The 71,525-nt window shown below is 36.8% G+C and overlaps 3 protein-coding genes across 6 annotated transcripts; all 3 read right to left on the bottom strand.

Annotated features, from left to right (window-relative positions):
- Window positions 1-25,333: 25,333 nt before the first annotated feature.
- On the bottom strand, window positions 25,334-27,595 carry LOC145160741 (GATA transcription factor 11-like). Its single transcript, XM_079080048.1, has 3 exons — window positions 27,396-27,595; window positions 26,197-26,469; window positions 25,334-26,108 (listed from the first exon to the last, which is right to left on the bottom strand). Exons 1-3 carry the CDS (start codon window positions 27,423-27,425, stop codon window positions 25,626-25,628), a joined length of 786 nt encoding a protein of 261 aa, XP_078936174.1. The 5' UTR covers window positions 27,426-27,595; the 3' UTR covers window positions 25,334-25,625.
- Window positions 27,596-31,691: 4,096 nt separating this feature from the next.
- Window positions 31,692-34,961, bottom strand: LOC145160739 (protein-tyrosine sulfotransferase-like). 2 transcript variants are annotated; one of them, XM_079080045.1, is made up of 13 exons: window positions 34,674-34,961; window positions 34,362-34,467; window positions 34,090-34,239; window positions 33,876-33,947; window positions 33,502-33,790; window positions 33,267-33,407; window positions 32,988-33,092; window positions 32,764-32,899; window positions 32,636-32,685; window positions 32,513-32,551; window positions 32,303-32,422; window positions 32,083-32,214; window positions 31,692-32,002 (listed from the first exon to the last, which is right to left on the bottom strand). In XM_079080045.1, exons 1-13 carry the CDS (start codon window positions 34,747-34,749, stop codon window positions 31,862-31,864), a joined length of 1,557 nt encoding a protein of 518 aa, XP_078936171.1. In that variant the 5' UTR covers window positions 34,750-34,961; the 3' UTR covers window positions 31,692-31,861. The 2 variants fall into 2 exon arrangements, with proteins under 2 accessions (XP_078936171.1, XP_078936173.1); XM_079080047.1 differs by having other exon boundaries at window positions 34,090-34,255; window positions 34,674-34,960.
- Window positions 34,962-41,532: 6,571 nt separating this feature from the next.
- On the bottom strand, window positions 41,533-46,008 carry LOC145160738 (protein ENHANCED DISEASE RESISTANCE 2-like). Of its 3 annotated transcripts, none has more exons than XM_079080043.1 (18): window positions 45,732-46,008; window positions 44,988-45,062; window positions 44,723-44,776; window positions 44,571-44,639; window positions 44,459-44,496; window positions 44,256-44,386; window positions 44,125-44,174; window positions 43,939-44,036; window positions 43,756-43,851; window positions 43,599-43,663; window positions 43,428-43,499; window positions 43,181-43,327; window positions 42,792-43,090; window positions 42,538-42,693; window positions 42,293-42,436; window positions 42,095-42,187; window positions 41,870-41,971; window positions 41,533-41,793 (listed from the first exon to the last, which is right to left on the bottom strand). In XM_079080043.1, exons 1-18 carry the CDS (start codon window positions 45,897-45,899, stop codon window positions 41,692-41,694), a joined length of 1,959 nt encoding a protein of 652 aa, XP_078936169.1. In that variant the 5' UTR covers window positions 45,900-46,008; the 3' UTR covers window positions 41,533-41,691. The 3 variants fall into 3 exon arrangements, 2 of the variants coding, with proteins under 2 accessions (XP_078936169.1, XP_078936170.1); XM_079080044.1 differs by having other exon boundaries at window positions 42,538-42,690; XR_013738215.1 differs by lacking the exons at window positions 41,533-41,793; window positions 41,870-41,971 and having other exon boundaries at window positions 42,293-42,429.
- Between the last annotated feature and the right edge of the window lie 25,517 nt (window positions 46,009-71,525).

Below are 71,525 nucleotides of genomic sequence, written 5' to 3'. Positions count from 1 at the left end.
GCTCGACGAGAGAGAGGGCATGGAGGAGCAAGGCTATGGTCTGGAGGTGTTTGGGAAGGGTGTTTGCTGGTGGTGGGTCACGACATGGGGAGGTGGAGGAGGTGTTCAAAAAATTAGGTGGGTTAAGATGGTGGTGGTAGTTTGCTCCGATCAGTAGCAAGAGGGGGGAGAACACGGTGGTGTAGGGTGGTTCCTGGAAGCTTGCTCGACAGAAACAGTAAGGGAATGGTGGTGGGGCTCGACCAAGACAGACGAGGGTGGTTTCCGGTGGGGTTGTGGTGGTCTATGGCGGCAGTCGTGGTGGTGAGCAGCCTAGACCGGTGTTACAATCACCAGTGCTTTCTTTCCTTCAACTGGTGAGATACGAGAGAGAGAGAGAGAGAGGTGAGTCCCATAATTTTTATTAATAAAACTTTATATTAAATAGAAAAAAACATAGAAAATGTATCAGAAGGGTATTTTCCTCTTTTTAATTTTACGAGGGACCAAAACCACAAACAAAGTAGCTCAAAAGGACCCCCAATCCAAAAAAATCGGGGTTTTGACCAAAACCCCAAAAAAATGCATACCATAGAGACCATTTTTTGCAATTTTGTCTTTTTTATAACCAAATATAGTTCAATACTTTATTTATATTTTATTTTACACATACAAAATTATTATGATTCAATAATATTGGACCCACTACACCACCCACAAATCCCCTATCCCACCCCCACTATCTTCTTCACACCTCATTTTTCTTTGTTTTCTCTCACGCCATCCAAAGGAACCACACACACATGAAGAAATCACTCCTTAAACCCATAATCATACATAAAGTTCTAATAATAATCTAATTTTATTTTGACAGTAATATTGTTGGTATTTTACCTTTTGAATGTATCTATCTTTTTGTTTAACAAATTAATTTAAGGAAAAACCAATGATCATCGACATAAACAACTACATAAGTACTTATTATATATATAAACTAATGAAAACAACCACAATATATTTATAAATTCAAACTTTTCAAGTTGTTGTTTCTTTGAGACATTAGGTCGAACACCTTGTGAGAATTATTATATTAAGTTTCACTTTGATGCCTTTATCTAAATTCTTCATCTAGAAATCTTTTCAAAACTCAAAAACAAAAAAGAATTGATCTTAGTATTCAATATCATAGGCATTAAAGCTTAAATCAAGAAGAAGATGAAACTAGCGTTTCAAAGATCACAAATGTAACACCCGTTTTCCGGGATGTGTCGATTTAGGGTTTCAAGGAGTCAAAAGGTTGAATTTTGGAAGAAATGGAGCCTCACAACGTGACCTTTGAGAAGTCACGGCGTGAGATGGGATAATATGGAAAGTTTTGTTCGGGATTGATCTCACGACGTAAGGCATAGAGACTCACGACGTGAGAACTGATGCAGCCCAAACCCATGATCTTTTAGGGGTTCCTTCGTATTTAAGTTCCTCCAAACCCATTTTAGGGTTCATTATCAGCCTCCAAACCCTCTTTCACCTCAGAAAACTCTAGCCTCAATCCTTTGCTTGATTCTTGGCCATTTGGGGGTATTTATTGGTTTGAAGAAGAATAAGAAGAATGTGAACTTTTGAAAAGACTATGGTTGGCACATAACAATCACTTGTGTATAAGACCCAGGGTTTTGGTCCCCGGCCTGGCAAAGAAAGACCATGATACGACTCATGGCATAATGACAAGACTATGGTTTGCACATCACAATCTCTATTGTATGTATGGTATGTGGTATTTCGGGGAACTCACTAAGCTTTGTGCTTACGATTTTATGTTTATGGTTTAAGGTACTTCCGGTACAAAAAGGAAGGGCACGGTGTGACTGCACCGCATCCACCAAAGTTTTCCGTATTGGCAATTTACGATATTTACTTTGTTGTTTAAATAATATATCCACTCTTGTAACATCCATCAAATTCATAATTTTTTTTAACTTTTTAAACTATCTCACAAGCCATCCCTGTTTGCAAAATAGTTTTCAAAACATGTTTATTATTAGAGTTTTCCCAAAATCATAGAAAAAATCATGAGGAGGTGCACGATCACGCATTTGCCATCCCGCGATCATCTGAGGTACCTGAAAACATAACCCAAAACTGTAAGCCCAAAGCTTAGTGAGTTCCCCCAACATACCAACACAACAAGAAACAAAATAATAACAATAAACAACATGCATAAAGAGCCTTCAGTCTGACTGGAACGCCCCACCGGCCTGCAGTCTACCTGGTACGCTCACAGAATCTATAACATGACTGGAAGGCCACATCGGGCCTTTCAGCCTATCTGGAACGTTCTTCGGGCCTTCAGCCTGACTGATATGCCCCACTGGCCTTCAGTCTGACTGATACGCCACACTGGCCTTCAGTCTATCTGAGACTCCCTGGGTCTGTTGGCCTTCAACACAAATCAGGACCGCCTCAATCCAACCACACATACACCGTGTCGACACACACACACACACACACACACACATATATATATATATATATATATATATATATATATATATATATATATATATATATATATATATATATATATATATATATATAATCATACAATTAACCAGCCAATAACAAGCAAACAGATCTTATAGATCACTAAGCATAACATCATCCTATCTACCAGGATATAGATCTCACAGATCACTACAATACTCAATCATATGGAAATCAGGATAACACTCCAAAAGGCCGACTTTGGTGCCTTCGACCCATAAGTACAGTGAGGAAAACTCACCTCGTAAACTGAATAGAACTGGTGAGGCCCGACTCCGAATCTCAGCTCTCTACACGATACGTAATTCCATCAAATGACCAATTTCCATAAGAATTCCAAAATACCCAAAATACCCTCAAGGTCAAACATGGTCAAAGGTCAAGGTTAACAGTCCATGTTGACCCAACATGCTGTGTTTTCTTGCAAACACGTCGTGTATCGTTTGCAACCAGATGGTCGGGGAAACCTAAGCCGACATGCCGCGTCGTCTTGCAAACACGTCGTGTTTCCCGAGTTCCAGCTGCTTTCTTCGATTCCACGAGCTCTAAAGCTCAGATCTAGTCCAAAATGCTATTAAGAAGGATAAAGTTTCCAACCTTTATCCACTGGGACTACTCAAAGGGTCCAAAAACCCAACCACAAAGCTTGAAGATACAAGGGCTTAACCAATAAGCACTTAATCCTTGAAGTCTGAAACCCACCCCTTCTAGAAGAGATTTTAGCACCAAAACCATCCCAAAGGTCGGTGCTTCATAGACACGCATGTCTAATGCATGTCTTGAACCCATATTAGGTCAAAATGGGGATTTATGACCTAATCTCTATGCATGGCATCAAAACTCAACTATAGGCCAGATCCAAGGCTCTACTAGGTTACCTAGACCTGGAGATTCATAAAGTTGCAAACTTTATGAGATCAAACCATCCCAACCTTCAAGAATAAGAAGCTAAAGGGACAAAACTCAAGATCTAGCAATATGGAAGAATAAAAATCGGATCTTGGACACTTACAAAGGTCCAGAAGAGTGCCAAACTGAAAGATGGGGTCTTGCTTGTTGGATCCTTGCTTCCCTCTTCCAACTTCTTCCTTCTTTGGCTTCAAAAACACCACACTAGCTCACAAATGAGAGGGAAAGATGGTTGGGGTTTTCAAGGGTCGATCTGGGGGAATTGGAGGCTGATAAAAGGCCATCTCTTGGGACTTACAGAGATTATATAGGGTGAAAAACCCTAAAAATTAGGGTTTTATCAACCCGCCGCCAACACGCCGTGTTGGTCCATAAAAATACGCGGCCCAAAATTTCCTCACCACGTCGTGGTGAGGCTACACCACACCATGTTCCATGGGAAAAAATCATGGATAAATGGAAATAAATTCATACTTGAAAATCAGAATGTTACAATTCTCCCCCACTTGAACTAGACTTCGTCCTCGAAGTCTGCTGCGGTAAATAACTCGGGATAATGCTCCCGCATCTCCGCCTATGGCTCCTAGATCCACTCGGAGCCCCTCCGGTGCTGCCACCGTATCTTTACCAAAGGTACTTCCTTTCTACGCAAAACCTTTATCTTCCTTTCCAGGATAGTTACCGACCTCTCAACATAGTTCTGGCGCTCATCAACCTGAATATCATCCAAGGAAACCACTACATCCTCATCATGTATGCACTTTCGCAGCTACGAAACATGGAAAGTGTTGTGAATATGACTGAGCTCCTCGGAAAGATCCAACCTGTAAGCAACCTCGCCAACCCTGACAATCACCCGAAAAGGCCCGATATACCGGGCCCCAACTTGCCCTTCTTCCTGAAGCGTATCACACCTTTCCAAGGTGAGACCTTCAGTAATACCATCTCGCCAACCTAAAACTACAACTCGGATCGACGCCGGTCGGCATAACTCTTCTGACGACTCTGAGCGGTCTGCAGTATCTGCCTGATATGCTGAATCAGCTTCGTGGTCTGCAGGACCACCTCGGTTTGCCCTATAACCCTGTGACCAACCTCAACCCAACAAACCAGGGTATGACATCTCTGCCCATACAAGAGCTCGAAAGGCGGAGCACCAATGCTGCAGTGATAATTGTTGTTGTAGGAGAACTCTGCAAGAGGAAGGTAGGAGTCCCAGCTCCCACCAAAATTAATAACACATGACCACAACATATTCTCAAGGGTCAGTATCGTCCGTTCACTCTGGCCGTCGGTCTGCGGATGATAAGCAGTGTTGAAGTGCAACCTCGTGTCCAGTTCCTCATGGAACTTCTGCCAAAAACGGGAGGTGAACCGAACATCACAGTCTGAAACAATAGAGACCAGAACCCCATGGCGAGCAACGATCCCACGCACATACACATCGGCCAACTTCTCGGCCGACGAACTCTCCCGGATCGCCAGAAAGTGGGCACTCTTGATCAATCAATCCATAATGACCCAAATAACATCAAAACCCTTTGCCGTCTTCAGTAACTTGGTGATAAAACCCATCGAGATCTGCTCCTATTTGCACATGGGGACCTCCAGAGGCTGCAACTTTCCATGCGGCCTTTGATGCTCAGCCTTGACCATCCTGTAGGTCATGCATCTCTTCACATACCAGACTATCTCCCTCTTCATACACGACCGCCAATAGCTCAATATCAGATCCCGATACATCTTGGTGGCCCCTGGATTAATAGAAAAACGATACTGATGAGCCTCCTCCAATACAATCTTTCTGACCCCACCAGACATCGGAACCCGGACCCGACCACATCGGGTCATCAACCCATGCTATCCAAGACAAATTGATATGTGCATATCTACATATATATTTTACATCATATCTTGATATTATTACCTATATTTATGCTTATTATAGAACAAAAGGTACTTATTATGTTTAATATCTGTTATGTATCTTAAAATACATTCTCGGAAGTTGGAAGCATGAATGAAGAGCTTAGGCAAGAAGAAGACACAAGAAGGATGTTATTGGACAGCTTGACCCCTTGTCAGTATTTTGACCATATCTCATGACTCGTAACTCCGATTAAGGCGATTCAAAATGATCTGAAAACTATACACAATTTCGGACGACTTTCTTGTTTTGAGAAAAGTCGGGACGAATGGAATCTTCGTGATTCTTGACGCTGGCTTGGAGAATACGGGATAAACACGAGGACCACGACGTGGTGGCCAGATTTTAGGCAAGTATATATATATTCGAACATAGGGTCGAATTGAGGGACTTGGAGGTGACTTTCTGGAGAAGTATTGCGACAAAAACCCTTCTAAGAACCCTTTGGGGTCGATTTTGAAGCTAGGAAATCGATTGGAGCAAGGATTCGTATCTACACATTCAGTTTGCTTAGTTTAATGATGTTTAGCTTAGTTTACCTTATGTTTATGTGTTCATCAGCTGTGATTATGGGCTAAAATACCCTTGCTTTCGTTTAGTTAGATGAAACCTAAAACTATGAGTTAGTTTCTTACTTTATGGATTATATGAATTTTGTTTATGCATGTGTTTGATTATCATTACCTAGCATATTAAAGTTTGTAACTTTGTTGCTTAAATTCAAGATTATTGTAGCTTAGTGACCATTAAATTACATGAACTTGATTACCTAGTGATTTAGTGACCATTAAATTGCTAGAGCTAGGATCGACCAAATCTTAGATAAGTATAAAAGTAACAAATTTAGTTGTGCTGGAGAACATAATTGTGACCATAATTGTGTTTGCTTAGATAAACCTTACATAGCCATTCTATGATGAATAACTCATTATGTGTTTTGCTTGTGTATGGACATACAAGGTAATTCCTGAATTGGTGAAAATATTAGTAACTTTGGACTTGAATTGCTAATTACATATAACTTGGTAACCAACTTCATTAATCCATAAATAAGAGCTAACCATAGGAAAATGTGGATTCGAAACTAAACGAAAGTGTTTTTAATATATTGATTAATCGTTTTTAGTTGAGTGCTTAAGTTTTTCTGAACTTGTAAAATCAGATAAAACCCCCACTTTTAGTTGTTTTTATTAGTTTAGCTTTTAGTAATTATTTTATTAATTAAATCTGTTCCCTATGATCGATACCCAACTTACCCAAGCTATACTATAACCTGACTAGGTACACTGCCTATAGGTGCATAGTTAGTATAAGTTTTTTAGGTTATAAATTTAAAAGTTGATAGTTATAATTTGTGCACATCACAAATCTGGTAACTTCACATCTGATCCTCTCTTTCTTCCAATTCTCTTCCTGAACACCCTCGGCCTAAACCTCCCTAATCAATCCCAAAAGCGGAGAATCCATTGATATCCTCATACATGACACCCCATCATAAGACCCATCCGACTTGCGGTTCAAAGCATCCGCCACTACATTCGCTTTACCTGGATAGTAAAGGATCTCGCAGTCATAATCCTTGACTACATCCAGCTACCTGCGCTGCCTCATGTTCAGGTTCGGCTGATCCATAATATGTCTCAGACTCTTTTGATCCGTGTAGATAGTACAACGAACCCTATAAAGATAATGCCTCCAAATCTTGAGGGCAAAAACCACTCCCCCAAACTCCATATCATGCGTGGGATATCGTGTCTCGTGCGACTTCAGCTGCCGTGAAGCATAAGCTATCACCCGTCCTCTCTGCATGAGGACCGTCCTCTCTGCCGAATGGTATCAAATTTCGACTGTTGCTCAGGGCCCCATTAGGATTCCACCCCTTCCTCATCAGACGAGTGAGGGGTACTACAATCTTGGAGAAATCCTGAATGAATCTTTGATAGTACCCTGCCAAACCCAAGAAACTCATGATATCCGAGGGAGATTTCAGAACCTTCCACTGCATCATGGCCTTGATCTTGGCCGGATCAACCAATATCCCATCCTGGTTAACAAGGTGCCCAAGGAACTGGACCTCTCGTAACCAAAACTCGCATTTCGATAACTTAGCATAAAGTCGTTCCCGCAACAAAACCCCAGTAGCTCGCGAAGATTCTCCTCATGCTGCTCCCGGGTTTTGGAATACACCAAGATATCATCAATAAACACAATAACTGAACGATCGAGCATCGGTCTGCATACCCGATTCATCAAATCCATAATACTGCAGGCGCATTGGTGAGGCCAAATGGCATCACCACGAACTCGTAATGCCCATAACGAGTCTGGAACGCAGTCTTCTCCACGTCCTCTTCTCTCACTCTAACCTGATGATACCCAGACCTCAGATCAATCTTGGAGAACCAAGATGCACCCTGTAACTGATCAAAGAGGTCGTCAATCCACGGAAGGGGATAACGGTTCTTCACCGTTAACTTGTTCAACTCCTAATAATCAATGCACATCCGATGTGAACCATCCTTCTTCTTTATGAACACAATCGGCGCTCCCCACGGAGAACTGATCGGTCTGATGAACTGCTTGCCTAACAAAACTGCAACTGAGATGACAACTCCTGCATCTCAGGCGGTGCCAAGCGGTACGGCGGCTTGGCAATCGGGGCCGCATCTGGCACAAGGTCAATCCTGAACTCGACCTGCCTTTCAGGAGGCACACCGGGTAACTCCTCCAGAAACACATCAGCAAACTCCTTGACAACTGGACCTCTAAAACTGGAATCTGATCCCCAACACGTGTATCCACCACATAAGCCAAGTAACGGTGGCTTGGCAATCGGGTCCGCATCTGGCACAAGGTCAATCCTGAACTCGACCTGCCTTTCAGGAGGCACACAGCGTAACTCCTCCGGAAACACATCGGAAAACTCCTTGACAACCGGACCTCTGAAACTGGAACCTGATCCCCAACACGCGTATCCACCACATAAGCCAAGTAACCCGCACACCCATGTTGAATATACTGCCGAGCCCTAGCTGCAGAACAAAACCCTGAACCCATCATGATGCCCTCTCCATTGATAAGCAATACTCCCCCACTTGGGGTTAAACTACCACGCGGGTGCCCTCACAATCAATCATAGCACCGAAACGGCTCAGCCAATCCATACCCACAATCACGCAAACATCCCCCATGGGGATAGGAATTATGTAACATCCCAAAAATCATGACCAAAAATTTCATTTTTAATATAACGATTCATAAAACATTTTAGAGAAAACATCATCAAGTTATTTCATTTCATCAAATCCATAGATCATAATTCTCAAAAGCATGTCATAATCAAATAACAATGTCAGAGTACAATCCCAAGAACATCATAGCACGGAAGATAGTGGTGTGATGCGTTGCTACCATGCCGACTCCTTTCCCTTTGAAGAAGAAGGACCTGAAACAAAAACTATAAACTGTAAGCACAAAGCTTAGTGAGTTCCCCCCATCATACCTCATACCATATAACAAACATACTGTCAGGCAATTTTGGGGTGCCCGACCTACCCTGCCAGGCCATTATGGGGTGCCCGACCTACCCTGCCAGGCAATTCTGGGGTGCCCGACCTACCCTCCAGTTTATCTCAACCGGCTACGGGGACTATTTCACCCTTACTACCACCATATAATAGCATAACATAAACATACTGCCAGACAATTCTGGGGTGCCCAACCTACCCTTCGGTCCTTAAGACCATGACACAGGGACTATTCCCCCTACTACCACTATCACATAACATCATATCATGCTAGCACATATAACATATCAGGTAGTAGAAAACCTAGATAATTATCACAAAGACAATCATTTAACAATCAACTCCTACTAGTGGGTCGGCATTGTGGTCGTATACCCACTTCTACTGGAAGGTAACTTACCTCAATGTCGTGCAGTAACTGAACTGTCCTCGGTGCTGGGATCAACACTCCTCAAACTCTTACACATATCAATCTCCTTTAGTTACTCCTTCATATTCATATCCCCTTTAAGGGTCAATCTTGGATAATGGTCAAAGTAAAAGTCAAAGTCAATGCTCTGGTCAAAGTCAACGTCCTGGTTGACTCAACTCCCCGAGTTGGTCCATCAACTCGTCGAAGTCTATAATTCAGAGAATCTCGAATTCGCGATCTGACTCGTCGAGTTACCCTCTAACTCGCCGAGTTTCTCCTTATGACAGAATCGGGACTTTCCATTTGAACTCGTCGAGTCCTTCCTTGGACTCGTCGAGTTCTCCTTCATACAGTCGAGACATTTGCTCACTGACTCGGCAAGTTCATCCTTGGACTCGTCGAATTCTTGACCTTTAAATCCAAAATACGTCTAACTGGCTGAGTCATCTTCTAGACTCGACAAGTTTCTAAGTAACAGAGAAGGTTGGGGGAACCACGACCCGACTCGTCGAGTCCTAAGAACAACTCGTCGAGTTCCCCATGATCCAAAACTATACAGTCGATTTTACTCGGGCTTAACGCATCCAAAACATAGATCTGGCCTCCTAGGGTCGATATAACACGTAAAGTTTCTAACTTTACGTGCATACATGGGTTATTTAGCTCAAAAAGCCCTAAAAAGTGGTTCATAGGATGCATGGGACTCCCATGGCCATAAAGTTGGCACCTTTATGCCATGGAGTCCCTCAAGGACCCTAGATCTGAAGTCAAAACCCCAAAAGACGTTTGCATCCATGAATGGTTCCAAAAATGGCTCCTTAAAGCCCTAAACTACTCCATAAAGAGATCTAATAGATGAATGGACAAGGTATAAACTTTATATCTCAAATGAGCTGGAAATGGAACACAACCTCTGGATCTACTTGCTTCCTCTTGAACTCCCAAGCTTATTCTTCCTTCTCAAGCTTCAAAACCACCAAAAACACACAAAAATGGCTCCAGAACACTCAAAATGGGTTAGGGTTTCGAATTAGGGTTTTCTCGACTAAGGGAGGCGATGAGGGAGGCCACAATGGGGGTGTTAAGGTGTTTAAATAGGGTGAAAACCCTGAAAGTTAGGATTTCACTCTTGCAGACCTACTCGTCGATTCGATGCTCCTCGACTCTTCGAGTAGATGTAACACCCGGAATCCAGAAGGCCAATTAAGGAAAGAAAAACCCCAAATCAAAAGGCAACTCGTCGAGTCCAAGGAGGAGAACTCGACGAGTAGGAATAGATTTGGGATGCGGGTTGGGAAACCTTCTCGGCGAGCTGGAGGGACCAACTCGACGAGTTGGTCTGGGTTTGGAAAACCCCAAATCCAAGTTTTTGTACCCTATTTAAGCATCATATTCTCCACTTTTCAGCCCCATTTCCAGCCTCCATTGTCCAAACCCTAGATCTCGAACCCTAATACTATAGTGAGCCATTTTTGAGTGTTCTTGTGAATGTTGAAGCTTGGGAAGGAAAGAGAAGCTTGGGGGAATCAAGAAGAAGCTAGTAGATCCAGAAAAATCTTGCCTTTCTCATCATTTATGGGTAAGAAATTCTCCACCTTGCTCATTGAGTACTTAGATCTTCTTAGCACCTTTTCTAGTGGGTTTTGGTCCAAGAAGCTTGACTCTTGGGATTTGGACGTCCCAAGAAAGGAACACCTCAGATCTAGTGTCTAGCGGGACTCTCATGGCATAAAGGTGCCAACTTTATGGCCATGGAAGTCCCATGCAACCTCTAAGCCTCTATTTTGGTCTTTTTAGCTCCAAAAGGCCATGTATGTAGATAAAGCTTGAAGCTTTACATGATTTTCTTTCCCCTAGAGTCTAGATCTACAACCCCATGGGTTATCTTGCAGTTTTGGTGAAATTTGGATCAAGATCTAAGTCTTAAAGGACTAGGGTTTGAGCTATAGCCATTAAGTGAGAGTATTAATGGGTAAAGCTGGAAACTTTACCCTTGAAAGGATATTTTTAGTGTATATGAGAAGTATGAAGCTTAGATTTGAAGAGTAGGGGCTTAATCCATTAAGAAGGCCCAACAGACTGAGGAACTCGACGAGTCCAAGGAGGGACTCGACGAGTTGAGTTGGTTTGTCCCGATTCTGTACAGGACGAACTCCACGAGTCTGTGAAGGGACTCGACGAGTTGTTTCGTGTTTTCGCGATTAGGAGTAGCAAGGGAACTCGGCGAGTCATGGGGGTGACTCGACGAGTTGAGTCAACTTGGAGCATTGACTTTGACCATTGACTTTGACTTTGACCAAGGTTGACCTAGTTTGACTTATGAAGGCATTTGGACAAGAGTATGTGATGGATGGAATGGTCTTCTACCCCAGTGAGGACTTATGGTTAAGTTATAAGAATCCCAGACTTATCTAAGTTGTATGATGATCGGTAGCTCGGGGAGTCGAGAGATCAGCAATTCGGGGATCTGCCAGCTAGCAACGAGGGGTTTATTCGCGGGATTCAGTAGTCAGCTTGTGAGGTGAGTCTCCTCACTGTGTGTATGGGTCTACGGCCACAATGTCGACTTATTTAGTTTATGTATGGTAGGAAGACCCGAGGGTTAGCCCTAGGCACTATGTATGAAAGACCAGGAGGTGGCTCCTGGCACACAGTATGCTATTATGTATGGTAGGAAGACCCGGGGGTTAGCCCTAGGCACTATGTATGAAAGACCAGGAGGTGGCTCCTGGCACACTGTATGCTCATTAGCTAACTAAAGTAGTATGTATGCTAGTTGTCTTTGTGATACTTGCGTGGAAGACTAGGAGGCGGCTCTTGGCACTTGTCTGTAAGACCTAGGGGATGGCCCCCGGCTTGGCAAGAAAGACCACGTGGCGGCCCGTGGCATAACGACAAGACTATGTGCGACACATATCAACTTATATGATATATGATTGATATGTATGGCTCACAGTTATGTATGGCTCAATTGATATGTATGGTATGTGGTATCTGGGGAACTCACTAAGCTTCGTGCTTACGGTTTACAGTTTTGGTTTCAGGTACCTCCAGCTTTCAGATAAGGAGCTCGGGACGAACGCAGCGCATTCACCCATATTATTCCGCATTATGTGATCTTTGGGACTAGACTCTGATATTCTGGAACAAAGTTATTAAGTGTTTTTCTTATATTAAAAATGAAATTTTTAGTCTTAAATTTTGGGATGTTACAAGTTGGTATCAGAGCCTTGGTTTGAGGGATTCGGCCGCACTCTCGGGTGTGTCTGAACTTAAACTGAGGACTCGGTATGAAAATTTTCAAAAGAAAATCATTTTTATAAAAGGGTTTTAAAAGAGAAAAATGGGCGATGCGTGCAATCGACCGAGCTCAAGTAAGTGGTTCCCAAAATACCAATACATGTTTGTTATGTGATATGATATATTATGTGATTCGCATGCTAGATTGGAGCTAAAAATCTAGGAGAGATGCATTTGTATGTTTATACGAGCTTGCAAATTTGCATGCTAGAACTGGTCGACCGGTGGTAGGATGGCCTGTTTAGGTTATGCCTGATTGTATGAGCCTTAGAACTGCATGCTTGCACAGATTCCTGATTAGAGGATAGAATGGTTTGATTGGAGTATGTGTTTAGATTTTCATTGTCTGAATGTTGCTTGCTTTGTGCTTTGTGGGATTCTTATCAATGTGAATTAGCTACTAAGTGAATATGCCAAGTCACATGTGGCATAAGATGGATAATCTCAGAGTGATGGATTTGACCCTATTGTGCAGCTCTTGTTGCATGTGGCTATATTCATAAGGTAGCTAGTTGAAATTAATGGAAATCCTTCAGCAGCTGAGGACTGGGTGGGTTCAGGAACCTAGGAAAGCCTAAGATATGTTGCAGTGGGTTAGCAGTATGGTTCATTGGGTACCGACATAAAGGTTTAAAGAAGTGACTTAGAGGATTCAGGAGGATTGCTGAGGAAAGTATGGATAGGTGTGGAAGGTAGTATTGGGCCCGTACTACTGAAAGCACAGGATCCATACTCGAATCGGTGAGAGTCTTGGACAATCTAAGAAGCTTAGGGGAGGAGGATCCTTGAGTATGTTTTGATCATTGGTTGTGGTTTCTTTTCAGTTTGGAGATGAGCACTCAGGGAGGTGGTTCAGGTTCAGGTTCTGGATCAGGTGCAGGTACTGAGCCGATTAGCGAGCAGTTGCGGGAGTTCATTTCATCAGAGATCTCTCGATGTGTTTCGGAGATAGTGGATGAGCGCTTGGGCGCGTTCCGTACGGAGGTTATGGCTATCATTGGAGCTCGCACACCGACTTTCCGGGAGTTTCGTGCATGTGGAGCTCCTGCGTTTCATGGGGAGAGGGATCCTATTATCAGTAGGAGGTGGTTAGCAGATATGGCTAACGCATTCAGGACGAGTTTCTGCCCCGAGGAGGCAAAGGATAAATATGCTTCCTGCATATTGAAGGATCGGGTACGTGATTGGTAGGAAGAGGTCGGTAGTGAGTTGGGTGATGATGCGGTAGATGTTATGTCGTGGGATGACTTCTCGACCAGATTCCGAGCTGAGTTTGCACCAACGATCGAGGTACATCAGTTGGCGTGAGAGTTCCTGGATCTCTGCCAAACTACGAAGACTGTGGTAGAGATCACTGCCAAGTTTCAGGAGAGGGCGTTATTGGTACCGCAATATATAGGAGACGAGGAGATGAAGAAAGTGAGGTATCGTGCATGCTGCAAGATGATATCAGGAAGTTTGTGAGTATTTCAGGGTGCGAGACCCTGAATGATATGATCTCGAGAGCCCGAGAGTGAGAGATTGACTTGGAACACATTAAGAAGAGAAAGTCAGACCAGGCGCACACTTTGGAGGGTCCCGGGAAGAGACCCAAGATTTCTGACCAACATTTGAGAGGTCAGCAGGACCGGAGTTAGTGCAGCATGTGCGAGAAGCTGCACAAGGGAGTATGTCATTCCAGGGGTGTAGGCTGCTACAAGTGTGGCAGTGTTGGTCACGTCAGCAGGGATTGCCCTCGGGGGGCGAGCCCATTGTGTTTTCAATGCAATCAGGTGGGCCACAAGAAGGCCGACTGCCCGACGATGAGGGGATGAGCAGGTAGTGCATCTGTACCAGCTACCCTGAGGATTACGGATGGACGAGAGGGTAGGGCCTTGCAGTGACAGACGAGGGAGATCAGGATTCTAGCAGGCCACGTGGCAGGTATGTATCTTTACTCAGTGTGGTACTATCTGTACTTAGAGATTTTGTTTCCTCGCACTAGTTAAGGGTAGTGTATCTATGAGTTTATCTCTCTACTTGTATTTGGATTATATTTTCAAGAAACATCATATGCCAATTGCATAAACAGAATTATTAGTAGTTAGTGTAAGTTATTTCTTTGTTGCTGGATCGGAAGTGGTTAGTATTATTTTGGTTACGGTTGAGGTCGGTTCTGGGGAATTACGTGACGGTCTGCGGTTAGGGTTTCGCAGGGTGGTTATCCACCATCGTCCGGATTCGGTGAAGCATCAAGAGAAGCAGTCTATCGCTGAAGAAGTTGCTCTGAGCATCGGCTAATTAGACTTTAAGGTTGAGTGGGACATCAGGTTAAGCTTTTAGGGTCATTAGTATTGGGATTTCAGAAAGCGTTCATCTAGTCTTCAGTAATTGTGCGGTCTTTAGAGTGGGCTAGTAATGGATCACTAGCAAGACTAAGCGTTGGTAGTCAGTATGTTTATCGAGTAAGGAAGGAAGGAATGGGAATCCTCCAACGCTCACGTGTCGTGAAGACTTAGTCGAATCTAAGTGGGGGAGAAACAATCATGTATACAAAAGCGGGATCGGTTTTGAAACTGAGATAAGTTTCGCATCCATGTCAGGAAGAAAGGTGGCCCAAGCGGCTGAATCGAGTGAGGGTAGTTTAAGTTGGAAATTCGGAAAACTTTCCAACATTGAGGTCGCGTTCTCGTGATGGTTGATAGCAGGTCTTAAGAAATCAGGATGGGGATTTCAGTCAGGACATGAGTTCAGCTTGAGATATTAGATCGCGCATGTATGCTCGATTATGGGGGTGTTCGGATTAGTAGTCTGCGAAAGATAGGGGTGGCAATTGTTGACACGACACGACAAAAATACACGACACGAAACGAAATTGGGACGAAACTAAAATTTGAATTTGTGTTCGTGTCAAGTATAAAAAACACGATATCGTGTCGTGTCGTGCTCGTGTTCAAATTTGACACAAAATTGACACGATTAAGCATTTGTTTGTCGTGTTTTCGTGTTTGTCGTGTTATGTATGATTAAATATTAACTAAATAAGCTAATTTTTATATTATGTTATCTTTGTCGTGTCGTGTCGTGTTTGTCGTTTTTTAATTGGTTCGTTTTCGTGTTAGTTAAAAAAACACAACATCGTGTCGTGTCGTGTTCGTGTCACATAAAAGTTTGTCGTGTCGTGTCGTGTCAGGCAAAAACACGACACGATGACCCGATTTGCCACCCCTAGCGAAAGACCATGGTCAGCGGTTGAGTTAGTATGGAAAGTGATATAAGACTACGGGATAGCCGTAGCGTTCACTAGTAGCCAGTCAACGTGGAAAGTGTTGTAAGACTGCGAGATAGCCGTAACATTCACTAGTAGCCAATCAGCGGGGGAAGTGTTGTAAGACTGTGAAATAGTCGTAGCATTCACCAGTGGCTAGATAGCATGAGAAGTGTGGCAAGACTGCGGGGTGGCCCGTAGCATTAGTTAGCAGATAGTGTAGAAGTGTTGTAAGACTATAGGGTGGCCCGTAGCGTTCACTAGTTGGCAGATAGAGTAGGAACGTTGTAAGACTGTGGGGTGGCCCGTAGCATTCGTATATTGGTATAGTAAGACTGCGGGGTGGCCCGTAGCACTCGTCTGTTAGCCGTTAGTATATTGGTATAGTAAGACTGCGGGGTGGCCTGTAGCATTCATTAGTCGTCAGTTAGTATGGGAGCATAAGACTGCGGGGTGGCCCGTAGCATTCGACGGTCCCTATTCGGCAGTAAGAATGTATCAGATGCGTGATTCACTTGTGGAGTTCTTCAGATGGGTTAGACCAGGGCAGGAAAGCCCGCACGGATGTGAGTAGGCCACAATATGATTGGATTCGGGAAGCGGTATGTCGTTGAAGACCAGGAGTGATGTAAGACTACAACAGTTCTAGTTGCATTCACCTTTTATAGTAGATTCGGTGGCAACGAGTAGTCGGACGGTATGATCAGAAGGATCAGCAGGAATAATGGAGCCATGAGTGGCAATATGGTTTGAGCAGATTTCGATAGTCGAAGTTTTCTTCGGAAGTCGCTAGGAGCGACTGAGATAGTGTTCTTTAGTACAACAACCGGGTGGGAATCCAGTACTTCAGATAGTTGACGGATAAGTTGGGACCAGGGAGGTCTCGGTACAATTAAATAGTGGATAAGAGGCAGCGTGATGTTCAGACATGAGTAGTGATTACGAGGGTTCTAGTGCATGGGGTAGCTTGCGGATCAGAAGAGAGAAGACACTTACAATTGGATTGGATAATCTCAGAGTAATTGATTTGACCTGATTGTGCAGCTCTCGTCTGAGTCTAACCGTTTCAGGGATGGATCTCCTACTCGAAGGATTTTTTGAGCCTCCTGTCAAGTATAAGTATTCTACAGCTGGTCATGGACAGGGATTGTGTTTCTGGTGATAGCATCGAGATAATCAGGGTGATAAGTTTTATGGTTGAACAATTATTCGATGAGGTTTTGGCATGGTAATTTTTGGAGCATAGGCGGTCCGTCAGGGAGACAGGCCATTATGGAACTCAGATCTTGGAAAGACAGAAGTAGTTCTCCGTATATCAGTAAGGATAATCTTTCGTTAGGTTTGGAAGGGTTCGATGGTTGGGCTCAAATGCCTTGGGAAGGCCATTGATTGCGCATAATGATATTGATACTTCCAGGATGATGAGTGTTGGTGGCGGTGGAAAACACCAGTGGTCTAGGACAGGTAGGAGAAGAGTTGCGGGAGTGTCGCGTGAGATGTTTTCGGGATAGGTAACTGCAGGTGACTTCGAGGACGAAGTCTAGTTTAAGTGGGGGAGAGTTGTAACACCCAGAATCTAGAAGGCCAACTAAGGAAAGTAAAATCCCAAATCAAAAGGCAACTCGTTGAGTCCAAGGAGGAGAACTCGACGAGTATGAATAGATTTGGGACGCGAGTTGGGAAACCTACTCGACGAGTTAAAGGGACCAACTCGATGAGTTGGTCTGGGTTTGGGAAACCCTAAATCGGAGTTTTTGTACCTTATTTAAGCATCCTATTCTCCACCTTTCAGCCCCATTTCCAGCCTCCATTGTCCAAACCCTAGATCTCGAACCCTAATACTATAGTGAGCCATTTTTGAGTGTTCTTGTGAGTGTTGAAGCTTGGGAAGGACAGAGAAGCTTAGGGGAATCAAGAATAAGCTAGTAGATCCAGAAACATCTTGCCTTTCTCATCATTTCTGGGTAAGAAAATCTCCACCTTGCTCATTGAGTACTTAGATTTTCTTAGCACCTTTTTCAAGTGGGTTTTGGTCACAGAAGCTTGACTCTTGGGATTTGGACGTCCCAAGAAAGGAACACCTCAGATCTAGTGTCTAGAGGGTCTCTCATGGCATAAAGGTGCAACTTTATGGCCATGGAAGTGCCATGCAACCTCCAAGCCTCTATTTTGGTCTTTTTAGCCCCAAAAGGCCATGCATGTAGATAAAGCTTGAAGATTTACGTGATTTTCTTGCCCCTAGAGTCTAGATCTACAACCCTATGGGTTATCTTACAGTTTTGGTGAAATTTGGATCAAGATCTAAGTCTTAAAGGACTAGGGTTTGAGCTATAGCCATTAAGTGAGAGTATTAACGGGTAAAGCTGGAAATTTTACCCTTGAAAGGACATTTTCAGTGTATATGAGAAGTATGAAGCTTAGATATGAAGAGTAGGGGCTTAATCCATTAAGAAGGCCTAACAGACTAAGGAACTCCGCGAGTCCAAGGAGGGACTCGACGAGATGAGTTGGTTTGTCCCGATTCTGTACAGGAGGAACTCGACGAGTCTGTGAAGGGACTCGACGAGTTGGTTCGTGTTTTCGTGACTACGAGTAGCAGCGGAACTCGACGAGTCATGGGGTCAACTCGGAGCATTGACTTTGACAGTTGACTTTGACTTTGACCAAGGTTGACATAGTTTGACTTATGAAGGCATTTGGACAAGAGTATGTGAGGGGTGGAATGGTATTCTACCCCAGTGAGGATTTATGGTTAAGTTATAAGAATCCCAGACTTATCTAAGTTGTATGATGATCGGTAGCTCGGGGAGTCGAGAGATCAGCAGTTCGGGGATCTGCTAGCTAGCAGTGAGGGATTTATTCGCGGGATTCAACAGTCAGCTTGTGAGGTGAGTCTCCTCACTGTGTGTATGGGTCTACGACCACAATGCCGACCCATTTAGTTTATGTATGGTAGGAAGACTCGGGGGTTAGCCTTAGGCACTATGTATGAAAGACCAGGAGGTGGCTCCTGGCACACAGTATGCTATTATGTATGGTAGGAAGGCTCGGGGGTTAGCCCTAGGCACTATGTATGAAAGACCAGGAGGTGGCTCCTGACACAATGTATGCTCATTAGCTAAGTAAAGTAGTATGTATGCTAGTTGTCTTTGTGATACTTGCATGGAAGACCAGGAGGCAGCTCTTGGCACTTGTCTGTAAGACCTAAGGGATGGCCCCCGGCTTGGCAAGAAAGACCATGTGGCGGCCCGTGGCATAACGGCAAGTCTATGTGCGGCACATATCAACTTATATGATATATGATTGATATGTATGGCTCACAGTTATGTATGGCTCAGTTGATATGTATGGTATGTGGTATCTGGGGAACTCACTAAGCTTCGTGCTTACGGTTTACAGTTTTGATTTCAGGTACCTCCAGCTTTCAGATAAGGAGCTCGGGACGAACGCAACGCATTCACCCATATTATTCTGCATTATGTGATCTTTGGGATTAGACTCTGATATTTGTTTTAAATGAAATGTTTTCAATGTCTGGAACAAAGTTATTAAGTGCTTTTCTTATATTAAAAATCAAAATTTTAGTCTTAAATTTTGGGATGTTACAGTAGACTTCAAGTCTCGCGTCCAACATATCCAATTTTCTACTCGATGAGTTTGGGGCCTCCAACTCGTCGAGTCCCTTAGCAAATATGAATAATTCTTATTTAAATACGTACCAGGAATCGGGCGTTACAAATTAGATCGATCGGATAAGGCACCCGAAGATCTCCAGAACATAATCCTGGTACATTGATGATGCATAAACCCCGTGTTCGTTGGCGATAGAAACTCGCAACGGACACTCTAACTCCCCAATGAGCGTATCAATCTCCCTACTAAACGATCGAGATACGAAGGGCCGACTCGGACCTGAGTCAAACAACACTAGAGCAGGCACAGAGTTCACTAGAAACGTACCTAACAGAGGCGCATATATAAGCATGACATAAAGCATAATCGACAAGATAAGGGATTGAAACATACCAATCACCACATCTGGAGTCGCTCTGGACTCTTCGACAGTGAGCTGAAAAGCACGACCTCAAGCCCTCGGGGGCTCCGCCTTCATGAGAATGTTTTATGTTTTAACATCTTCTTTCTACTTGTATGTTTTTATTCATGAGTTTAAATGAATTTATAGTGATTAGTTGGCTAATTTCTTGATTAAGTAATGGATCCTCAAATTAGCAAGCAACAAGTGGTTCTTGTGTTAGTTTTCACTTCACACAATCACAAAAATATTTTCTCCAACATGGAAGTGAAAACATTTGATTCCTCTTGGATTTGGTGACTTTTTGATTTTTAATGCTAGTTAATTTCCATTAATTACATGCTTGATGAAAATTGTGACTTTAACTAAGGAAATTGTTATCAGCTTCTCTATCTATCTTAATAACTAATAAAGTCTAGGTAATCTCAAGATTCTTGGATTGCTATATGCAAGTTAGAGATTTAAAATAAGTATTGCACCATTGGATTCTAATGATATATTCATCAATTGTTCAAGTGAGGGAACCTTAAGTCAACCATCTTTTTCTTATTTATTTTACATCAAACTCTTGTTTTTGTTGAATTGTCTATTTAAATCTTAGTTTAATTCTAGTTTTATTTCAAGTATTTCAAAAGACCAAAACCCCCATTTTTATTTTTATTGTCATTTTACAAGTATTTTTGCAAAGAAGTTTTCATAGAGTTATAAAATTGAACCAATCTCTGTGGATACGATCCCTTTACCACTATACACTATTTTAGTGTACAAGATTTAGGGTTATTAATTTTGTTGGCCTCAACAACCACCAGTCTTAGAAAATTATATTTGTTTTGGTATATACATTGATAAAAATAATTCAAGTTGTATGTTCCATTTTTTTCTATTAAATAAAAACATTTCTTTTGTAAAATATACAATATTCATATATTGTCAAATGTCATACGTTGGGTTGAAATTTTAAACCAAAAACTTCTTTTTTCGGAACCGACGTGAATGCAATTAAATAAAACAACCACAACCTAGTAAGGTGTCAGGAGGTGAAAAAACAAACAAGGTCTATGATACAACAAGACTAAAACAATGCAACACCATTACAAATTGGAAAAAGGATTTCAAGCCCAACTAACCCAATTGCAAATACCTTTATTTCCTTTATGTTTAAACCACAAGTACACCAAAACAATTATGTTGTCAGCCGTTTTTTTGGAGAGACTGTATCCTTGTTGAAAATTTTCTCATTTCTCGCCTTCTAGATAAGTCAAAGGGAACTATATAAAATGGTCAGTAACAACCTTCTTTTTTTAGGGAAGTTGCACCATTTAGCAGCAAAATTTATTAGATCATACACCTGTAAGATGGTAGGATGTTGAATATCGTACCACTTGAAGATCCAAAATAACGCTTCTTTGACGAATGGACAGACCATTAGGATGTGATCAACCGACTCAGAACTGCGCCTGCATAAAGAACAAAAAACCGAGATATTATTCACCCCTTTGTTCCTGAGGGCTGTTGCGGAAGGAATACGTCCCATGCGAGTATGCCATATGAACCAAACGACTTTCAGAGGGGCATAACTTGTCCAAGGAATTGAAGGGCCTAAACTAGTGGTTAACTTTGAATTGATTAAACTCCTTAAAGCATCTACTTGGAAAAAACCATTTGCTGTAAGAATGGATTTCCATTTATCAGGGGAAGTTAAAGGAATAAATCTATTGATTTCAAGATTCATTTGCTGTAATTCTAAAATCCCTGTGAAGCTGCTAGGACGATGAGACCAATTTTAAGAAATACCCGCATCAATGAACTTTTTAGAAATAAAACATATTTTCTGTTTGTCAAGATTATAAGGAGAAGAAAATCGATTCTCAAACATTTTAGGCCTCTTCCATTTATCTTTCCAGAATAGCATATTCTACCCGAATCCAACACAGATAGAGAAACAATCGCTAAAATTCAAGCCTGTCGCTTCTATATAAACAAGCACCTTAATGATGTTGTTCTAAACGCAGTTGATGGATTTTTTTAGCTATTTGTGAGAGCTCTTTCCTTTTAGAGTAATGTATGTATTCAATAACCCAACTCCAAAGGGATTTTTTCTCCATTTTTTTTTGTCTCCAAACAACTTCTAGTTCCAAATTAAATTTACTTAACATAACAGATAACCAAAAGGCTTAGTAAAACTATAACCAAAAATATGTTTTTCTTAACTCTAAAAGTCAAATAGAATTTTCTTTATTGAAATAATTTAAACTTGGATTAACTCATTTTGAAATGTTTCATATTAAGGCTAATAAGTGTAATATCTCGTTTTTCCTTAATAGATCAACTAAGATGTAACCAAATCAAAGATGGGGGTTTTGGAGAAACCCCTATGCCACGACGTGTTGCATGGATGCCCACAACATGGCAAGGTTAATATGGAACATGTATATTTGGTGGGCTCCACAATGTGGCAATAGGATGGCCACGACATGGCAGTCACTGCATCCCAAACCCGAGATTTTTAGGGTTTCTCTCATATATAAAAACTTAACTCCCATTCTAGGTCATCTTCTTCAACTCTGATCACTCTCAAACCTCAGAAACCCTAACCCTAATCACTTTTGGTGATTCGTGGTTCATTTTGGTACTTTTGGTAACTTGAAGAAGAAGAAAAAGGTGTTCTAGTGTGTTGATCCAACAAGGAAACCTCATCATCATCCTTTTGTAAGTGTTCAAGATCCAAGCTTTAAGTTCCATGCATCTAGATCTAGGTGTCTTGTCCCTTTTCATGCTAAATGAGGTCATTAAGAACTTAGGTTTAGAGGTTTTGTTTTATTAAGATGTCTTAATGGATAAAGTTGGAAACTTTATCTATCAAGACCTTGGAGGGTATCAGATTTGAGCTGTGGAGCTCTTAAGGATGAAGGAACAAAACTTAATCTATTAAGTTGTTTAGGACCAGTTCCAACGACGTGGCCTTCTGGCCGCTACGACGTGGCGACTGGGGATTAACCCAACTGTTTTGGCATTTTGTGACCACGGCGTGGCCAAAGGGAGGCCACGACGTGGAGGTTTGTTGATGATAATTATTGACCTTGACTTTGACCTTGGCCGTTGACTTTTTGACATGGGTTGGCTTTTGATCAAATTGCTATTTTAGAAGGTAGACTAAGGGTTTACCTTGTATGGTTTATTAGGAGGCGTGTAGCACCCACTTCTCGTTTGTATAAGCTGATAGTTGTAGATTTCTTCTGTGAGGTGAGTTTTCTTACTATACTTTGTATTGCAATATGTGTCTGTATGTGTAGGATGTTGTTATATTGTAGTGTTCTGTTAGACTGATAGAATTGCTATGGTTACATGTGTTTGCATGTTATTGTTTTGTGCATAGTATGGTTGGGTTGAGGTCGTACTGCTTTGTGTTGTAAGCCAACAAACTCTGGATCAATCCGGTCATAAGCTGAGGGTCGGGAGGGGCAATCTAGTCTTTTGTTGCGGGCTCGGGAGCAATCCAGTCTTAGGTTGTGGGCCCAGGGGCAATCCAGTCTTAAGCTGTGGGCTGAGGGGCAATCCAGTCTTCGTGTTTTGGGCTCGGGGGCAATTCAGTCTTCATGTTGTGGGCCAGGCGGCAATCCAATCTTCATGTTGTGGGTCCGGGGGCAATCCAGTCTTCGTGCTATGGGCCCGGGGGCAATCTAGTCTTTGTGTTGTGGGCCCGGTGTGCATGCATTGTATATGTATTGTTGTGTATGGTATTTTGGAGAACTCACTAAACTTTGTGCTTACGACTTATGTTTAAAAATATTTTCAGATACTTCTGGTTTCAAAAGGAAGGGTCTGGATGCACTGCATTTCCTCCTGAAGATTTATCCGCATTGACTATTACTCTGATGTTTTGAGAATACTTTCACTCTTATTGTCTCTTGGAACAAGTGAATGAATGATTTTGGAAATTATTTAAATGAAAATTTTAGTTAGTATTTTTGGGATGTTACAATAAGTGTATTTTTTGGTTATTAATATCTTTCAGCTTACTAAGGCTAATTCATGTACTTTCTTAGTTTTCACTATTTTTTTTTAATTTTATATCATCATCATCTTACATTCCCCTCATCCCATAACCGATAGAAAACCGTTACATCTCACTCCTTTTAGGCTGGTGGGTACAACTCCAAAACGTCATGTAGAGGCTGAGATGACACTCCTCCATGCTATAGCCACGCCAGAGAACACCACCCCCCTTAACACCATATTTCTTGTTGTGAAGATGACAACACATTTCAACACCAATGAAGAGAATGTGACAGTCATATGACCGTTCGTCGCTTAAAATTAAAATGTATGCTAAACATTTCCCAGCAAAAATCAAGTGGCAAGGAGAATGATATGACCCATGATGTAAAAAAAATGATGCATCGGTCTTAAAATATACAACAATGAGATATATCACATCATAATATCTAACTATATTATAAAAAAAATATATTTTGCATTTAAAACCTCAAGGACTTTTCAATTTCCAACTTAATATAATTAATCTATTAATTTGAAATATGTTATTAAATGCAAAATATTATATTATTATTTGTATACTTTTAAAGTTATTACAATACACTTATTTGTTAATTTAAATATTATATTAAATTCAAAACATAAATGAAAATATAAAATAAACTTAAAAAATATATTGAAATACTATTTTTCTAAATAATTAAAGATATTCAAATATTATAAATGTAGAACGACAAACCAAATTAAATAAAAAATGTTAAAAAAAAGTTTTTATTATAATCATTTTTCCAAATAATTGGTTTTTAGTTATTTTATTAGAAAAAATTACATTGTCTGATTTAAATTACAATAAATAAATAATTTTTAAATTAATCAATCATAACGTTAAATTGTAATAATAAATCAACAACCATGTTTAAGCTTATTTAAACGAAAAGCCCTAGTAGTTGCTAGTAAATAATATGGATATGATATATGTTTATTTTATAATATGGTTCAAAATATTACAAACTTAAATTTTATAGTTAATGTCTTGAAAACGTGAATTGTACAATGATATAAAGCCTGGAAAAAGAGAAAGAGTGCGGTGTTTTCTTCCTGCACGGGGATCTCACCACACACCAGGAGGTGTGGTGTTAACCGCAAATAGCAAAAATATAATTACTTTTAAAAAATGCATTAGGGAGAACACAATCGCAAGAAAAAGATCTCATAAAGTCAGCGGTTGTTCTTTTTCTGACACAACGGGTTTAACGAGTTAAACACATAAAACTGTATATTTTTACTTTGAGTTAAACGTGATGATCATTTGCAATATTCACAAATAAATTTGAATAAAAAAAAACCCAAATAAGTTGACACAAAACACATAATTAAGCACATTTCAAACAGAAACAGTGTTGTGATTTAAAAATTAAAAAAAAAAAAAAAAAAAAAAAAAAAAGTTGTAGCTAGCACAACAAAAAACACAAATGTCAACAGTTGGATAATCTAACACAAATACTTTACATCTCACATCAACTTACTTAAACTACTCCTAAACAACTCAAAACTGTAACCTAATTTACCTCCAAACATATGCTAGATTTAAACCCTACTACTAATTACCGATTTACCCCCAAAACGGGTGTGGGTGAGTCCTTGTTTCCTTTCATCTTTGTACATCAACATCATACCATTACGACTCAAAAACTTTAAAAAAAACAAAAAAAAACAAGAAAAGCCTCTTACCTTGATATGCTTCTGTTACACTCTTACTCAACAGTCTTACTCCTCATCTCTATCACCTTCCTGTGAGAATTGGAGTGCAGTGCCGGAACAAATGTCGGACTGGCGGCAGGGCGGTACTCCGGGAAGAGGCGGCCGGACCGATACCGGACCCCACACGCATTGCAAAGTGTTTTGGGGCCCATCGGTCCCTCCCTCCATTGTGGGGTTTTTGTTATCTCACAATGAGCACATTTCTTGATTCCGTTTCCCGTGACATTTGATCTTTTTATGAAAACCGGAATCTCGGATGCTGTTTTTCTCTTCCTTTCTTTGGATATCAGAGGTGACAGCAACCATGGATTGGTGGTGGGTCGGAATCGTTTGCTTCGAGATCTAACCGGAATGGAATGCTCGATTCCTAAGGAGATGGGTTTACTGTTTGAGCTGGAAGACCGATTTTCCAGGACTGAATTCGGGCTTGGTGCTTCAAAGGCTTCTTTTGGTTGAGAATGCAAAGCTCTATTATTCTGCAAAACAAGGAATTTTATCATTTTATGATTTTAGAAGGACTGATTATGAAATGTATTGAAACTTAAGAGGGGAAATTAAACTTACAAGCACGGGATACTCAAAGGGCAAATCTGTGGAAGGGACGAATGTATTGCTGACACCGAGTTCTTTGAAGACTTCAGAAGGTATAGGGCCGAGTTTAGAGGCCCAATCCTCTGCAAATCCATCGCCTTCCAAACCCTCCATCGGGAAATCAAACATGTTCAGTATGTCACCAAAACAATCCTCATCGTACACTCGATGATTTTGATTTTGATTTTGATTATAATCAACGCTCACACCAGAAAACGCAGATTCGGTCTTGCACATTCTCTTATCCTGGAACATAAAAGTGAACATTTTTCGTTATTATAATCGGAAAGAAGAAATTTTGGAAGTGGTAATACGTGATCGAAGATTTGGAGATTGATGGATCTTGGACTTTTCTGAAAGTTCGTGCGAACACAATGTGTAAGTGTAATGGGACAGAGAGATCTCCATGATCTATATTAAAATTAAAAAAAAAAAACATTCTTTTTATTTTATGGATCCAGATTATTGTTATTTAATGTTCAAACTTCAACTGCCGTTATGATATTTTTAAACATGAACCAAAATAATATTTCTGAATCAAACAGTCACATGTGACTTTCTTGTGACAGATGGATTTATAAAATAAGAATAAAAGTCGAATTATTTATTGCTACGTTTTAAAATTACAAAAAGATTTTTTTTTAATATAACCCGAGATTTTTTCTATATAAAAAGAAATATGCTTTACAGAATCCTGAATATAAATAAAAATTGAAACAAATCTGATGGTAAAATCAGAAAGGAAAAAAAAAAATCACACTTTTTTTACAATAATTGATCGGTGAAAATGTAATTGGTTAATTAAGAATTAAACATGAAGAGCAAATAGGCAATGAAAAATGAGTAAGTTTCTATAACAGTATATTTTCAACTTTCTACTCCAAAAAGCAAAACGACATCGTAATGGCAGCATAAGGGAAACTGGATACGGCTCATCAAACTTACCCTAAAAAGCACGAAAGCTATGGCCTCCGTCTGCGACGGAGAAACAACAAAAAAGCAAAACCCTAAAAACAGAACCAAAACAACACCTACTTTCTTCCTACATTTCACAGAAACCTAAACAAGCGACTGAGCACACTTTTCACGGAAATCAAGACAACAGAAACCTGAATCTAATCGATTGAGATCTCATATTCATATAACAATGGCGACAGAAGAAGAAAACTGACCTGTGACTCCATGGCGAATCCTCTTACCATAGCAAAAGCTCAGAGAGTTTTAGGTCGAAAAAACATAAACAATTGGAAAGATGGTGTAATTTGTAGGAGAAATTGGAAGAGAAGAGTGGTAAGATTAGGGCAAAGAGGAAAGGGGGAAATGAGAAATGGAAGGAGTTAATAGGGGTGATGGTGCATGGGACCATATGGTGGTGGGGGATGTAGGTGATAAAAGGAAAAAATAGGGGAGTAAATGTGAAGGGATTAATTACATTACAACAAAAAGGGGTCCACCATCACATGCATCGCCCCCACTTCATGGATCGGGTCCCGCGTTGCTTGTAATTCACCGACACCCCACATTACCCCCTCCAATTATTAATGCATCTTCGATTATTCCACTTCACAAAATTTTGAGTAAATTACAAATTTGATTTATTTAGTGTAGCGTTTCTTGATATTGTTCCAAAATAAATGTCGATTGACATAAATTTTATTTTATTTTGAACTTGGTTCTTCGCTATTATACTGTTCAATTTTAATGCACTGAACTCATGTACATTTTGCGTCCCACTTATTAATTTTATTGTTTATTGATTATTATGAAATGGATCCCATGGTTCCAAACCCATACCCATCAATCACCCTCCCTCCTTATCATGGGTACCACCACCATCCAATCCCGTTGTAGTTGGGAATTTTTTGATAGGGAATCGTCGGTTTACAACGGACTTCAAATAAACTTTCTTTGATTGTCAACAAAAAGATCTCAGATATTCCACCACACAAGTTGTTACAAAGAAAATCTCATCACCCAAATTGAAAATTAAAGTATCATTCTCATCTTATCCAACCCACAAACGAACCCTTAATGGCAATAACTCTCAAACCGCCTCTAGTTTGAGGAAGGGGGGAGGGGACTGATCAATCAAGTATAAAAAGAATTGGGTAGATTATGTGTTTGAAAGAAAGAGAATTACATAATAATTTTTTATAAAAATCCAGATTTGAATTTTTTTTGCCAATGAAGATAGAAGAAATCTTGATTGGACTTATCATGAATGTACAAACTCCTTATTGACCATACGATCATATGTTTCACATGTTGTAGAGGAGGAGAAGAACATGGGGTGCATATGCTTTGGGAAATGAAAGTGCATGTTGTGATTGACTTAGACTATGCTTATTTTTGATAGACGAGGAACGAAGACGAAGATAGAAGGAGATGCGAGAGGGGGACTCATGGATAGGCATGACAATGAGACGAGTTTGGAGCGAAATCGACCTTGATCCAAACCCTTTTAACAAATTTTAAAATCCGATCCAAACCCGCTCCGTAACTCGTAGGTTTCTTAAATAATCAAACAAATTTTACTTAAATCTTAAAATAATATATATTAAAAAAACATATGTTGATTTAGAAAACATATTACGCACTCGATGACTTTTGATTGGAATTAAAATCATTATTGTAGTAACTTCCGATTAGTTTTTGACCTTCGATTGTATTGATAGAGAATAACGATTGCAAACTTTCTTCCGGTTGATAAATGAATTTATTGATTTATAAATGAAATTGGTGATTGTTTGATGAAATATAAATGAAATGACATTATGATTCTTGGTAAAAAACTGGAAGTCTAGAAGTCGAGTCTTACATAAAAACAATTTAGTCTTTGGGCTTTTATCTTTGGAATTTCGATTGGAATTAAAAGTAAACTTTAGGCAATATAAAATATAAATATATAATTCTAAAATTTACATGGGGCGGGTTATAAACGGAGCGGATCGGTGGTGATCTATAATCGACCCTTTTAATAAAAATGGTCAGCGTTACGGATTGTTAATGAGTAAACAGATTAAAAACTATGCTTTAAACCCATATAATTCATAAGTGTTTGGATCGGATCGGGTTAAAACTCACTCTATTGCCCACTCATGGATGTGTAATAATATAAAAATATAGAAATATAGAAAATTGATATTTTAACAAATAAACAACTCAAGCTAAGGTGTAAGAATTATGGACCAAAATCGACTCAAAATTTCTTTTTATACTCTATCCTAAATTTCTTTTTATACTCTATCCCAAACAACTATACCAATGAGAATGAAATTTGTAATTTACTCTAGAACGTAAAAATGATTTATAACATTAATTTTGATATTAACAATAATATTTGATTGGTGTAAAATAGATTTCAAGTATTTTGTAACTATTGTTAGTGAACAATTACATGATTATGATTGGAGATCTATTAAAATTATGAACGTACCTTTTTATATATTAGTCGTTGACGAGTATAAATAGTTTTTTTCATAAATTAATTTATAGAGACAATTAGTTCTTTTGTGCAAATAGTTTATTACATCTAAACAATTATCAATAAGGCTCATGCTAACAGAAACGAAATCAATAAAAATGAAAAATTAGGATTCTTTACAAATATACATGAATACATGACTGATTGTGCATTATTAATCGTAGAACATTTCTGTATGCACCACATTTGATGTATAGACTTCGTTGTCGTTGAATTGTTTGTCAGAGTTCACTAATACTTTTGTATTGACACATGTTATTCCTCTGGATAATGTCACATAAAGTTGGTCATGCGAGAAACCGATTCTAGAAAATAAATACCTATATTTAGAATTGTTAATCCATGTGCTTTATTGATTGTAATCGCGAATCGGCCGATCAAATAATCATTAACTCATCGCAACTATAATAAATTCTCTCTTCTCCATGGAATCGGCTGATCAAATAATTATTAATCCCATAGACTATTATTTCTCAAGGATAATATAATCTGATTCAAATCTGTTAATTTCCAAAGATGATTATTTTGCTTTCGGCATGTTGTTCCTGGACCTCATTTAGTTTCTTTTTAGTGGGTTGTTTTAGGTTAAAATAAAAGTTCATTACTGTTTGAGGATAAAGTTTTTTGTACATGTTTTTTGGTTAAAATTAGAAGTACAATTATTAATGTTTTTGTTTAGGAAACATATATTCTATTTTTGGGTAAAGTAAGTTTTCAAGTTGAAGTAAATATAAAAGTTTGGTATTGGTTTTTGTTAAATATAAAAGTATGTGATTGTTTAATGTTAAAATAAAATGATAACGTATTACTTTTGGTTACAAATTAAATTATATTCATATATTAATCCCAAAAAGAAACCAAATAACTTTTACAATGTACCAAAAGTGTAGTGTAACCATGTAATATATAAGGATTTTAAGACGAATTAATATGGGCTACTAGATAATAATTAGCTTACCATTTTTTAATATAAAATATGTAACTAAGAGTATGTTTGGGATTGCTTATTGGCTTTTTAAAAAAATCAGAAATTCCTAGCTTTCTAGAAAAGGTTTTTCTTTGTCTCCGCATACCTTTTTAACTTATTGGTTTTTTGAAAAACCAATAAGCTAATAAGTCATTTTAAAGAACACTTCCAAACACCCACTAATAACTTTTTATTTAGATGGATGTTTTCAAAAAGTTTATAACTAACTCAATAATCAATAAACTTAGTAAAACTCTTTAGTCATTTTTCATATATAATTATTTTAACGTTATATAATTAGATACTAAAATCAAAATATCTGTTTATCATAAACTTAACTAGTTTATGCAAATGTTTGGATAAGTAAAAAGATCTTGAAAATTCGAATGGTATTTTATTTATACTGAAATTAAAGGTATATTACCAAAAAAATTATTCTATAATAAGAATGTTTAGATGGAAAAAACTTATTTAAAACAAATTTTACAGCTTAAAAGACCCTGCTCTCATATTATAGAGCGCGAAGATTTGTTTTGAAAGATAATTTTAGGATATTATTACATCATCAATTTTACAAAATATTTATAGTAGTAATAGTTACGTCAACCTTGTGTACTAAAAAGTAAAAACCCATATGTTGATAAAATATCTTTTGACAAACAATAACATGTTATTTTCGTAATTTCCAACATCAATCTCTCATCCCAATTCCCAACTTCCAATCCATCTTGGATCCAAACAAAATAAATAACTAATTTACTTACATTCTAACCAACAGTATTCACAATATTCACTATATTTAATGTAAAAAAGTTGTAAGATAGAAAAAAAAAAAAAAAAAGCACATATAGGTAAAAGATTGGTATCTCAATACATTAAGCCTGGTTTTATTGCTTAACCCATTAAGTCATTATGTCTAGATTAAGTTTAAACGAAACAACAATATATAGCTAGCTGCCAAGATTAAATGCTTAACCTATTAAGCCCATTAAGACAAAAAGAAACAACCTTACTGACTTTAGCAAGAAAGAGCCATTAACATGGAAATACAAGGCCAAATAAATACATCAAGACAACATACAAGTGTACATAATGGGGTGTTACTGTTAGTGTCCAACATCTCTAAGCATCTGTATTCTAACAACTCCTAGTTCCCCCCTATCATTATAAATTATAATTAATCATGTCTATATCTTAAGTTTTGATATTCTTCTTTTTGCTTTTACATAAAGGAAAATAAACAACACTAAGAATATGAAGACAGACAAGTAAACGACTTCCCATGCATTACCAATGTAGCTTTTACTATTCATCATCTGCCACCTCTCCTGTGAGTAATAACAGAAATGATTGAACATTCCATTATGTAATGGAATTGAAAGTTCCTAAAAACAGATGGAAAACTTACAGGCATGGAAGAATCAAGCAACTTTTGATGCTGTTTTTCAAAAATAATCCCTGCATGTTTATACAGTTCAACATCTAAACTGTTCAACAAGGTGATTTGCTTGAGAACTTCTTCAGGAACATGTCTTCGAGCCTGAAAATGTCAAGATTCACAAGATCAATTCACAAAAAGAAAGAAAAAACCATTTGATTATTTATTGAAAACAATTGTAGAAATATACCTCCTTTGTAAAGTTTGCAGGAAAGATCCTTCTAAAAGAATTCATACGCCTTTTTGACTGAGTCGATCTTAATTTAGAAACACAAGTTTCATAAGTTTCCATAAGTTTTCCCACAGTCATCTAATAATCAGTACATAAACTTCCCTTAATCAACATATAAAATAAATAAATTAGAGTGTTGAAATAATGTGAAAAGAATTAAGCGGATACATTTTCATTTTGTTCTTCAATGATTGATGTATTTTTACCCTGTTAATCATGCAAATCAAGACATTGTTAGCACAAGTTTATAAAAGATTATTCTGATGTTCTCATATGTTCATCCACTATCACCTGATTATGAGAAGTATGAAATCCAGTTTTAGAAACCAAAGAACCCTGTTCTGCATCACAAGAATAATATGGTTTTGATCTTTTCATGATTTAGAAATAAACAAGTACTATGTAATTAGATATGATACCTAATTTATTATAATTTACAGTTTCAGTCCCGACTAACTGTGAAATGACTTGTGCACCAACAAAGTTTGCAAACATTGTAGCAGATTCTTTGTGTTCCTCAGTAAGTCCAACATATAGCATATCATCCAACCTTCTCTGATCAAATACACACCCCCCTTAACATGAATAAATTAAACTTGAAATTTTTTTATAAACTTGTTTCAAGACCTTTTAGTTATTATACCTTTGCAACTTGAAGCACATAGTTTCCAAGAGTTTGATAAGTCATTACACAGTGGCGTACATCATGCACCTTCCATGTATTAGAATTGTTTGTCAAACCTGCAATCTATCACCAATAACACTTAGCTATAACAAAAAAAAAAAAAAAAAGACATTTATATTAGAAAATGTTCGCCTAAAAAGAGGCAAATGCAATAAAGTTGTTGTCTTTATATTGAAACATGAATCAGTTTGACTCGTTTTATTATATATCAATTTGTACATAAAGGGTTACTTATACCTGGAAAGTGGCACCATTATGAACAAGATCCAGAGCTACAGGATGATTGATGAATTCATGTAATGGTGTAACAATTTCCTCCATATTATATGAGTCATCCCCATAAGAATTTGGTGGACCCTTTCTCCTTCTAGCATCTCGCTGTTCATTTTGATCAAATAAATAGATTTTGACATTTATACCCCAATCAACAAAATAAGGAAATTTGTATCAATAAACATAACAGATTACATACCCGAGAAAATAGTTCCTCTCGCATCCATGGAACTAAATACTTCCATGGCCAAATATCGAGTGTGCTTATAACACTTTTCTTTGAACCCAAATTTCCAGACATTTTTGTAGCTGATGTTAAGTTAGGATGCACCAAAAACCTAGCTGCTACCTCTATAGAGAACTCATAAGCACTAAAAACACGATCAATGGGGTTTCTAAGTATGGTTACTACTGAACTTTTCTCTCTGGGGAGTTTGGACATGATGCTATAGTCATCATGAGTTGCAAACAACTTGCAATTCTGTTTGCTGCACAAAAAACATGAAACTACACAACTTAATAACAAGCATAAAGATTACAAAAGGAAAAAATCAAGAAGTTTACAATACATACCGAGGATCAAACCGAAGTTTATCATAAGATCGTGGGCATTCTAGAGAGTTAGAGTACAGTTTCTTCAAAAAACTGTGAAGTGTATAGGAGAGGTAAAACCATAAAGTCATCTGTAAAGCTGTAATGTTTGTGTACTTTATATATATATATATATATATATATATATATATATATATATATATAAGTCTTTGCTGCAGAAAGTTGAAAGATTTACCAATAAAAGTAAGTTCGCCCTCCTGTTCTTGGGACATGGAGGAAGAACAACAAATCCTTGAGAATGTGCCCATCTTTGATATTGGTGGAGTGAAGAGATGAAGACGCCCATTGCTTCACAGTATTTTCGCAATGCTCAAACTCATATGCACTAGAAGATGGATAAACTGAGTACCAATGGAACAATTATAATTAAATGCATTATCTACACATACTTCAATGCAAATCACACTGAATATAAGTTTTTTAAGAACAGCTATATATAGTATATACCTTTGGCAAGAAGCACCAGCAAGAGAGCTAATCTCAGAGCATGATCCATTCACTAGATTCACAAAACCCAACTTCGATCCAATCAACAAGAGGAATAATCGAACAACTGGAACAGATTATATAGTATTATTAATAATAATAATAACCTCAAACTTCAAATACCCATATAAAGTTTTGCAGTTTCTTGATTCTCAACAAAATCTTGTATAATAGGTCAACTAAAGAGGACAAGTAGATACAGAAAGCGAGGGTTTCTGTGAAGTGTGGTTTTCCGTTTCAATCAAAATGTATACAAAATATATTGCTGATTACCTGTGTTCACAAACTCCCTTGAATCTCGGGACTCCACCGGAGAAATCTCAAGATCACTGTGGGTCCCGAATAGCATTCAGATTAATCTCGATAGTCTGAAAGACAAACGCACAACATAAACATTGCAGATTCTCACTCTCCGTAAATCGACAGCGGCACCGTTGCGCAAGGGCGGAAACAAAATCAGAGGCTGATTCGCTTAACGTATGTCTAAGAGCATCATCGTATAAGATCTTTTACAGAGTTTTTGAGGAAACCATTTATAGTTTAGATAACATTTAATACATGCCGTCTTAGATATTAACAATTTAAAACCTGTGGATTTATAAAAAGAAAAAGGGAAATTGAGTAATTTAACATTTTTAGTGTATTTTTGAAAAAAAAAATTGCCGGTTACAAATTCTTATCATTTTAGTCCATGACTCTAATTTAGGCAGTTGACAGATTTTAACCCTAACTTTCATATTTTCAAATTAATGTTTAACATAGTTTCTTTTTCCCAATTATCTATATTGTATTATTAATATAACTATTTTAATATGTTTTCGTATTGATTTATTTTATTATTAATTTTTTTTCAAAAATTCTAAAACTTTTAAGCTTTAAATACATATTTTTTTACAACGGTTTATACACGCACATACTGCACTAGTTTTAAGTCTCCACAGCAAAATTAACTCTTCACAGAGCCAATAGTCCTTTGGTCTTTAAATACCTTGTTTGTTGTCTTTAAAAAATAAATCTCACCTCTAAACTTTAAAACTTCTACAATTAACACCACTCCATGTAGACAAATCGACTACAATAAATAATCGATAACTTCAAAATCGAAGTATAAAACTCAAATATCACGATAGCGATTCAACGGAATATAAAACTATTTGAATAATCAACCAAGAATAAATCGAACGATAAAAAGAAAAAAACACGCGATATTTACGTGGAAACTCAAATCGGGAAAAACCACGGGCGGAGGAAGCCGAGAACCAATTTACTATAATATTCAGTGTTTACAGAGATAGAGGAAGAAAAACAAATATATCAAATATATATTTGTATGAATATAAGAGAAAAATGAAGATGTAATTTGAGGTGTGTTATTTTTAATAAGCTTGGTTTCATTTCCTTTTATAGGCAAATGAATGTATGAATTCAATTGTCTATTACCATCCAAGCTTGACAAACATGCTACCATCCATTCTTGACAAACATGCTACCACCCATTCTTGACAAATTAAAACCACATGTGTAGAATGGTATTCTAGAAATCATCCAATGTTGAAGTTTGAAGGAAACTTCCACAATCTCCACCTTGACTTCAAATGAGACAGGATGAAAAAACTTTAACTTGCACAATGATCATGCAAAACAATTTATCAACAGCTCATCATACTCCAAATCTCTATAAGAATCTGCAAACACCATATGAGAAAAAAATTGATTTTGAAAAGTAAATATACTTCCTCCACCACGAGCCTATCAGGCTCAAATGCGATCTGAAACACCCACCAAATCCAAACATGCTTTGAATTTGGCTATTGGAAGACTTTTAGTGAACATATCAGCAGGATTATCATTGGTGCTGATCTTGTTTACTGTAATATCGCCTTTAGCAATAACATCTCTGATGAAGTGATAACGAACATCAATATGCTTCGTTCGATCATGGAACATTTGATCCTTCGTCAGAAATATTGCACTTTGATTGTCACAAAAAACAGTGTTAACAGATAACTTGTTTGAAAGCTCACCTATCAACCGTTTCAACCAGAGGGCTTCCTTCACTGCTTCCGTAGCAGCCATGTATTCGGCTTCAGTGGTGGATAACGCTACAGTAGATTGTAACTGCGCTTTCCAGCTAACTACGCAATCACCCAAAGTAAACACGTACCCTGTAATCGATCGTCTTTTATCCAAGTCCTTTGCATAATCGGAATCCACATAACCAAGTACTCCATTATCGGTTTTTCCAAACCGCAGACATAAAGAGGAAGTACCTCGCAAGTAGCGAAAAATCCATTTAACAGCAACCCAATGCTCCTTTCCTGGATTCGCCGTGTATCTGCTCACCATGCTTACCGTATATGACAAATCTGGACGTGTACAAATCATAGCATACATAAGAGATCCTACAGCGCTGGAGTATGGTACCTTTGCCATGTATGCTATATCTTCTTCGGTGGTAGGACTTAAGGCGGATGATAGCTTGAAGTGGGCTGCGAAAGGAGTGTTGACTTCTTTTGCGTCATGCATATTGAAACGGTGCAGAACCTTCTCAATGTAGCTTTGTTGAGAAAGGTATAGAGTTCTTGCACTACGGTCTCGCACTATTTCCATTCCTAGAATTTTCTTGGCAGCACCCAAGTCCTTCATATCGAACTCAGCATTCAACTGGTCTTTTATCTTTTGAATCTCCTTTATATTCTTCGTTGCAATTAACATGTCATCCACGTATAAAAGTAGATAGACCATTGAACCATCGTCACACTTTTTGTAGTAAACGCAGCTGTCGTAGGTGCACCTTTTCAGCTTGTGACTGGTCATAAATGAGTCAAACCTTTTATACCATTGTCGAGGAGATTGCTTGAGGCCATAAAGAGACTTCTTCAATTTGCACACGTAGCTTTCCTTGCCAGGAGCTACAAAACCTTCAGGTTGTTGCATATATATCTCTTCCTCAAGCACACCATTTAAGAATGTTGTAGTAACATCAAGTTGCTCTAATTCATAGTCATGAGAGGCAACTAATCCCAACAAGACACGTATTGACGTGTGTTTCACAACCGGAGAGAAAATGTCGGTATAATCGATACCTGGGATTTGACTGTAGCCTTTGGCTACCAAACGAGCTTTATATCTTGGTTTGTCACCAGGGTGGATAGCCTCCTTCAACTTGTAGACCCATTTGCACTTAACTGTCTTCTTACCCTTTGGAGCTGGAACGAGATCCCATGTGCCATTTTTCTGAAGAGATTCCATCTCCTCGTGCATGGCAACCATCCACTTATTAGAATGTTTGGATTGAATGGCCTCGTTGTAGCTTGTGGGCTCCAGAACAGACTCAACTTCATTGGCAACTGTAAGTGCATAAGCGACAGAATTGGCTTGAACATATCTCTTTGGAGGTACAATCTGTCTGCGAGGTCTATCTCTTGCAATGGAGGGACTGTGAGGTTGGCTTGGAGCTTCGGCTGGCTCATGAGAAGAGGAATGTTGATTATTCGAGGGTTGAGAAACCTCGACACCTTCATGAGACTGGTCCTCGAAAGATGAATTTAAAGGAAACTCCACCTCCACTCGAACTTTGTCTTTTTCCGAATTTTCATTTTCTCTGGTCTGAATGTTGGAGACAGGATGAAGCATGGCTTTTTCATCGAAGGTCACATCTTTAGATGTCAAAACCTTGCTTAGCTCCGGGCTCCATAATTTGAACCCTTTAACACCTGTCGGATATCCGAGAAAGACACATTTAATTGCCCTCGGTTCCAATTTACCGTTATCAACTCGGGCATATGTTGGACATCCAAATGGAATCAATTTCGTGTAATCAGCAGGTTGGCCGGACCAAAGCTCAAATGGGGTCTTCTTTTGAATAACACGAGAAGGGGAACAGTTGATAATGTAGCATGCGGTTGAAGCGGCCTCGGCCCAAAAAGACTTCGGCAACTTCGAATGAGATAACATGCATCGGACCTTCTCCATGATGGTGCGGTTCATACGTTCCGCTACGCCGTTCTGCTGTGGTGTATGAACTACGGTGCGATGCCTCGTAATTCCTTCCCTACGGCAATAGGAGTTGAAATTCTTCAAAACAAAATTCCAGTCCATTATCAGTACGAAGGTATTTCACTTCAAAACCTGATTGCTTTTCAACCAATACTTTCCAATCTCTAAAAGTTTGGAATACTTCTCCCTTTGACTTCAAGAAGAACGACCATACCTTTCTTGAGAAATCGTCAATGATCGTGAGCATATAAGAGGCTCCACCTTTCGATGTAACCTTCGCTGGCCCCATAAATCAGAGTGTATGTAGTCAAGTGGCCCTTTCGTCGTATGTTTGCCACCGATAAAACTCACTCGCTTCTGCTTTCCAAATACACAATCTTCACAGAATTCAAGTTCGATTGATTTGTGCTCCCCGAGCAACCCCCTTCGACTTAGTTCATTCATACCATGGTATGACATGTGAGCGAGCCTGAGGTGCCATAGACGAGAGCGATCAGCGTTGGAGAGGGATTTAGAACATACCGAGACTTCGCCGGAGATAACTTGCCCATCCATAATGTAAAGGTTTGCGGATTTTCTAACTCCTCGGATGACCACAGAACCTTCCTTGAAAATATGGAGTTTCCCGTCTTTGCCAACAAACTCGTAACCTTTCTTCTCGAAAGTACCGAGACTTAGTAAATTTCGCCTAAGACCGGATACGTGCTTCACATCTTGAATCGTTCGAACAACGCCATCGAATATGCGGAACCTGAGTGTACCCCGTCCAATAATACGACACGAAGTGTCGTTACCCATTAGAACGTGGCCTTCGTTAACTTTTTCATATGAATGAAAAACGCTTCGGTTGGAGCTCATATGAAAAGTACACGCTGAATCAAGTACCCACTCACTCGTGGTCATTAAACCGTAGTCTGAAACGGATAGAAGCTCGCCATCGGAACCAGTTTCGGCAACATCGGCTTCAACGGTGTTATTGGTTGTTTTTTCCTTTGCGATTGCCTTTGCTTTCTCCTTGTTCTTTAACTTGAAACATTCATCGATCAGATGTCCCTTCTTGTGGCAATAATTGCAATACTTGCGATTGACTTTGGACTTAGATCTAGACCGGTTTTGTGAAGAGCTACCTCTCTCGTTAGGTCTCCCTCTGATGTTGAGACCTTCGGCTTTAGAATCGCTGCTACTGTTCCCAACTATCTGCTTCATCTTTTCCTTTGAATCAAGAGCAGTCATTACCTCGTCAAGGACAAGAGTATCCCGAGAATAGATAATGGTGTCACGAAAGTGATCGTAGGAGTCTGGGAGAGAAGATAATAAAAATAACGCCAAGTCTTCATCTTCGTATTTGACGTCCATATTCTCCAGATTTCCTACAAGCTCTTTAAAGGTAGAGAGGTGATCAGACAAAGAACTACCTTCACCCATCTTTAGGTTAAAAAGTCGTTGCTTCAAGTGTAGCTTGTTGGGCAAGCTTTTCGTCATAAGTAGCTGCTCGAGTTTTAGCCAGAGAGCCGCTGCGGATGTCTCTTTCAACACATCTTGGAGAACGTCGTTAGAAAGATGCAGACGGATCTGCGACGACGCCTTCAGATCTTTCATCTCCTTTTCCTCAGTCGACCAAGTTGCCAGCATTTTCTCCATTCCTAATAGTGCTTTGTGGAGATCCATTTGGATCAACACATCTTTCATCTTTACTTGCCAAAGAGGGAATCTTGTGTTTCTGTCAAGTAAAGGAATATCGTACTTCATCGATGACATGGTTGAAAATAGTTTTTTACGAATCGTTATCGGAAAACCCGGATAGCTCTGATACCAATTGTAGACAAATCGACTACAATAAATAATCGATAACTTCAAGATCGAAGTATAAAACCCAAATATCACGATAGCGATTCAACGGAATATAAAACTATTTGAATAATCAACCAAGAATAAATCGAACGATAAAAAGAAAAAAACACGCGATATTTACGTGGAAACCCAAATCGGGAAAAACCACGGGCGGAGGAAGCCGAGAACCAATTTACTATAATATTCAGTGTTGTACAGAGATAGAGGAAAGAAAAACAAATATATCAAATATATATTTGTATGAATATGAGAGAAAAATGAAGATGTAATTTGAGGTGTGTTATTTTTAATAAGCTTGGTTTCATTTCCTTTTATAGGCAAATGAATGTATGAATTCAATTGTCTATTACCATCCAAGCTTGACAAACATGCTACCATCCATTCTTGACAAACATGCTACCACCCATTCTTGACAAATTAAAACCACATGTGTAGAATGGTATTCTAGAAATCATCCAATGTTGAAGTTTGAAGGAAACTTCCACACTCCAATTTATTTCTTTTATATAAAATATTCCTGTAAATAAAAATAGACTCTCTCTCTCTCTCTCTCTCTCTCTCTCTCTCTCTCTCTCTCTCTCTCTCTCTCTCTCTCATTTAGAAATTTATCAAGATTTCCGAAACTCCATTCAGTCCCTTTATTCTTTAAATATGACCACTTAAATCCTTGAATCATCTAACATGAGATCGTCGTAAAATTAAATCCGAGACTTTAATAACTCTCATAATCAACATCACCAACAACTCATTTTATTACTTTTTACGCAAATTTATACTACAAATCAACATATATACTTTCGACGTATTTTTAAACCACAAGTTAACATTTTGGGTGTACAATATTCATGCATTCGAGTATTGATTTTATTGCTTTATGCAACCGGAGAAAAGAAAAATATTGAAAACCGATCTAATATAACAAATTTCGGGCTAGAAACCAAAATTTTGGTATGATTTATGTGTTTGGCAGAAACAGAAATTAAGCCAAACCAAACATGGGCACCTATTCACCTCTAACATGAACAACTTGTTTCAAATCAAGTAATTCATATAAACCATACGTATAACAATCTCAAATAAAACCACAACCACACCACCTCTGTGGTAATTTGACATACACCGATGATCTCTAAGTCTAGTGTGTAATTTAAGTAGGACGCCTTTTTGTCACATTGGAAACCGAGAACACATGATTGAATTACATCTTATTTGGACATACGAAAATGACCTCTAACTAACCAACTATATATAGTCTATATATGAAATAATTAAAGTATGCACGTTTTCTCTCCAAATTTCATTCCAATTACCATTTTGTAATCTTACAAGTACAAAACACAGCAAGTGTCAAGTGTAGTTTTTTACACGAGATCATCTAATTTGCAATTTATTATATGCACAATTGTTATCATGTGTGTGTAGCGTGTACGTGTATGAATTATTAAGAAGTCGTATGGTTTGCCCAAATTGCTTTACACATATCAAGATGACTTAGACGAAATGCTCCCCCTACATGTTCTGGAAGCTCATCTCGTGTATTCGCCTGGAACCACAAATTAATTATTACAAAAACTTTGATAATTTTTTTTTGATGCTTTATTAATTAATTATTTACCTACCTGTATAACAAACGCTATTTCGATTATCAAATTACTGAAGCAACTGAAAGTCTTGCTAGCTAATCCCCTTGCCAATGCTGATGAGCCAACATCCACATCCATCTATATATAACAACTTTCCAAATTTATGTTGAATAAATAAAAACATAATTTAAAACAATCATGCACTGTGATTATTTAATTAATTAAGAGTAGTTAACAAAGTTATGGTAATTTTGAATTTACCTCCAAGTAGTTGTTGCCATGGAGGTAGTTGATTTTAAGTATCTGACCAACCAGAGTGGGTCTACGAATCGCATGCCTCAGAATCCATGGTCCCTGCATTCATGCATGTAATTAATGGAGTAACAACAAACCACATGCAAATTAATTTTATGGAAAGTAAAAGTAAAACGAATTCAAGTATACTCATGATTTACTGACCTTAGATACATTAGGGATGATCTTAAATCTTGAATTCCTAAATGCATCGTCTCCTTTTATAAAATTCTCAAGCAAGGGTATATCCTTGATAGGGCTACTTGCCATAAAGTAGGAAGCAAGATTATAATGCGTTGAACCTGGGACCTAATTAATTAATTAATCACAACAATCAATCAAATCATAGCTAGTAATTACTAAATACTTCTAATTATATAAAAAAAATATATATATATATAATTAATTACCTGAAAGTTAATAACAATGAAGAATTCTGGGCGACCATCAACTGCATATTTGTGAACAATGTTCCCAGGGCGAATAGCAAGATGATCTTCACGCTTGTCTGATTTAAGCCAGTCAACAGCAACAGTTTTTAGCAATGTACTTTCTGCTGTAATCTGCTAAAAAAATGCACAATGAATTTTACTGTTTTAATAATGGTAAAAAAACTTATTATTATTATTATTATTATTATTATTATTATTATTATTATTTTTACCTTTTTACGGTCTTCCAGAAAAGATTCTCCACGGATTGGAAATAAAGAAGGTTCTGGTGATGACCAACTGTGGGCCAGATTACCAGTTTGATCTTCTGGAAGAGTGATTATGTAGTCACATTCCGATTCATCATCAAAATCAAAAAATTCATCTGAATAATGATCATCCATTTTTACAAGGTCCGACTCATTTGAAGCTTCATTATGATGCTGCATCAAACTGTCTTTCTTCAATTCTTGTGAAGTGAACTCAGTGAATAAGTAATCGGATAAGTTTGTTTTAAGAAGCTCTCTCAATGCTACATGTACATAGAGTAGTGATTCAGTAAAAAAAATGGAAGTGAATTTTTTTAAAAAAATAAATAAATAAAGTTGTGTGAAGAAGCAACCTGCAAGTCTCCCAAGCATGTGAATTGTGATGCATTGACCTGATGATTTTTGTAGATAAGATCTCCAGAATTTCCAATCAATGGAAAGCATGTGTCTTACAACTGATTGTTTATACTGATTCACAGGAGAGATCACATACCCTCCACCTGTAAAACAAGTTGGGACAAATTACAATAATATCCTTCTAACTTCTAACCATAACTACCACCAATGTTTCTATAATTCTAATAACTCATCACAGCTTACATTTAACACAAGCTCTCATAAAGCCTTTTTTAGGGGGGCATTTATTGTGAATCACAGAATGATAAAGAATAACTGCAACCATGAAAAGGACCTTACCTGTTATGTTATCTCCAAGCGAAAAGAGTATTATTAAAAAAAAAAAAGCAAGACATTAAATAAAGAAATTCTAACTGTATGTCCCATTTTCTTCCTTTCTCCAGTAGCGATGTAATAGTAAATCTCTACGTTTCATATCCCTGTAAAGTAGGGAGATTATATAATATGAATGGTGTTATTTTAATGGACTCATAAAAATCATTATCGGTGATTCATTTTTCATAAGTCATACCAAGGCAACCAATCACCATCTAATTGCTTGTGGATAATATCAGTGTGACTATCAATGGTTTCAATCACACTACCCTTTTGAAAACAGAAGTCCCATCTGCATGAATAAAAGAATTGGCACTTCAAAGTGCTTAAAGAAATTACAATTGAGAAAAAAAAAAAAAAAAGTAATCTTTATCCTTACTGTGATCTTGAAGAACCAAGAGACATAAGTATCTGGAAAATGACCTCTGGGGTTCCTTCCATCACACTAACAGCTGCTAAAGCGGGATGGCTGCCTCTCTAGAATACAGAAAAAAAAAAAAAAAAAAAAACACCTTTAACATGGAGGGGTAATATCAGAAAATGAACATGATATGAAGTTACAAACCTTATGATTATCTTCTTGATCATATCTTGCTTGTTTAAATAACCTGAGACCTGAAGCAAAAAACATACTTTTAAGTTTTAAGCATGAAATTTAGCCATATGGAGTACACATTTCATTAGCTTGATGTTTACCATTGTGACAACCAAAGATTGTCCAGTATGATGGTTGGTATATGTCAGCAGTTGTAGGATCCATGATTGAAGCTAAAGAGAGGATTTCATCAACATCATTCTTATCACACATTCTACCAAAATAATTTGATCTGCACATCACAAGTGGTCATGTTAAGGACAGTTTTTGAATGCACCTATAATATTACTAGTGTTGTTCATACCTGTGACAACCCAAAAAGTTTCCTGGATTCTGGTTCACCTACATTGATTATAACAAATGAGTCATTAGCAATAGAAATTGGTTGCATGTTTTGAATGCTAATTAGTTTTCACCTTTTCATGAGATAACTCCAGGAAAGAATTGATCCATCTTGTAGCATCTTCTGGATTGCTTGCTCCTAACTATGGAAGTTTGGATGTAACAATTAACAACGCGTGATTCAGATGAATTAAATTTACTTTTATTAGGAGAAAGGAATATGTACCTTCATATGGGCATCATAGTTTGAAGTATCACAAAGCGTGAAAACAAAGAAGACCTGAATTAGGCATGAGGATGCAGTTTGTAAGAAGTAATAAACTAAAGACAAGACATGTTGTTAGCAAACTAGTTGGGGTAGGCTAAGATGAAATCCATAAGAAATTACCAAAGAGCTAGGCATAAACTATGAAGCTTTGGAACATCAATATATAGCTTTATGTAATTAATAATTAACAATGCTTGTTTAAAATGCATAAACTATTTGATACCTTCCCTCGAATGTATTTCCTCCCATTGTCCACTACATGAATGCTTGAGTCCACAACTGCACTTCTAATTGGATCCTGAAACAAGCAACCAAATTCCTAGTGGTGTCATTAGGTATCATTCATTTACTGAGATACTCGAATGCTAATTTTTCTCTATGGACTATATGGGATGTTAACTCTTGAGATATCACACAACATGAACAAAGCTCAGACACACTAATCAAGGTTGGATTTGTTTATACGGTTTTCGTCCATCTATTATCTCCATATATAGACATAAAAAGACCACAAATAGAATATGTTGAAAGTTGAAAACTAATTTGGAACTACTCTACAAATTCTTGTACGTCAGCGAAACGTCTTCCACCGGGATTTTGTAACTTAACTGCGTCCAAAATGCTATTTTCCCTATTATTGAAGTAAAATAAGGTTTGAAATTACACATTTTCATAGATTAACTGGGAATACTTTTTTTAGAAGGATACTAAGGGCGAATCATGGAGCAACTACTGGTACGCGAGTACAACAAAATTAATTGCCCGAATACTTAATGACCAGAAAAGCGAAGAAGCGTCGGCGCACAGTGATCGACTTTGATTTAAAAGTATACAGAAATTCGTGTTGTAGCAATCAGCACATGAATGATGGAGAATTGAAGTAGTATGAAATGAACACATCAATATTGAAAACCCAACCACATGCATAGTACAGTAATAAACAAAAAGCGACAGGGATTGAACAAACCTGATTACAAAAATGGGGGATAGATTTGAAGCTCATGAAACGGTGATTCTGAAGAACGTAGTAAAGCTTGCGTGAATATTTGAATCCGATAGTATTGGAGCGTATGAGATACAGCCAACCTTCCATGAATATTATTCCTTCATCGATCTGCCTGCTCGAAGCATCCATTTGATTGATGATTACTTCAATGACAGTGTGTGTGTGTGTGTGTGCATGCGTTTGTAATTGTGTGTGTCAGTTGTTCAAAACCTGTAAATTTTCTCCACACGGGTTTTACTCTCATCAGAAGCAATCAAGAAACCGATTGGAACCAATTTATATGGCATCACCCGATGCATGACTTTATTGAACCCGGTCCAATGCTGTTTAACTCCTAACTCGTCTCGTGACCCGGAGGTGGCCCAATCAGTTGAAAATAATTATCACTTTTCACTAATTTCAAGTTTATATATATATATATATATATATATATATATATATATATATATATATATATATATATATATATATATATATATATAAATAATTAAAATTTAGATTTTATTTATATAATCTTTTTTATTGACTTTTATGACATCAATTATTAAATTATATTTTAACTTAAATATTTATTTTTAAAATTTAAATGATAAATTGACAATCATCTAAATATAGGTATATTTTAGGTAATTTACCCATTAACTTTTGTAAAGATAGTTAACCATTTAGGTTGTGGTGATTTTATAAGACATGTTAAAAATATGGTCGATAATCTATTAACTCATTATCAAATCCTGGAACTATTCAGTCTCTAATCTCCGTGTAGGCATGGAGGTCGTGTGTATTCGATCAAATTGGAGTTAATTAATATTGTATTTAAATAATTTCTATAAAATTTAATTAAAACTGAAAACCGACCTTTTAATAAAAAAAAATATCCATGACTTTACGATAGTTTCGTAAACGTCTAGAGTTTATGTTTATGTATTTTATTATTTTATTATGTAAAGTGTGTGGACTGGTTATCAATCATAGTTTACTACCCTTTTCTATCAAATAGTATTTTAAATATTTTATCGAAACGGTTGTATCATTACTCGAAATATTTTGTGAGACCAAAAAGGAGTAGCGAGCATTCATGTCATGTGCATAATTATCACGACATTTGACTACAAGTTGTTCTATACAAATACTCAACTTGTATTGGGCATAAAGAGTTGTACTTTTTTCTTGCAATATGATATTATGCATAAAATAGTTGTAATATCTCTTAAATGACATCAATGTACAGGTCTGAAAATAAATTGGCGGGTGAGACTAATATCAATCCAATCCAACCCAACCCATATAATCCCGTTTAATTATATGAGTTCGAATGTTCATATGTTACTGGGTCGATTTCAGGTCAAAAAGTCGATGGGTCATTTTTGGGTAACCTTTTACATGGTAAATTTATATGAATTATAGATGTCTTTAAATTAATTAACCATTAGCATTTTACATTGACTACAATAAAATGAACAACTAAAACCAATATAAGAGGGTGTTTGGCTTAGCTTTTGAAAACAAAAAGTTTTTTTTGTAAAAGATGGAAAAGTCAGGATTCTGTGACTTTTCAAAAAGATGTCATTTACTCTATTGGAAAAGTTGGAAAAGTCAGGATTACCAAACATCTTTTTGACTTTTAGAAAAAAATAAAAAGTTAAAAGTCACTTTAAAAGTTATCCCAAACACCCTCTAAGTATCTAACATAATAACTTAATAAGCAACATATTTGAAAAAAAAGAGGTTTCCAACATAAAGTCATAAAGTTATAAACTCATAAACATCCAAATGAAATTGAAATCATTCATGCAAAGTACAATTGGTGGTGTACGACGAGCCGACGAGATGTTTGAGTGTAAATCTCTCAGGCTACTAAGCCTCTTACGTCTGTAATGGATTGGGAAATATAATTGAATTTGGGGTTAAAATGTTAGGACACGCCGGATAGTGTATTCCATTAATTTACAAAATATATTTTTAAAATATAATATATAGTCGGGTTGGCGGTTCAACCCGCGAACCCAAACAGGTAACCTAATCCAACCTATGAAATAAACGAGTTGATGGGTTAGAAATCTCAATCCAAACTCGTTTATTTTTGTGTCGGGTTACAAGCTGTGTCGAAAATTGTCACCCCTATGAATGTATCATATTTGTTAATATCAATATCATTAAGGGGGAACGGTCTTATGTCTTTTGGCTTCTTTTGGCTTGAAAACGGTGTAGGTGCCAGTAGGATCATTGGGCTCGCGACTTTGAATGCCATGGGGTGTGGCGTGGTAGGCTTGGGTCAGTTCGTGACCATTCCCAACCGAGAGCTTTCTTTCTCTCTCAAATGCTTCATTGTTTGTACCATATGCTTTGTGTGTGTGTATATATATATATATATATATATATATATATATATATAAAGATTTTAATTATCGTTTTGTTTTAGTAAATGTTTTAATAACTAAAATAAAAAAAATAAAAAAAAAAAGTTAAGAAGGTTGGAAGGTTCAAGATTGATAATTGGTTATTATGTTTTGGGAATCCTATGAGAAAATAAATCCCCTATTCTAATAAATAAGTAAATTTTTGCCACGTGACATTCTTCAAGCCTCCCAAATCGAATTTTTCCCGCTTAAAATACTAAAGTGAATTTCCCCAAATGCCCTTCAGCTTTAATCTTCAGATTTAATGCGTTTCAATCAACTGCGTTTCTTTCCTTTCGACGTTTCTAATCTCCTACATTTAAGGCCAAAATCACTGATATCTCGCATCCATTTGATTTAGTTGCACGATTACTCATATATCCTTTCCAAAATAATTCAATGTTGCTTATATGGATTTCGATTTTCTTCACCGTCTTCTGTAGGAAACGATTTCAGTTTTTGTAGGTCAAAATTTTCATCCCATTGATCGATATGACTAGACAATTTTCTATTGGGAGCAGCGATCTGTGGTACATTCTGTTTCTCAAATCCATTAGCAATTCAACATCCTCCAATTGACATGTCCTCCAATCAAAATGCTTCTGCATCAATCGGGTAAGTATTATTCTTTTATTGTTACAACATCTATATACTCAATTTATGATCTTATGTGTCAATGGTTGTAAAATTATGTTCTTTTTTACAGTTTAATAGAACAAAAATGCAAGGTGGATGCTTTGTAAACTAGATTATTTTGACTTGCACACCATATGCTCGACAAAATACCATAATGAAGAATATTATGTTTAATAAAGAAGAATATTATGTTGTGCAAACATTTTTTTTTTGTTATTATTAGATACGAATTTCTTTTGCTAGAGCATGTTGCATTGCAAGATCCACCAAATGTATCAGTTGCCATTCTCCACCAGTTTGATATTCTTCCTGAAATGTATCAAATTGGTTATACAAAGTTGTTATTTAGAACTGGATAGGTCTGATGATCATTTTTATTTATTAATTTATTAAATCTTAGTAATTATACAAAAACTGATGTTATATTATATTATATTATATTATATATATATATATATATATATATATATATATATATATATATGTCAGATCGGAAAGCTTGAGGATACAAGGAACCGAACTCTTAATGACATATTGTGTGTTCAAAGCTGCTTTAGAGGTCACAAATCTCGTCAATATTTGAAGGAACTTAAACGAGGAATTTTCACTCTTCAGTCGTGTATATGCCTTTTCAATCTTTTTTTTTAGAAGAAATATTGAGATATCATTTAATTAACAAGAATATTTTTCTACAGATGTTCGTGGTGAAAAAACCAGAAAGGAGTTTGGGGTATTGCTACAAAGACATAGGGCGGCTGTTGTTATACAGAAACAAATTAAATCAAAAGTAAGCAAGAAAAGATTTGAATACATTCATGGCGCTACTGTTGTGTTACAAGCTGATATATTATTTTTTCTATATCATGATATTATAATTTTAATTATGGTGTTAATTTATGTTATTAAAACCTATATTTTTTTCAGTTATACGAGGGTGGTTGGTTAGAAGATGCTCAGGGGATATTGCACTACTTCAATTTGGTTCTGGAAAGGTACACTTAATGAGATTCTGTTTAATAACATATAAAAATATATAATCATGTCACAACTCACAACTCACATTTCAATTTCATGAGAAAGTAACGAAGTGAGGTTAATTTTTGGAAACAGGGCAATGAATCAGATGAAGTGGTGGTGAAGTCATCATATCTTGCTGAGTTACAAAGAAGAATCCTCAAAGCAGAAGCCGGATTAAGAGAAAAAGAAGAAGAAAACGATATTCTACACCAACGTCTGCAACAATACGAAAGCAGGTGGTAGCAGATAAAATAATTCCAAGTCAAATATTCTACACCAACGTCTGCAACAGTACGTTATGATGTTATAATATGTTTTTTTTAAATATAGTACAGTATGATGCTATAATATGTTATTTGTTTGGAAGGTGTAGTTGTATGTTACCCATTATAACCGTTTACTTTTTATCCCATTTTGTTGCTCCTCTGCCAATAGTGAAAAAAAAGTAAGAATAAAAAAAGTACCAACTCGAAATAGTAATGTACTTTTTTTGGTTTATCAAAATCTATCATTTTATACTTCCTACATATATTTTTTTATTTTCAACCTTATTTACAAAGTATGTCAATTGTTACCCCTATACCAACAGTAAAAAAAAAATAAGAAAAGTAAGAATAAAATAATTCCAAGTCAAATCATGCAATAAATAGCAATGTACTTTGATTCATTTGTCAAAATTCATCATTTTATATTTCTTACATGTATTTTATTATTTCAATCTTATTTACATTTTATCCTATTTGTTCCTCTATGCTCATTTGTTGCCCTATACCAATAGTATATTTGTAATTTAATAAAAAAAATTGTTGCAAATATTTTATTAGTCATTGCGATTTTGAATTATGAATGAATGTTTTTTTCTCTACTGTGGAATGAAAATGAGGAGTGATTGTGATAGTGGAGTTGAAGATTTATTGAGGTGGTAAGTTACAATGGGAAAAGTGACGTTTTAGCCGACAAAACATTTTTTCTTCCCAACAATCATGCACCAAAAGTAAGGGTTTAATAAGAATAAATATTTTTGTACAACTCACGTGCTTGTCTTGTGAGTGTGTCACAACTTCCATGTATTTAATAAGATTAAAGCTCCAAAACTGATAATATGTTGCATTATAGAAACTCATGACTTTAATAAAATAGCAGGATTCACATGTGTAACTAGTAAATTAATGATATATTATTTTATTACATAATCAATTTTTTAATTCTATTTAAAATTAACACCCGTGGATTCCACGAGTTTTAACCTAGTAAATAAATAAATACTTATATAACGAGATATAACGTGGCAAGAGTTCCCTAATATATTGCTAGTTTTTGTTAGTTTTTCGTTGTTTTTCTTAATATACTCCTTATAAAATTCATTTCTCGTTTTAAAATAATTAATATATAGTTTTCCGTTATTATGATATGACTTTTAAATTTTAATCATCAATTAGACCATGTATATATAATAATTTAAATTCAAATTATAAGGTAGTACAATAATCTTGAAGTCGTTTCATAATAATGATGAAATTCATTGATAATGACAATTTAATGCTTATAAGGATTTCCAACATGTCATTTTTTTATTAATGTGACTTGTTCTCGCAAATTTCTCCGCTCTTCTGTAGAGCTACATAAATACATAAAGAGATATCATCTTATATATTTTTTCTATATATCTTTAAATTCATCTTAAATGGTGATATGTGTCATACAAATATATTAAAATATTATAGGAGGATATTTTCTATTATTATTTTTATTAAATATGACACATATCACCATTTAAGATAGGTAAAAAGATATATAGGAGGATATTTAATTTGTCATATATAAATCATGAGTTCAAACTCACTACGCCATGTATAATTTTCTATCATAAAAAGTCTAAATTATAAGATTAACTCAATAATCTTTAGATCAATATAAAATTATGATAAAAGTCTATTGTGTTGGATAAGGTGTCTAAGCTCATAACTATAATTGATATGTACTTGACCCGATAGTAGCATGGTCCTTTTGGATTGCTTTCACCATAGCAATTTGATAGGATGAATTATGGTGAAAGAGGTTAATTGTGATTTATTAATATATTATAAGAATAATATATTAATTGAGAAATCATATTATTTAATTAGTATTGATCAGAAATTAATTTGGAATTAATTTGGTGATCAAAAGAGACTGATTAAATTATGGGGACTGATATTGCAATTATCTGATAGTTGCAAGTTGGGCTTATGGATCCCTAGGAAGGGGTGGACGAATTTCTATGTGTAGCTTACATAGATTTCGTCCAAAGGGGGCCTTCTGGAGGATCTACTGGACTGCTTAAGGCTTAAGCAATCAGATTAGGGTTTTACCTGAAACCATAGCAGCTCAGCTATAAATACAACCCTTGGCTCCTTGAAATCGGCATATGCACTTAAGAAAGAACCCTAGATGATTTTTAGAGCCTCACTATCTCTCTCATAATCTTCCAATTGCTACTTGGTGTTTGTGACTCATTAGAGGTGCAACAATTGAGGCACTAAGTGAAACATCCCAAAAATACAGACCAAAAATTCCATTTTTAATTATTAATAACCATAGTTATCCAAAACACATGTCATAATATCTCAAACATCATATCAATGTATATCAAAATATCAGAGTATAAACATCCTAGGCTGAAACAAATGGTGTGTGCGCTGCAATCATCCCGAGCCCTTCCCCTTGCTACCAGAAGTACCTGAAACCAAAACTGAAAATTGTAAGCACGAAGCTTAGTGAGTCTCCCCAAACTACCACATACCACACACATAACATGCAACTAGGAGATATGGGCCCCACCCACACTCATGGAGATACGGGCCCCGCCCACACTCCGCTAACTGGGAAATACGGGCCCCGTCCACACTCCGCTGACTCTGAGATACGGGCCCCGCCCACACTCCGCTGACTCTAAGATACGGGCCCCGCCCATACTCAGCTACTACGAGATACGAGCCCCTCCCACACTCGGCTACTAGACATACATACAAGTATCACACAGACAACAAGTATAACTAATTCTATCAATCAGGCATACATCCATAATTAAACTAAGTTATGAGATACGGGCCCCGCGCACACTCAGCTAACTGGGAGATACGGGCCTCGCCCACAATCAGCTACTAACATAATCATATTGCGGGTCAGCCTTGGTGTCGTAGACCCGTTCCTACTGTAGGAAACTCACCTCGAATGCTAGCTGTGAAATCTCGTGTGAGGAATCTCTGACGGTCGCTCCAACGAATCCCCGACTATCAATTTCACAATAACACTTAATCAAAATCTGATAATCCTTCTCAGGGTAAAATGACCATTTTGCCCCTGGTCAAAGTCAACATCCTAGTCAAAGTCAAAGTCAAGGTCAACTCCCAGTCAACCCAACTCGTCGAGTTATCTCCCAACTCGGCGAGTTCCTGTACTACTCATGCTCGTGGTCAACCGAGTCAACTCGTCGAGTCCTTTCACAGACTCGTCGAGTTCTACATGGCTTACAATCGGGGCAACTCGGCTTCAACTCGTCGAGTCCCTTACTGGACTTGCCGAGTTCTCCTGTCTGTTTGGGCTATCTTAATAGATTAAGCCCATACACTTCAGATCTAAGCTTCATACTTCACATAACCCCTGAAAATGTCCTTTTAAGGGTAAAGTTTCCGACTTTACCCCTTAGTACCCCTTCTTAAAGGGTTTAGCTCAAACCCTAATTCCTTGGGACCTAGAACTTGGTCCTTAAGCCCTCCATACACCAAACTAAAGCTTACAACCTCAGATCTAAACCCCTAACACTACTTGGGCACGTAAAGTTCCCACCTTTTCCTCACATGCATGGCCTTTTGGGCTAAAAAGGCCAATATGATAGTCTATGGCTTGCATGGGGGCTCCAATGGCATAAAGTTTGCACCTTTATGTCATAACAGCCCCTCTAGGTCCTAGATCTGGAAGATTATCCACTTGGGTCGTCCATTCTCCAAAGGTTATCATTCTTGGGCCAAAACCTTCATAAAAGGGGAAGGAAGAGATCTAATGAACTAGAGGTCAAGATGGAAACTTGATTACCAGAAAATGTAGCCAAAGAAGTGTAGTTTCTAGATCTACTCTCTTCCTCTTGATCCTTCTAACTCCTTCTTTTTCAAGCTTCAAGAACACAAAAGATTTCTTACAAATGGCTCACACACTCACAAGATGCTCTAGGGTTTCATGGATTAGGGTTTGGGAAAAGGAGGTTGTAAATGAGGCTAAGGGGCGGGGGTTAAGGAGCTTAAATAGGGTGCAAATCCCCGAAATTAGGGTTTCATTCTGGCCGATCTACTCGCTGAGTCGAGGGCTCTTGACTCGTCGAGTAGCTAGCTCAAACCCCACGCATAATCTGCCTTCTACTCGAAGAGTTAGGGCCACCAACTCGTCGAGTCCCTCTCTTAAAATGAATAAATAAATAAGTTAAATGCATACCAGGAACCAGGCGTTACACTAAGCTCTTGAAGGTCAAGATCTACAAGCTACAAGGAAAAGGTATTCATCTAACTTTGTTTTAGTTATAAATCTCGAAATTGTATGCTAGATTAGGGTTTATGCTTTGGATAATGAAAATTGCATGTATAACTTGAGAAAAAACTAGATCCAAAGCATTAGGGTTGCATGTACACCATAAGAATGTTGTAGTGCTTAAAACTCATCAGTGATATCAGAGCTTAAGGTGTTTTTCTGTTATATTTTATGTCATGGTTAATTGTTCAAAGCTGAAAACAATCGAAATCTGGACTCTGCCAGATGAACTCGACGAGTCCATTGTGGGACTCGACGAGTTGAGGCAACTCGACGAGTCCAAAGCCTGACTCAACGAGTTGACTCGTCTGATTGCAGGATTTTCGGATTTCAAGCCAAAATTAGATAAGGATGATTACCATAAGTTGTTTTAACTGATTAAAATCGATTTTTCTGATATGGTAATGAATATCCTCACCTAATTAAAAGATAATGGTCAAATTTTAAGACAATTACTAGATTATGTGATAAATTAATTATTTGTAAAATTTGATTTGAATTTATCTTACCAAATAAAATTGGATTAGGTCAAATTTTGATAAAGATAAAATTATATGATTAATTTAATTGTTTTAAAATTTGATCTAGAAAGTTTTGAAAAGTTTCATAACTTGCCCTCAAGTTTTGGAATTTAAAATTTGATAAAAAGTTTTAATTTTGAAATATTAAATTCTAAAACCCTAGTGTTTTAAAAGTTTAAAATACAACCCTTATACTATTATAATATTAAAGGCTTAATACTTATATATGTATAAGATGAGTCAATCTTACCGTTAGTAGACCTCATTCATGAAGCTGGTCTATAAGGGGTGTTTAAGGAAGCGACCTATAAAATGACCGTCATTAGGTATCCACTCTTATCCACCGCACTCTTGACTAGTGGAGAGTTGTTTGCCGAACGGGTAGGATAGGACATTAATTCCTCATTAATAAGTATAATGATTATTATAAAGTAACTAAATGTTTTTATAAATTCCCAATCTTAGTTACTTTAGGAAAAATGTGAAAATGATGCTATTCCATGAAATTACACTCTGCACCTTGTCAAAGTCGTTAGTGGAGCGTGTGTGGTTAACCGGCACACTAACTTGGACTAACAAGGGTCGCAAAGGGTAGGTCGAGAGTTATCATAGATCAATGGAGCGTGTGTGGTTAACCGGCACATTGATTAGGTGGCAAATGACTCGAGAGTACCAAGCTAATTTGCATGGTTATTCACACCTTGTTTGTGATCCTCGGTATCCCAGTCACAAACTTGAAGGACATAATCGAGATTAAACATGCCATTGAAAAGTTCAATGAATCTTAAAAGAATCTAGGAATTTCATTTCATTTAAAACCTAAGTGTTCATTTCGTTTTTCATGGTGGAAATTGGTAAATCGTCATTTACCTACCTTCATATAATTTGCAATTGGATTACGGCATCCTTTTTCCGAATTGTGAATTATAGTGTTGGGTTCTAGCCTTAATATTTCATTTGGGTGTTATATTAAGGATTGTTTATCTAATCTAAACTTTTTTCCTTTTCTTTTTCGGATGTCTGGCTCAAACAACGCTTCAAGCTCGAACCCCTCAAGCTCCTTTTCTCTTATGAACATTTGTGGGAGGGTCACCTTCGATGGGTCCAATTTCAATGATTGGATCCGCAACATCCGCATGGCCCTCCGATACGAGGAGAAAGAATATGTCCTCGATGAAAAGCTCAAAGAGATAGACGAAACTAAAGCTTCCACTGAACAAATAGCTGAGTATAAGGCTCACGAAAAAGACGTGAAAAAGGTGTCGTGTATAATGGTAGCCACTATGACTCCTGAGCTGCAGCGGTTCTATGAGGACTACTAGCCTTACGATATGTGCCAAGACTTGATGGAAAAGTACCATCAAAGTGTGCATCAAGAAAGGTACGAGATCGTTGCCTCGTTGATAACGACCAAGATGAAAGATGGAGAGTCCATCACGAGCCACTTGCAAAGAATGCAAAGGTATGTGGATCGTATGCTCAAGTTGAATGCCAACTTTAACGAAGAGTTGGCGATCGATATCATTCTCCACTCTTTGCCTCCTTGTTATGATCAGTTCAAGATGACTTGTCATATGAACAAGGAGGAAGTCACCTTGAGCAAACTTCAAGGTCTGTTAAGAACTGCTGAAAGTAGGTTGAAAGGCAAAGCTATCGCAACTACTCCTGTTGCTACTGCCCCAGTCCTGACTATTGGACATGGGAAGGGAAGAAGAGGAAATCTCCCTCTAATAATCACAAGGGAAAGTCTGATGATGGATCTTCTTCAAATGGATCCAAAGGAAAAGGTTGTTCTGCTGCTCCCTCATCTGATCCAAAGGAAGCAGAGTGCTTCCACTGTCACGACAAAGGGCATTGGAAACGAAGCTGCCCTAAGTACTTGAAAGACATCAAGGATGGGAAGATAAAGCCATCCTTTGCAGGTATTTATACTATTCAATCAATAACTCATTGCATGCTAGTTCTTGGGTCCTTGATACAGGATGTGGTTTTCACATTTGTTCTGATTTGCAGGGGCTAAGAAGAAGTAGGGATGTGGAGCATGTGAAGATGAACTTAATCATGGGGAATAGGAAAGTGTCGCCTATCACCAAGATTGGAGTTTATTCTTTAGTGCTTAGTAGTGGGTTAGGATTAGATTTGAACGATTGTTGCTACTCGTCAGAAATGACGAGGAATATTATTTCCTTTCATGGTTTGTATAGACAAGGTTTTAGATTTTCATTCAATAATGAAATTGGTTCTATTAATGCTTTCTATAATGGTATTTTTTATTTTGAAGCATTGCCTTGTAATGGTATATATGAAACTGTGATGGTTGTAGACAACTTAAGAAATAATGTGTTGCATATTGATTCGTCCAATGGTTTGGACAAGGCATGCTTGTGGCATTGGCGTCTTGGACATGTCAACAAGAAGCGCATAGCCTAACTCCAAAAGGATGGAGTGTTGGAGTCATTTGACCTAAAGTCGGATGACACGTGCGAATCTTGTTTGCTTGGAAAGATGACTAAATCACCTTTCATTGGCACTTGTGAAAGAGGTGAGGGATTGTTGGATCTCATACACACCGATGTGTGTGAGCCCTTCAGATCCACTACAAGGGATGCTAACCGCTTCTATGTTACGTTCACCGACGATTATAGCATATATGGGTATATCTACTTAATCAAGCACTAGTCGAAAACCTTTGAAAAGTTCAAAGAGTTTAAACAAGAAGTGGAGAATCAATTGGGCAGGAAGATAAAGATGATGGGTTTTATACAAAAGAGCATCCTATGTGCTCATACAAACCCTAAAGCTTGGATCTAGGTTTCTTTATTGTACATGCAATTCATCCAAGACTTAAGAACCCTAGATCTAACATACATATTTCGAAATTATCATATAAGATTAGATCTAGATGATTACCTTTACAAGAATGGCTTGAATCTTCTTGTCTTGGAGCTTAGAGTCACAAATGTCACTAATCTAATGGCTTACAAACACCACAAGCAAGAGAATGACTTATGAGAGGAGAAGAGGGCACCAAAAACGTCCAAGAACCCTTAGAGATTCCTTATCCACGTTTTTGGGGCCTTAGGGGTTCCTTATATAGTGAGGCTATTAGGGTTTTGAACTAGGAAACCCTAATCTAAACGCTTAGGCCCTAAGCAGCCCATGGACTCCCTCCTTAAAAGCCTTGGACGAATTCTAATGGGTTTCCCCATAGATTTCGTCCACTCCAGTCTTCTATGGAGTCCATTAGCCCAATATTCAACTATCACACAATTGACAATTCTAGTCCCCTTTATTTAATTAATGTCTTTTAGCCACAAAATTAATTCTTAATTAATTCATGTCTAATATTAATTAAACAATATGATTTATCCTTTAATATATTATTCATATAATATATTAATAAACCATAATAACCTCTCTCTCTCTCTCTCTCTCCATAAATCATCCTATCAAGTTGCTTTGGTGAGGGCAACCCAAAAGGACCATGCACAACCGGGTCAAGTACATACCAAATATAGTTACGGGCTTAGAAACTAATCCAACAGTCTCCTACTTGGATAAGTCTAGTAACTATAATGTAAGTACAATCCGATTAGCAATCGTAGCTCTCAAAGACGTTGTCGAACTCTGATCTTATCAGCAACCTGTCCTTTAGATAAGGGATCATATATTCCTCCATTCTGGATATCGTATGAACTGAGACATGGATTTAAATCATACTCTCTATTCATGTGTTGTTTCCCAATTTCCGGTTTATGACGACTGACAACAAACTACAATTGAACACATCAACTTAGTCTCGGCTTGGCCAAGCGCTTAGGGTGTCATCACCAAATCATCGAGGGGCCCACAGATATCGCTTTTATCCCACTTTGGGTAAAAGGAACGGATAAACTTCAACTCCAATGCTCGCTTGTATCTACTCATCAAATCACACACAACAATATGTTTTATAACACCAAGTTACTGGTGCGTTTACATATTATCAATGTGCAACCGACTTGCAGAATACAACTCACACGTCTTGGTTTCAAGAATATAAGATATTATCGTCTCACCAATCACTCGTGATAAAATCCATGAAGCGATCCAAGTGAGTGTGGGTTTAATCCAATACTCTAATCTAATAGCAGCACTCATGAACTCTGCAGCAAACTTGTGCTATGTCTAAACACTTTAGACAATCTACAGACGGATTCATGACAGTCTTCTTTCATACCTACTTCAGAAGTATGATCGAATGTCGATGGTTTGAATAATCTTATTATTCGGGAAGTCAAAACATGCAAAGTGAAACACAAGAATAATACTAATCCTATATGGCCCCAAACTTTTGAGTATAAGTAAAACACCTTTTATTTAGTCACCATATTGATTACTCATTATTCGTTGTTTCGGGTAATCAACTTATTACTTGAATTTATAACAACAGTTGTCCCATGCCCTAAGCATGCACACTATGTTTATCTATGGTCCTTACTTTGTGAAATAGATCAACTGAGCACATTTCCAATGATACTCATTTCACAACTCCTAATCCTTATCGTTAGTGTAAGAATACAAAATTCTCGCCACTACTAGAATATGTTATATTCTAACATTTTATGCAATGATCCTTTTGTAATGTCATAGAGCCAAAGTCACCAAGACTTTGCCAATGAAATTATAAATTTCTCTATTGGAGATTGTTACAAGACAATTCCATACATACGAAGTCTCACATTCAAAGTACATACCTTTGAACATCCTTATTGCATAAAAGTTTATAATCTAGACATAAATTCTTAACGTCCAACTCCCAATATGGAAACATTTCCATATTTTCCATATGACAACTTATTCTAAATAGAGTCATATCTAATCATAATAATGTCATTATGGTCCATTCGTTACTATACTTCCAACTGCTCACAAGCGACCAATCCTTGGCGAACCTTAGATTGTCCTTGACGGTTGTTTAATTAATTTAGTCAAATCCGATTCTAGTTCCTTTTCCCTCTTAATTCCCTAGGCATTTGGAAAATTTTAAAACGGTCAAATATTACAGCCAATGCAATCGATCCTATACCCGAAGCGTATGGGACACGATCCATAATGAAAAACGTGATACTTTACCAGTTTCTTGCTATAATATCGCCATATATAGAATTCCTTTATGTTGAATCTTTTCAACATAACATCCATATATGTCCTTTGACTAAATTTGATTAAAATTTCTCGATCCAATCTTTTAGATTTCAAAACAAAGTATAATATTCTCTCCCTTAATTATAGCAAAACAACTTTTCAACCCCTGTAACTTTGCAAATTGAAACTTTTGTTTTCTATAATTAATATTGCTAAAATGCAACACTTAAAATAGTAATAATCATGCTCCCACTAACATGATGATTATATCCATACCAGCATAACATTTATGCTCCCACTAGCTTTGACATGTATTCAGAAAACAGTTGGACTTCTAGAAAGCAATACTTATTGACTTCTAAATTTCATATTTCTAATACGATATGCTTCGAAAAGCCTTTATCTAAGCTTCTCAAACTCATACACCTTTCCTTAGATAGCTCCTATGTGTGTCTAAACCATTTTAGAACTTATAGCAATAAGTCTTAAATGTTCAAACTAATTGCCAAATCTCACAATTCGAACTATAAAGAGGGATGCAGTAATCATAATCGAATTTGAGAATGCAATTTACATAATCGCTATCACCTTAAAATCTCTCTTAGTGAAAGCGTTTCCTCAAAATCATTTTCATGAAGGATAGAAACCCTATGACACTTAGATTTAATGGTGTATGTGTTCCTATCAATGTGAATTTGTCATAACCATCATGATAAGACAATGTTTGTGACAAATCCAAACTCATATGGACTGAACTTGTTCATTCTTAATTTCTTGTCATCAAGGGTCCTACCATTGCTTCCAAGTTATTTAGCAGCTCACCTATACTAGTCAATGTACTTTCATTGAACAGGGTGCTTGTCTTTATGCAGTCAATTGAGAACTAATGGAACTCACATGCATAGTTGACCAAACTGGAATGGCACAGAAACAAAAATATGTCAACACGATAGGTTACAAACCTTAAGTCGTGTGATAGCGTTTAATAATAAGTTTACTCTCGATTAGTTCTTGAAACTTTTCAAGATCATTTAGACTCCCACTGACCTCTTGACATATAAGATTCTCTTGTCAAGAAACATTTCCTGACAAACAAATATTCAGGAGTTAGTGAGGATTCTTGTCAAGACAAACACTACACACAATTGGTCTTAGTTGGTCTTTGTCTTATTCAAGACATCACAACTTACCAATTTCAAACGTGCAAGATTAAGAAAAACATTTCTTTTGGACCACTCCCGAGCCTTCGGCATGACTGGACTGCCTCGCAGGGCCTACAACCTATCCAGACCGCTCCCAAGCCTTCAACATGACTGGACCGCCTCGCAGAGCCAACAATCTATCTGGACCGCTCGTCAGGCCTTCGGCTAGACTGGACCGCCCTGGGTCTGTTAGCCTTCAGCACACAGCAGGACCGCCTCAACCCAACCACACACACATGTCGACATATATATAGCAATTAAACACATAACCAGTCAACAGACAAACATGCAGATCTTACAGATCACTAAGCATGGCATCATCCTATCTATCAGGATACATATCTAACAGATCATAACAGCATAACAACATCCTACCTTCCAGGATACCGATCTAACAGATCATAACAACACTCAGTCATAAGATAAACCAGGATAGTAATCCAACAGGGTCGGCATTGGTGCCTTCAAACCATAAGTACAGTGAGGAAAACTCACCTCGCACCGCCGAATACACAAACGATCTCTGGATGTTGGCTGCCAGATCCCCAAATCGCCAGCATCAAGACAATACCCCATCAACAACTGATTCCATGAACAATCTCCGACTGCAGATCCATTATCACATGCGCACTAACAATCACCAAAATGACAATCCATCATCATCTAGCCACTGACTCATACTATGAGTCCAATTTAGGGTAAAAGACCTTTTTACCCTTCCTCAAGCATAGCCCAAAGCCGAGGCCCAACTAATGACAAAAGGCCCAACATCAAAATAAACTCCTTAAGTCCGATTATGGCCCAATTTTCCAAATTGGGCCTAATTCCTTTCATGACCTTCACTCAAGAAGATCCAACAAGCCAAAAGCCCAAACCATAAACTCCCAGATGGCCCAACACAACCAAATGCAAACCAAACCTGAATCTTGATCCAAAAAGGTTCAAATTACTTCAAGGCCCACACTTGGCCCGATTTTCAAAATTGGGCCCAACTCCTTATTGGGCCTTATCCAAGGTCCGATCCTCTAATTAGCCCAAAAAAACACTTATCCAGATAGTCCATTAGGGCCCAAGTATCAAAGCCCAACAGATGGCCCAATACCCGAAGCCCAAAGCAAAGGAGCCCAAAACAGTTGTACGCTCAGCGTACACAAGACCTTGTATTGACCAAGATACGGGGAGGCTGACCAAGTACGTAGGGCGTACTCCTCCCTACGCGGGGCGTACCCTTGCATAGCCCAAAAACATTGTTAAGTGCTTAATGGATTAAGCACTTAAGCCCAAACTTCATATCCATGACTCAAAAGCACTCTAGAACCATAAAGTCTCAAACTTTAAGACTTTGGTCGACCATAAAGGGCTTAATACATGGTCTTAATCGATAAGACCTCCTACAAAAAACAAGGGACCAAACTAGCTCAAGGGACCTCATTTTTATGTCTTAGAACCCATCCTAGGGTCTGGAAGGACAGCCCAAAACGTCCAAAACAAAGCATGCATAACAATGGGACTTTTGGGACTATAAGAACACCAAAAAGCTACTACAACAAGATATAAGCAATCCACGCACAAAGGTAGAAGCTTTTTACCTTCTGCAGCTTCTTCATGAAGTGTTGATCAAAGATCTACAAGCTTGCTTCACTCTTCAATCACCTTGATGCAACTTCTTCTTCTCCAACCACACAAGAAGCATACTATTAGCTTATACACACACTCTAGAGAAGCTAGGGTTTTGCCAAAATGACCCAAGGACCTGGAGGCTGGAAAAAGATGGGAGAAATGGTCCATAAGATGCTTAAATACCCCACCGACATCAAGAATTAGGGGTTTCACCCGGAAATACGTACACCATGCGTACATATGCGTACGTACAGCGTACTAGGCACGTCCTAATACGCTTAGCGTACTCACATGTACGCCCAGCGTACAGCTCCTACTCCATAAATCACCATTTTGCCACTAGGGCTTCCCATGGCCACTTCATTCCAAACCAAGGACCAAAAGTGACATAATTAAAACTCAAGGGATGGATTTCAAATTACTTGAAAACCGGGGTGTTACGTGATGGATGAAGATTATTTTTCATGTTTTAAATTTATAAGTATGTCATTTTTTGTTAGATCTTAGAATTCTGATCCGATCTTATGATCATGATCTTGGAGAGTCGAAAACGATCCCAATCAAACAACCTTGATCGATGATATATATATATATATATATATATATATATATATATATATATATATATATATATATATATATATATATATATATAATGGGTGAGCATTTGGACCGGACAGAACCAGACCTGGAACTGGACGTTTTTTTGGACCCCGGGCTGGTTATCGGTTCTATGATTTCATCAAAACCGGTCCAGTTTTTTTACCGGTTCGGTCCGGACGGTTCTGGGTAAAAACCGGTTTTAGACCTGATTTTTTTTTTATAAAAAAAATCAAATCTATTTTCTTTAAACAAACATATCTCATTCATTTTAAGTTGGATTGACATACGATTTTTTTCCAACGTGTAATTTAGAGTTTTTAGATGAGTTTAGACTATAATTTTGTCGTTTTTGGTGTTATATTCAATGAATTACATTCTTTCAAAGTTGGGATATCAAAGCTGAAATATTTCAGCTTTTCAGCTATTATTTAAAACTTTTGTATTCTTTGAAAATCTTTAAACAAACATATCTTATTCGTTTTATGACAGATTGACATGTGGTTTTTTCCAACATATAATTTAGAGTTTGTAGATGAGTGTAGACTATAATTTTGTCATTTTTGATGTAACATCCCAACCGTCAGGTATCATTAATTTTCCATTTAGATTTCATGTTTAAGGTCTACTCGACGAGTTGAAGCTACGACTCGTCGAGTAGCAGCGGGCCAGGACACGTCAATTAATGAATGACTCGTCGAGTCGGCATGGGGGACTCGACAAGTAGGAGCTGGCAGTGGAAACCCTAAGTTTCAGGGTTTTTGCACCCTATATATTGGACCATTAGCGCCTCCCACTACCCTCTATCACCCCTTGAGAGCCAGAAACCCTAATTCCCATGAGTGAGAGCTTGGAGAGTGTTTTGGAGCTTTGAGAGGTGACTTTTGTGAAGGAAACTTGTAGATCAAGAGGCTAGCATCAAGGATTTTGTGTGGATCCAGAGTCTACTTCAGTTTGGGCACATCTTGAAGGTAATAAGCTGTTACCTTAATCTCTTTTCTTCTAGAATCATTCATATGAGAAAACTAGGGCTTTCTTTAGTTATTCATGAAGGAATTTTGGGTATGGGAGCTAGATCTGAAGTTGAAACTTCAGATCTGAACCTCTTTTGAGTCCTAAGTCCATAAAGTTTCCAGCTCTTGCAAGGATGAGACTCTCCTAAGGTGTAAAGCTCCATTAGAAGCTTAGATTGGTCATTTAGATCCTTTAGGGCCTTGCATGCGTGTAAAGTTTGCAACTTTACGTGATAAACATGCCTTAGAAGCTTGGATCTGTAATCTGGAACCTTGGCATGGCTTAAAAAGTGTCTGCATGGATGAAGGTCTGCAAGGACTCGGCGAGTTGCATAGTCAACTCGGCGAGTCATATGAAGATGGTCATGAACTCGTCGAGTTGATGAACAAACTCGACGAGTCCGTTGAAGATTGCCTTGAACTCGACGAGTCGTTCGAAGACTCGGCGATTCGGCTAGGGTTTCTCCTAATTCTTGGACATGTATGAACTCGGCGAGTTAAAAGGGAACTCGACGAGCCAATCAAGGATTTCACGACTTCTCGAGTTCAGGAAGGACTCGACGAGTCGGTGAACTACATTCGACGAGTCGAGTCAACATGGACTGTTGACTTTGACTTTGGACTTTGACTTTGACCAAGAGTTGACCAGTTGACTTCTGAGGGTATTCTGGTAATTTGGAGATTTATGAAAAGGGTGTTATGGTAACTATAGGTGGTGGAGTTCGTGTTGGTGATCCGAGAGTTGAGCTTTCTAGTTTCAGACGACAGTTGCGAGGTGAGTGATCCTCACTATACTAAGGGGTCTAAGGCACCAAGGCCGGCCCATTGGATATGTTATCCTAGCAGTGGTTATGTCGAGTATGAGTTAGCGTTGCATGCTAGTGGTTATGTCAGTTAGGTAGATCTGTAGGACTGCCTGTGTTGTTATATGAATATTTGCATGCTTAGTAGTTATGTTATATGTTGATATGTTATGTGGGATGGGTTGAGGTGATACTGCTCCGTGCGGTAACCAACAAATCCGGGAGTATTCCAGATATGAGCTGAGGGCCTGGTAAGCATTCCAGACTCATACTGAGGACTCGGGAGTATTCCAGATATGAGCTGAGGGCCCGGTAGGCATTCCAGACTCATACTGAGGACTCAGGAGCATTCCAGATACGAGCTGAGGGCCCAGTAGGCATTCCAGATTCGTACTGAGGGCTCGATGGTATTCCAGATACGAGTTGAGGGCCCGGTAGGCATTTCAGACTCGTACTGAGGGCCCATGGGTAATACAGCTTGTAAAGCTGTGGATCCATTGCATGTTGTTCCGTTTGTTATGATATGTTTATGTGGACTGTATGTGTATCGGTATTTTGGGGGAACTCACTAAGCTCTCGGGCTTACAGTTTCAGTTTATTGTTTCAGGTACATCAGGGGATCGCGGCAAGGCGAAGGCGTGATTGTACAGCTCCTCATGTTTTGTCTATGTTTCAGGAAAAACTCTGATATTATACATTTTGAAAACAAAGTTGTAATGAGTTTTAATGGTTTGAAATGTTTTTAAAAGTTTAAATTGGTTTGAATTTTTGGGTGTTACATTTGATGTTATATTAAATGAATTACAATTGTTCAAAGTTGGGATATCAAAGCTTAAATATTTCAGCTTTTCAACTATTATTTAAAACTTTTGTATTCTGTGAAAATCTTTAAACAAACATATCTCATTCATTTTAATTCAGATTTGCATTCGGTTTTTTCAACATGTAATTTAGAGTTTGTAGATGTGTTTAGACTATAATTTTGTCATTTTTGGTGTTATATTCAATGAATTACAATTGTTCAAAGTTGGGATACCAATATTTCAGCTTTTCAGCTATTATTTAAAATTTTTGTATTTTGTGAAAATCTTTAAAAAGGTATATCTAAATTATTTTTAATTCAGATTTGCATACAGTTTTTTCTAACATGTAATTTAGAGTTTGTAGATGAGTTTAGACTATAAATTTGTCATTTTTTGTGTTATATTCAATGAATTATAATCCCTCAAAGTTGGGATATCAAAGCTGAAATGTTTCAGTTATTTTTAAACTATATTACTTTTTATTAAATACTAACAACATTTTTATTTTGTGTTTACGTAGATATTGCACAAGCTTTAAACATGTTATATTTAGATAACAAAGATAAGGGGAAGAGACCAATGGAGGATTAGATTATAACATTTGTTATACATATTATTTTAAAGTTTAAACTATGATTTTTGGTGTTACGGTAATTACTTTTGTATGTTTGTGTTAAAAATTATAACTTTTGTTGGTAAACTTGATTTATATGTTAGCTGCTTTTATTTGGAAAATTAATTTTGCAAGTTATAATATTATAGATAAAGTTAGATTAGTTATGCATTAAATATGATAAAGTCAAAAACGTATTCATTTTAACGTATCAAACCCAAAATATTCATTGAACCGAAATATTTCAACTTTGATATCCCAACTTTGAAGGAATGTAATTCATTGAATATAACGTATCAACCTGGACCCGGTTATAAAGGGTGAGATATTTTCACAACCCTTTCTTTCCCCTCTCATCAACGCTTCTCGTCAGAGTAAACATCATACTCTGGACAAGTTTACTAAGGTTCTAGTTAGATACCAAGACCAATTTTATTTAGAATTTATATAGGAAATTTGTTGGGAACTACCTTAAAAACTGTTTAGGACATACATTTGAAGGCGTCTCACATTGGCGCAACAAGGAAACAATTCTACGTATAACTTCTTATATAAAACAAGTGATTTGGTGTTTTTGTCCTGATTGTTTAAGCAAAAAATGGTGTACAATCAATTCGAGATTATTTTACAATCCTTGAGTCAACTAGGTTTGCTAGCAATATCGAGAATGAGATTGAGTTAAAAAAAAGGGTTATTTCCATAAAAGACCTTATATTTTGATTTTTTTTCTTTTTAGACCTAAAACTTTTTCCTTTTTCGAAAAAGACCCAACTTTTACCTATTACTTGTTATTTTAGACCCTAGCAGGTTACCAAAAGGAAATTAAGTATTTTCATTTCATAAAAAACCATACATTTTGTATTTTTTTCCAGTTTAGACCTAAAATGTTTTTTTTTAATTTCAAAATAAACTCAACTTTAAAATTGGTTACAACTTTTAACCCTAGTTGTATAAGGTACTTAACTACACCGATTTAATGAAGCTTAACTTCGTTCATGCTTAAAAACGTGATTATATCTTTCAAATTAAAATGAAATCCTAAATTTTATTTTGGTAATTATTATAATTATCTAAGAATCAATAACAGTGATATACAAACACCATGTATTGATCTAAACACCATGTATACATAAGATAGATTAATAAAATGAGGTAGTAGGCCAACTATTCGATTTTCTTTTCTCTACAACAAAATTTCATAGTTTTGTCAGTTTTGCTCATTCACCACATTCCAACCATTGTTAATAATGCCAACCATCGTATTTTGATATTTAAGTGTGCGGTATCATTCTTGTTATTTGGATTTTCAACTTATGCCCAAATGGTTTCATTCCCAAAATATAGTTTTATGTATTCATATGTGATGTTAACATTTTTTAAGAAAGTCTTAAACTTGAATCTCATATATCTAAACAAAACTAATACGAATGTCTAGGATTAATATTTTTATGTATTTATTTGATATAATTATAACATATTATTTAATAATGGGCTAATGCTACAGAATATTATATGACTTTGGTTTAGGAGTATGATAGTGAGTGCGTTTGTTAACTGTTCTAAAAAAATTGATTAAAAAATTCGGCCAAAAAAATAATATAGAAAAGTGAGAGAGGAAAATATGTCCAAACTCACCAAATAAGTATAATAAACAAACTAAAAAAATTATTTTGTATACAGTTTGTTAAATTATATGGTATTTTTTTTCTATAAATAAAAAAAAATTGTTACTATGCTAAAAGATTTTTCTTAGCCATGTATTATCCATGTTACCAAAAAATATCAAATTAACATCAAACTTTTTATTAGCGGTAATAATAACATTTTCTATAAACAATATATCAAGTTTAATGATATAATATATATCCAATATAAAGTTTCATTATATCTTTTAGACAAAAATAAAATTTTGCAATTCTTTTAGGTTATATTCGCTCCAAAGATAATAGATTAGATAACATTTTTTAGTGTATACATATATAATTTCTTTTTCGGTGTAGTTAAGAAGTACCTTATATATTTGGTCTTGAAGATTATAACTAATTTTAAAGTTGAGTTTATTTTGAAAAAGAAAAAACATTTTAGGTCTAAAATGGAAACAACTACAAAATATTGGGTCTTTTATGAAACAAAAATACCTAATTTACCTATTGGTGACCTGCTAGGGTCTGAAATAACAAGTAACACATAAATGTTGGGTCTTTTTCGAAAAAAAAAAATTTAGGTCTAAAAAGAAAAAAAGTCAGAATATAGGGTCTTTTATGAAAATAACCCAAAAAAAATTTATATTTTTTTAAAATCTATTTTGTTACCGGTTTTACCTTTGGTTCATCCGGTTTTTCACTAAAACGGATTTTTTTTTTCGGTTTAATTGCAACCAGCTTTTTAAAGTTTGTGAATCATTAGTTTCCAATTGAAGTCTGGTATTTTAAGGTGTAAGATCCGACCTACCATAATTATTTATTCTTCAAATTTTATAGCTTTAATTTTAATTCGGAAACCTCTCCACTTTCCATACATTCCTTTATCAAACGACGTATTTTTCACCGGGGACACACATAGTAAATAATTATGTAACTAACTTTATTATTATTTATTGTAAAGTTATAACATAATTGATAATTATATGACCGAGAGTACGTGTCTTTTGCATGTAGCTTGTTCTTATTTGACTAGATTAAATCCGGTAAATATTATTTTGTTTGGTTAATAAAAATTTTCTTTTAGTTTTACGAATATAGTATATAATTTTGCTTAGATGTGTCTTTTCTACTTCGCTAATTAGTCCAAGAAGAGGGTCATGTGTGCTTAATTTGTCAGTAGATATTGCATTAAATGCAATGTATCGTATAATCAGAACACGACGCAACTATCAACAACCAACTCCCTATCTAACCCATAATTTCTTCTATTTATTGTCCATACAAAAGTAAGCACTTTCATAAATTCCTTTCATTATTTATTTTAATATTTTATCTTTTTAAATTCACGTTTTAATATTTTCCAAATACATATATACTAATTCTTTCTTTCTTTCTTTTTCTTTTTTTTTTTCTTTTTTTTTAATTTATCCTAAAACATGTAATATTTTCTTTTAATAATTCTTCATTCAAATCTATCCTAATAAATTAAAATTATTTTTGACTTCCTCATGACTTTTGTAACATGTCATTATATAGATGTAAGAATTACTTAAATTTTACATTTTATTATGTGGTATTTTTATTTTTTTTATTAATTAACAATCCGTCATATATATATATATATATATATATATATATATATATATATATATATATATATATATATATATATATATATATATATATATATCTTCTCTTCTCTTCTAATAAAGCAATACTAAACTCGCCACGTGTCATTCCAATAACGTCTTCCCCTTCATTGTTCCCGCTCAAAACTTGTAACGGAAGTTCCCATTTTGCCCTTGCAATCGAAAAACATGTTGTAAATCAGGAAAAGGAATACTGTGAATCACTAAATCACAAAATTTCAAATTCAAATTTCAATTATACCATACACAAATGCAAAAAATCTAGAAGATAATATTTGTTAACTTTATCTCTATCTATCTATGGAATATGGAATATTGATCCCAATAAATCAGTCAATCAATTACGTTCCCGTTACTCTTCCTAATTTAAATATTTGTATACATATACACGTTTACCGGTTTACGTTCCTGTTTCAATAAGATTTCAGAGGTAAAAATTTCATAATCAGGTTAGCAAGACTACATTGTTCTTTACCTTTTAGATGTTTTTTTTCATTCACATTCTTAATCGATTTCAACCCAGTTTTCATTCTTGTTTCAATACGATTTCAAAGGTCAAAAATTCATTCTTTTTTATTAAAATGTTAACCATTTACATTGTTGGACCGGCATTTGGTTCTTTATTGTTGCTGTATTTTTGTTATAGGTTGCTGTTTCTAAAAACCAATGTATGTAATACAAAATGCTAAGTTGCAATTGGAAGGGCAGAAAATTCATACATTTTTTTTTAATTTCTAACTGATAGATGTATTGCATATAATTTTGTTTTATATAATTATGTATCTGTCTGTGTGTGCAATTAAATCTGCATATAATTTTGTTGCTCGGTTTTTTTAATGTTTTTCAGCCACATCAGGTTTACAATCCTTATGGTTCTACTATACTTGGAAGGGTATAAAAGTCAAACTTATTTTTTCTACTTGACTCAATATAAATAAATTACATTAAAATTTTGATTATTTTATAGTTTTTAGTTTTAAACCTCGATTTAATATGGATTTTATTCTTGAAACACTATTTCACATTATGAACAATAAAAATTAATTGTCTGTCTGCAATGATGGTTAATTTCTATTTGTGTCTGCTAAACTCAATTTAACAATGTCAAAATAGAAAACAATTAGAATAACACACTTGAATTATTCCAAAAAAAATCAACTTTTTACGGATTTAGTGAAAACCCGTACGAGATATAAAAAAATATAATGAAAAACAAAATTTTTTGTTGGTTTTTTATTAGAGATAACAAGTGATGAAATGAGTTCAAATTTGACAACTTAAATATTTGATAGGTGGATGAATATAAATGGTGAGACTGAGAGAATAAGAAAGTTTCCTGACATACAAAGAAAGGGAATAAACTAATAAAACAAAAACAACTCTTATGATTATCAAAATTATTTCTTAAACTAATGATTTAGATTCTTTCAAGACTACAAGTCTCCAACAATTTTCTTCTTACATATTGAAAATACAAAAATACCTCAGTGAAAGCTATAGACTCATGATTGCCCAAAATGTCCTTTATGCATCGAGCTCTTAACAATTC

The sequence above is a fragment of the Lactuca virosa genome, chromosome 2 (assembly GCF_052849685.1).
Source record: "Lactuca virosa cultivar CGN04683 chromosome 2, Lactuca_virosa_CGN04683_v6, whole genome shotgun sequence".
Lineage (NCBI taxonomy): Eukaryota > Viridiplantae > Streptophyta > Magnoliopsida > Asterales > Asteraceae > Lactuca > Lactuca virosa.
The sequence above is the reverse complement of the archived record's forward strand: the minus strand, read 5'-3'. Positions and strand labels throughout refer to the sequence as shown.

Excerpts from the sequence above, each read along its gene's own strand:
- LOC145160739 (XM_079080045.1), bottom strand. The coding sequence starts at position 34,749 with ATGCTATTCGGGACCCACAGTGATCTTGAGATTTCTCCGGTGGAGTCC. Across the intron at positions 33,093-33,266 it reads ATAATGGTGCCACTTTCCAG|ATTGCAGGTTTGACAAACAA; the intron begins GTATAAGTAACC and ends TATTGGTGATAG. Across the intron at positions 32,552-32,635 it reads TTCATACTTCTCATAATCAG|GGTAAAAATACATCAATCAT; the intron begins GTGATAGTGGAT and ends CATGATTAACAG.
- LOC145160741 (XM_079080048.1), bottom strand. The coding sequence starts at position 27,425 with ATGGTAAGAGGATTCGCCATGGAGTCACAG. Across the intron at positions 26,470-27,395 it reads GATTCGCCATGGAGTCACAG|GATAAGAGAATGTGCAAGAC; the intron begins GTCAGTTTTCTT and ends TTTATGTTCCAG. Across the intron at positions 26,109-26,196 it reads CCTTTGAGTATCCCGTGCTT|AATAATAGAGCTTTGCATTC; the intron begins GTAAGTTTAATT and ends CTTGTTTTGCAG.
- LOC145160738 (XM_079080043.1), bottom strand. The coding sequence starts at position 45,899 with ATGGATGCTTCGAGCAGGCAGATCGATGAAGGAATAATATTCATGGAA. Across the intron at positions 44,037-44,124 it reads ATCAAGAAGATAATCATAAG|AGAGGCAGCCATCCCGCTTT; the intron begins GTTTGTAACTTC and ends TCTGTATTCTAG. Across the intron at positions 43,500-43,598 it reads GGAAGAAAATGGGACATACA|TTATTCTTTATCATTCTGTG; the intron begins GTTAGAATTTCT and ends TCATGGTTGCAG.